Here is a 61,035-nt window from a genome sequence, read left to right as displayed (position 1 = left end):
CGCGCGCACCAGCTTATGTTGAGCGGCTGGCCAAGCCCGCTGCGGCGTGCTCGGGAGCCAGAGCGCGGGGGCCCCGGCCGGGCTCCCGCGCCGCTCAAACGCGCTTCTCCTCGGCGCAGCGCTGGGCGTGCTGGTGAGCGGCGACGGGGCGCACCCGGAGGAGGGCCGCGACGACCCGGCGGGCGCCCTGCTCCTTCCAGGCAGGGAGGCGCTCGAGAGCGGCGCAGGCAGAGACGGAGCGGCGCCCGCCCCCGGAGACGAGCCGAGGGACCTTTCTCGAGGTAGGTCTGACCGAGCCCCCCTGCCCCTCGCCTCCCCGCTGGGGGCGCGGGCGGCCGTGGCGGCGCCGCGCGGATCGGAGGGGTCCGCGGAGGCTTGCCGAGAGCCGCGGCTCGCAGGTTCCCTCCCGAGCCAGGCTGGGAGCCTCGGTCGCCTCTGCTCGGCTTGCCTGGCCCTGCCGCACACGGGGGTCCTTGCTTCTGGGGAACGAGGTCCACGCCCGGCCTCAGAAGTCGCCTCGCTGGTCTGGATTTTTAGGCGCATCAGGTCCGTTGCCAGCATGGCCGCTGCACGGATGGAAAAACCACGGGGCTTTCTGCCTGTCCGAGCTGGTAGTACTAGAGCTTGGAGGCGGTCCAAAGCAGCCCCCTCGGTTGGCCGCTCTAGCCTATTCCAGTCTTTGTGGGTCAAATTCTTTCCAACTCCTTCTGAGCCATCTGGGAAGTCAACATAAAATCCAAGCAGCTGCCGCTCCAAAGTGACACACGGAACGTGCTCCTGTGAATGGGCAGCCTTGCCCAGCTAGAGTAAAAAAATAATTTTCTCTGGGAGCCACGCTGACTCCCTTCCGCCTGTTTGGCAGGAGTCGTGTGCGTGTGTCTGTGTGCCGGATTTGCCTCCACCACTGCTGGTGAGCTTTGGAGAGCTGAGCCGGGGCCCTTGGCCAATTCCCTGGAAGGCAGTTTCCTGGATTTCCACGGCATTTATTTTCAGTGAAGCTTGCTCAGAATGACAGCTTTGCGGGGGAATCCAGCCTGTCTGCTCACTCAAGTCCCAGCACAACTAGAGGACGGGGAAGAAGTACGGTTTCAGTGTGAAGGGCTGCTTGACTTTGGGCAGGCCGCTTTTTCATGCTTGCCGAACAGTTTATAGCATCAAATAAAGCTGTGCGGAAAGGAAATGGTCTGGGCTGTTTGCACAACCAGAGCAACAGGAATAAGGGAGGGAACCATCTGAAATGTTCCCACGGAAATTCTTGCCTTACGGGCTTGATGTCACGGTGGGACAATGTTTCAGCCGTTCTTGTTGCTATTTTCTGAGCTGCCATTTCCCCGGAGGGCCTGGTGCCCCCTGTGCTGAGCCAGCCTCACATTCCGGCCACCCACAAGCCCTGAGAGCCGCATCCTGTGCTCCTCGCAGCTCCAGGGCTCGGCCGCTCGCTGCCCACAAGCCCCCGCGCCTGAGAATCCGGCCACCGAGTCCGAGGACTGCTCTGCCGCAGGCCGCTGCGCTCCCTCGGTTCGTACTTTTTGTGTCGCTTGTCTGCGGCCGTGCAGGGTGAACAAGACGGCAGTGAGGTGTGGCTATCCAGCCGCCACCAGCCGCTTCTCTCTCTGATGTGCAGAGACACAGCCTTCTTCCGTGGTGGCTGGAAGTTTTCACGCCGTCTTGCCTCATTATTGCTGTAGAGCAATTCCATACCCATCATTCCCTAATTTCTTCCCCGTTCGCCAGTTTTCTCCAAGGATTGGCAGACCTGGCAACCGCTGCGTTTCCTTCACACCTCTTCCCCCCTGGAGAAAATCTTCTGATACGCCAGCCCTGGGCAGCGATATTCTTGGGTATAACAAATCAAGAGAGGTCTTTCCTGCTGGCATGTGTGGCACTTAGAATTTGATTCACAAGGAGCTTGGGAAAGATTGAACGGCTGGGTGAAGGTGCATCAGTGTTACACAAGCGGCTTGGCACCCAGTATTAACTGCTGCATGTGTGGGTCTGTCCAAACGGAAATATTAATTTTCCAGTCTTTGGATGCTGTCGACTGGAGCAGAGAATCCGCAAATGATTCACAGTCCCGCACCCACGCAGGGCGGCTCGCCTTACCTTGCTGAGCTTAGTCACCGCGGCTGGGTTGTGCCATCCGGGGGCGTCTGGCTGAGTTTCCATTTCATCATCTCTGCCTATTTATGTCCCGAGTCTTTTCGGTGAGTTCTTCCAAGTATGGGTACCAGTGCTAGAATCATTAATTAGAAGGCTCGGCTGTTTGGAGGAAACCTGAGTGGCTTCAACGCACCAGGTGAAGAGTCCCGTCTTGCTTCGCCTTAGAGGAGGCCTGGCATCGGTTCCACACGAGGCGGGCCCAAGGGTAAAAAACAGCTTCAAGCGCCTGCTGTGGCTGGAGTCACAGGAGAGGTCGCTTTCCTCCCTGCGCCATGTCCCAATCCCTGATGCTCGGCATTCTCCTCCTTTAAACCACTTCTATTTTAACTCTGACATTTTTCTCCTTCACTTCGAGCATCTGCATCAGGCTTCTCTGCTTCTGCTCCCTGCATCTCCATCCAGAGACTTCTTAGGGTATGCAGTGGAACAGATGACATTTCCATTCAGATCTCGATTATTAGTCCCAACTGGTGGCCTGGAACAGCACACTTTGGGTCAGGATTCGTGCATTTCCCCTCCCTCTAGAATGTGAATGAACCTCCTTCAACTCATGGCGCTCCTCAGCAACCCTTCACAAGGTCGGCCCATGCACAAGGCTCTCCCGGATCCACGTGGGGACACGGGGAGACCCTGCTTGTGATGGGAAGGAGGCAGACCTCCTGGGATCCTACACGGGGCTCCCCTTTCTGGGCTTCTCCCCAGCCCCCTGGGCTTCGCAATCACCGCGCGGCCCAAGGCCCGGACAGAGGCTTGGCTCAGTCTGGCGGAAGCGCTGTGTGTGCTCACCTGGCCAGCGTGTGGAACAGCGGACTTCGGCTCGGACGGAGCCTGGACTCTGAATGGGGTGCAGGCCAGCTTGCTTCCTGGAATACGTACGGAGCACAGGGATACCCTCGAGATGCCCTGGTGCCCTGTGCGTCAAGATGCTGGGAACACCTGCTCAGCTCCGAGGAGCGCACGGCCGGGGCTCCCTTTGTGGAGCCCACCCATCCCATTTCTGGCCTTCCTTTCCTCCTTCGGCCTTTCCTTGCACGACCGTCTTCCCCAGAGAGGCTTGCCTTCTCAGGCTGTGCCCAGCCTGCATTTCATCCATTTTGCTTCCAGGGAAAACTCCGCCTTGATTGACTTGTTCGTCTTTCTTTCAGTCCAGGATATTCCCAAAGCTCTCTTCCAGCCCCCCGTTTCAAATGCGTTGCTTTTCGTCCTGCCAGCTCTCTTTGCTGTCCAGCTTCCACACCCACAGATAGTGAGTGGCCAGGTGTGTGGCGGTGTGGAAGAGCCTGCCCTACCGCAAAGCATCCTCACGCTTTTCTGCGTCCTTCGTGGCTCCCCTTCCAAGCCTCAGCCCTTCTTCCAGTTCCTTGGCTGCAGCCTCCATTAATGCTGCGGACTGAGCCAAGCTGTGCAAAATCTTTCACAATTTAAATTGTGGAGCGTTCAAAGGTTGGGGATCTGGAGAGGGCATGATTGCGGCAAAGACTGTTACAAGGAGCATTGTTTCTTGAACCTGGCAAGCTTATGCACTACACAGAGGCAGGGGGTGTCCATGAAGAGGGTCTCTCCTGTTCTCGAAGCCCCCCGGGAACGAAGCCGGCTGTGCGTCATCTCGCATCAGCCAAGGAGGTTCCATGGAGAATGTAGCCGGCTGGGCAGAGTCAGGGATGCTGCTGAAGGGCAAGGAAAGCGCCAGGGTCCCTAAAGGCAACTCAGCATTATGGGTTAGGTTCTGCCACTCCTCAGCTGAGGACCAGGAAAAGGTTGCCTGGGATTTTCTTGTCAGTCTGCGGGTGACTTTCAATAGATCGCTAAGAGTTTCTGAGTCCCGATTAAGAACAGGAGCAAAACAAGTCTCCACCACACCCTGAATCAGGTTGCTAAAACCAAGGACGATTCAGAAGCAGAGGACAACCAGCCGTGGATCCGAGTGCAACCACCACGAGGCCGATTTTCATACTCTTGCCACGTGAACCGAGGCGAAGGTCCTGTGTGGTCGCTCACTGGAAAAGTGACCCCGCACACCTTGCTGCTGAATCGCAAGTGTGCAGCTGGCTCCCCCCAGGCTGTTCTGCGGCCGTTTCGAAGCTGGGGAACCATGGGCTCCCGTACACGGAGCTGGCCTGCCTCTGGGAGGCACGATCCTGAAGGAGTCCGCGTGTTACCCCGACTTTGCTTTTCCTGAAATAGCCAAGAGCGGCTCTGGCAGGCCTAGCCGTCGTTTGCCCGGTAAGTGCTAGCATGACTTCGTTGCTTTTGCTCTTTCCCCAGTGGCTTTCCTGTCCAGGCCGCAAGATCCTGTGACCCCGAAGAATGAAGGGAAGAGGAAGAAAAGGAGGAAGGGGAAAGGGAGGAAGAGAGATCCCTGCTTGCGGAAATACAAAGACTTTTGCATCCATGGAGAATGCATGTACATCAAGGAACTGAAGCGTCCAGCTTGTAGGCAAGTTATCATGATACGGCCGATGTTTTTACAGAGCGTGCGCTTGCTTGCGTGTGGTTTAGTTTGTTTCTCCCTGGCACCGGGTGCAGGCAATCCTGCACAGAAACAGGTGAAATCCAAGCGGGTTCCCTCACCTTGCCAAGTTCTGGGTCGAGTACCGATTCCTGTGCTTGTGATTTGAGGTTATACAATGCACACAGCAGCACAATCAACACCCACACTTACTTAAGACCTTCATCATGGCTGTCCTTGAGACTCTGAAACCGAGGCTTTTTGCGCCCCTTGAAAAGTCAGTTCAGAAAAACAGGGAGTGGCAGTAAAGTTGGCAGCTCCTCAGAGAAGGGTAAATATGGCCATGCAACTTTGGAGTCCAGCTTGTGACTCATTAAAGGTTCTCATTGGGACCTCAGAGGCTGAGAACTCAGCCCAGCAGTAATTTAAACATTGGCCTGCGGTTCCTTGCAATTGCTCAAGTCCATTTGGCCATCCGGGGACTCCTCTTGCCCCCAGTAAAGGAGAGGGGTCACAGAGGGCACTGGGAGGAGACACCACGTTCTGGAGCTTAAAAATGCCTTGTGGGCTTGCAATGTGTGCGATTTCCTGGTTTTGATCTGGACAATAAAGCTGGCCGGAGAAAAGCGGAATTGACGCAGAGGTTGCAAAACAGAGAGCCAGTGCAATTGAGCAGAAAAATGCAGGCTGTGCTTCGAGAGACCTGCATTAGAAACCCCGTTTTGGCCATGAGCGAAGAGCCGGAAGGGGCCAGAGGGCCCTGAGGTCCAAGCCTTGCTCTGCACAGGACTCCAGGTGAAACTGTCCCTCGCCGACGGCTGCCAGCTGCACCTCAGACGCCTCCAGGTGGGAGAGTTGGGGCAGGCTCTCTTTCCTCCCCGCTTGGGGCGAGCTGCAGGGCAGGCCTCCTGACTCTCTGTATGCCCCACTGGAGGAATTTGGGCTGCTGCCCCATCATCCACTTTCTTCCAGTGCAACGGACTTGCTGGACATAGGAAGGAGTGGGGCCAGGCAGCTCTCTGGGGCAGCACTGTTCTGTTCCAGCGAAGGCTGCAATTTCTGCAGTGCAGCAAAGGGGCAGGAGGACACGTGTGCCAGTCGTGGCAACGTCTCTTTTTGCTCACGCACTGATTAATATCCCACTGGAGAGGGATCTCTGGCATCCGCCGAGCCTTTGACAGGCGGAGGAACGGCTCCGAGTCAGTGCTAATACAGAAGTGCTTCTTCTCGGAAGACGGAGGCCTCTCACGGAGCGCCCTCTGTGCTTAGTCAAGTATAGAGCAGAACAGGTGTGCGGTGAGGCTCCTGAGAGGTGGCAAGCAGAACTACCTGGGGGGCGGGGGGCTATGACTTTGCAGGCAGCACCACATTTGTGTATGTGTGTGCACTGTGGGTGTTGTTAGGAAAAGGGAGTTTTCTCTATGAGCTTTACCAGGTACTGGATGCTCCCAGAAAACGATGGCGGAGAAAAGGCCCGGGGGGTGACCTGGTAAGCAGCTCATTATGCACCTGTTTAGCACTTTCGTATACCGTCTTGCAGCCACATGGCTCTCCAGACAGTTTACGTAATAAAAAACCAACAACATAAAACATAAATAGCACAGTTAAACACAATTTAGACCGTTAAAACCACAATATTAATAATAAATAACAGCATCCTAGCAGGAACACCAGATGAAAGTTTAACAACAGATTGGAATAAATGTCATAATGAAGGAAATTAAAAGTTACATTAAAATATGATTAAAATTAAATTCCAATTAAAATTATCAAGAGTTAAAATGCTCCTTAAATAGAAACATTTTAGTTTGGTGCTGGAATATGTGTAAGGACAGTGCTTGACGAACATCTCTGGGAAGTCAGTTCCAGGGATGGGGGCCCCAACCGAGAAGCCCCTGCTGAGAGGAGTGGGCGGAGGGGTGGTCCTCTCGCTGCTTTCTGGAAGCGAGCCTCATGCAGGATTTATTCCTCACCCGTGTCTCCCAGGTGCCATCAGGGCTACTACGGAGAGCGATGCCACGCGTTCAGCCTTCCAGTGGAAACCCGCCCGCACAGCTACGACCCCACGACGGTACTGGCCGCGACGGCGCTCGTGTTGTCCTCCTTGTGCCTGATCATCATCGTGGTGTTGCTGATGCTGAGGTGAGCTGAGAAGGGCGGCCGAAATGGAGCAGCAGGCCTGGCTCCCGCGCTCTGTCACCTGGCAGTTCTCCTGACTCATCTTCTGAGGGGTTCAGGAGAGTGTCTTGGAGGTCTGGGCAGCCTCTTGCCCAAGACGGCCAGGCCTTCGCAACTTCAGCGACGGCCGTTCTGATCCGTCCCCAAGCTGATGGTTCCCACGGGCAGACGGCAAAGCACCTTCTGCATCTCCAGGCCTGCCCTGGCAGACCTCACGTGACCTGGATTCGCAGAAGCAGCTGTGCAAAGCGAGTTAGCGCGTTGCAGTCCTTGCTGGCCCAACTTCGGTCCAGTCCCTGCGGGGCAGATCCTTGACATTTCCCCTCTCGAGGCACAGAAGTGAGGCAGAGAGACCCCTGCCCGAGGCCGCCGGCGAGGGTGGCTGCCCCCTGGAACGTGCCCAAGGACCAGGTCTATCGGCCTCCTTCCCTGCTTGGCCCGGGCTCACCAGCCGCCGTGTGCAAGGTCAATTACGTCCTCGAGGCTCTTGGCCTGTCACCGGAAGGGGAGATGCCGGCTGCTCTGCTGCACTCTGCTGGGCTCCTCCGCTGAGCGTGGAGCTGTGGCAAAAAGCCAGCTGGGGGGGGGGGGCTGCAGCCCACGTCCAGCCCACGTCGCCCTGCCCTGCCACTGCTGGCCCGGAGATGCCAGAGCACGTTGCTCATACCCGCACCCCAGGATGAAGAATAAGAAAGCAGCGGGCCTTCTTTGGCTTCGGAGAGGGGGACGGCGGCTTGGCCGTTTCTCAGGCCGATGTGGACTTGCTCCTTTTGAAGCTCCACTCTGCTTCTCTCTGGGTTTTCCAGGTGCCACCGGCAAGGGGGGTATGATGTCGAGAACGAAGAGAAAGTCAAGCTGGGCATCACGGTCAACCACTGAGGCCTGCTGGGATTGCAGGGTAATCTTGGCCCGTGTGGAGGTGGGGGACTGAGGCTCGCGTGGGTTGATGGGGGGACAGCGGAGTCCGCGGATGCTGGTTTCTTCCTGCCCCAAAGGAGAGCGGCCCATCTCTCGCGGCGTGCTTTGGGGTGGTGTGCCCCAGCCTGCAGGACACCCAAACCCAGCCGAGGCGGCTTCTCCGGGGAGCAGGCTCCATGCTCCACGCCTCCATCCGGCCCAAAGAAATGGCTCCTGGTCTTGGACTCCAAGCACAGGCTGCCCGGCGCGTGTCCCTCCGCAACACAAACCCCCTAAGAAGAAGACAGCTAGCTATGCTCTGGTCACTCATCCATTGCATCTGTGCGCTGCGGCGTAGCCCAGGGGCTCTCTGGGCGAGAAGGCCTTGCCAAGAGGCACCACATTCCGTGAGAGCCCGTCCTGTGAGGTTTCAGGCGCCTTGCTTTGTGCTAGCACCAGAGCAGTTCCTGTTGACTCGGACGGACCATTCTCTCTTGGATTATTCCCGCTGGAGAGAGCAGATTGCATAACCGCACGGTGCAGAACGCCTCCTGCAGAGTCTGAAGTGAAAGAGAGCTGCGTGCGTAAAAGCTGTACCATTCCATGTTGATATGAACCATCGTTCCTTTCCGTTTCAGGATTCAGCCGTGAAACAAGCTCTCCTTGCCAACCCAGTGGATAAAATTCTTTTTCTAGGCTACATTTCAAAGTCAAAATGGGAGTTTGCATCAATGGAAGCAAGCCAGGGAGCTGTCTTGGGAAAGCAATTCAGCCTCTCCAAATTGCAAGAACTCTCGTGAGAGGGAGAAACATTTATTTGGGCTTGATCCTGATGTGGAGCCGTAGCAGACTTTGCCTTACTGAAAGAAAAGAAAAGAAAAGAAAAGAAAAGAAAAGAAAAGAAAAGAAAAGAAAGTCTTCACAAGCAAATAAAGAAAGAAGCAGCACTGTAGATTTTTCAGACGCCTGATGAGGATTTAACTGTGAACAATTTAGACTCTGCTGAAGAAATCTAACTTTTGAACATGGGGTGGGGTGAAACTATTTAACAAAACGTTTCATTTTAAATTATATATTTATTTTAGATACAATGTACATATTATTTATTAGGGCTTTTTACTATAGTCCTGAAAAAAGCAGAGAGACAGGAAGATTGTGCAGTGTAACTTTCTAATAAATAACTCTTTGTTATACTTAACTGGTACTTGAGTACTCATCGGGGAAGGAGCAATTAAGAGACTTGAAAAGCAGCGACCGCGATGAACGCACCAAGGCAGGGCTCTCGTGGGAAAATGGGCCGAATGCTGGAGTACTTCTGAGGCCAAAGAGGTGGCAGCTGGCAAGCTTTTCATTTTGCTGAGAGGTGTGTGAGCTCAGTCTGAAGCTCAGCACGGGGCACCTAACGCACCTGACAGGATGCAGGCCGTAAGTCCTGTTTGGTCCGGTCCGGTCCCGTCCCGTCCCGGTTATATTGGGCCATGGTCCTGTCCCAACACGGACGGTCCACCCACGGTCCATCCTGCTCTGGACTTCCCTGAGCAGCAGAATCTTCGTGGCACCACTGTGTGCACACCCACCCGCACGCACGCACTTGGCTGTGGAGGGGTTTCCTTAAGGGTCTCTGAGAGTTGGGGAGGGGGCAAAAGCTGCCCCCAGATGTCAACAACTTGTCATGGGGCTGGAGGTGCCCAGAAATAAAGAACGGGGGCTTTGAATTCCAGACAGGCACGGCTTGTCCGTAATGGAAGGACACCTGAATCTTTCCTGCATCTTCAGGATGCACCTGGACAGCCCTCTCAGAGGGACGGTTCAGCGGGAGTCCTGGACTCTCCTATGATCTCTTCTGATGGGGAAGATACCTCCATACATCTGGTCAAGGCCCGATTCTTCACCCACTCACTCACACGTATTTCTGGGCTGCCTATAATTGTCACGACCTTCCTAGGTGGCTTGCAATGCATCAAATATATTAACAGAGTAAAAACATAAGGAAATAACATCTATAAAAATGATTAAAAAGGGCCACAGCATGCATGCTGAGTGTTAAAAAAAACCCCTATGATGGTATGTCTTCGCCTGGTGTGGAAAGGAAAATAGAGACAGCGCCAGGCGAGTCTCCTGAGGGAGGGAGTTCCAGAGATGGGGAGCAGCCGCGGAAAAGGCCCTTCGCCTGGTTGCCACCCCTCACCTCCCCAAGGGGTGGTTCTTGCAGAAGGACCCCCTGAGCTCATCTGAGGGGACGGGGAGGAATATATGGGTGCAGACAGTCCTGTAGATGGGGAAAAGAAGTCCAAACCCACGGGAGTTTGGCAAGGGAGAACAGCAAGAGGGATCTTCCGGGCTGGGGTGTGGAGTCTCGACCGCATGACCTCAATGGTGCCAGGTGCATCTGTGGCCTCATGGACCCCCTCCCTCTCTGAAAGCCTTCCCACCATTTTTAAAGGGAAGGACCACGGACTAGCAAGTCAAGTTCATGCCACGCCACACATGGCGGTCAGCGGACACACAGGGATGGTGACAGCTGCCTCCCAGCTCACATGTGGCTCCACCCCTTGGGATTACATCAGGAGGTAAACTGAGGCACAGGGAACCTCCCATTTGACGGAGATAGGGTGCTCCGTGCCTCCGCAGAGGACACACTCGGTGGGGTTCAGCAGACAAGGGCTTCAGTGCACGGCGCGGGCGTCACTCCCCTTCTTCAAGAAGCAAAGCAGGTCAGTCCCGGCCATGCTGGTGTTTGCAGCACGGCTCCAGACGGCACTGTCCACACCCTCCCCTGGGCTTTGCATCAGGTCCAGCAAACTACCCCCTTCGGGGATGTTTTCCTCCTATCCACCCTCAGCACCCCGCAGGGAGGAAATCACTCTTCCAGCAGAGGGGTGCAGCAGGACAGGTTCCTCTTGGTCAGGAGAACATCCAGTTTCTTCTCAGGAATATTTTATGATCCTCCAAAAGAATGGAGGTCTTTGCCCCGTGCCTGGCCTTTGCAACATCGACGGCCCAGAAAATTCGAGGCAAAGATGCTCACATGGCAACTACCCCACCAGCTCCTGTTCAGCCCCACCTCCATTGCCACTGTGGGAATCGGGCTCCGGCGACGGAGGGGGACCCTTGCGGGAGGCGCCGCCCAGGGCCCAGCGCTTCGGGGGTCTGGCAGTGGGCAGAAGAGCAGGCTCAAGGCCCCCGTGATGCCCCTCTACCCGCCTCCTGGAAATTCCTCGCTGAATGGCTTGACGACATGGGCCCCTTCGCCCTCTGGAAGCCGTCTGACATTTCTATGCTAATGCGAGCCGTGGGTGGTGAGCGATGCGGGCTGGATCACAGGATGAGTAATTGGGCTCGAAGCCTTCGCCTCTTTCAGGCCGACAAAGCGTGACAATAGTCAGAGTGTTTTGCCAGCCAAGAAGTTCTCCTCGCCTGTGGGAAAGGAAGATAATGATCTCAGCTCAGCTCGCAAGGAGGGGCACTGAACTTCCACCTCAGCGCCAGCCTCGGCCGAGAGCAGCTGCCTCCTCGACCACGGTCCGGTGGCCCCTGAATGGGGACGTGGAGGGCCAGTTCCAAGAGGCAGGCACGCAAGGAGGGCTAGAAACTTCAGGAGGAGGGGACTCCTGCAAGGGCCACGGTGGGGGCCCACATCCCTGCGCAGGGATGGCTCTGAGGCTGGGCCTGGGAGCAGGGGCCCCGGTGCCAGGACGGAGCACTCTGGATCCCAGCCAGGAATCTCCAATCATGGGGATTTGGGGAGAGACGCTGAATCCGTATTTCAGAGGCTGCTTCAGTGAATCCCGTCCACCTTTTGTTGGCTGTTCTGAGTGTACCAGAAACAACCCTCAAGGTGCCGAGCAGCTTCAAGGATGGGTTGAGGGCCAGAAGCACGTGGCGAATGGGGGTTCCACCACTGTCCATTCCGTTGGTGGTTGACACTCGTGGCCCGTTACTCGGTCAGCTCCCCAAACCGTGGGCATTTTGAGTCCAGCTCAGCCCTCCGGCATCTCCCTACATGTTGTCCTTGATTTCTGCCCACGCGTGGGAGGCCGCTGTGGTCAGCAAGAGCCCTGAGGCCTGCTGATGACGGAATCTCAGTTTTCAATTTACGAGGAAGGAACAGTTGGATTTGCAGGGAAGATCAAACATTTGAACCGCTGCGGCTTCATTGATTGGTGGCCCATTTCCTGCGTTCACTAAAGATAACGCAGGCAAACTCAACTACAAAATCACAGCCCACGGACAGACACTTTTATAACCTGCTAGTCACATACACCAATACAGACTGTGTGAAGTTTCCAGACGATGTTAGTACAATAGCATTCTGATGCCTTTAGGCATGACATGATGGTCTAAACCAATCAGAAATACTGGGAACAAAAACATTACTGATTGCTTTATTGATATGTCAGTCTAGTAAATTCTTGACAGTCCAGGTCAGCCGGTGTGTCTGCTTAAACAGGCAAATGTGTCTGAGGGAGGAGCCCTTAAGGAAAACTGGTTTGACAACCACACTGAGCAGGTGCTTGCCTCTGTGGGACTACAGTAAAACCTCGGATTGTGAGTAACTTGGTCTGCGGGAGTTTTGCGAGATGAGCAAAAAGCTTTTCTGACTTGACAAACGAGTGATGTCTTGCAGTACGAGTGTCACGCGCGCTTTGCCAGCCGAGCGTCACGTCACGACTGAGCGCTGGGTCTTCTGTCTCTCGCTGCGGGTGTGAGCACAGCATCGTCTCCCCCCCACCCACCGAGTGCCCCCGCAATCATGCCCGCCTCCCCCCCCAAAGCGCGCCTGCTTCAAATTTTTGTGAGCTAAAAAAAAAAGTTACAGAACAGTTTAACCTTATTGACATTGAACCCTATGGGGAAATTCACTTTGATATACAAGTGCTTTGGATTACAAGCATGTTTCCGGCACGAATCAAGTTCGCAATTCAAGGTTTTACTGTAGATGATTAAATGGGTCCATTCAGAAACAAATGAATATCTTTGTTTCAGGGTCGGAACTCGGGTATTTCCCCACTGATGGTCTTGGCCTCCAGCAGCTCCTCAGTTCTGCCAAGAACGCCATCTCCTTAAGGCAACAGCAAAGCTAAACAGTGACCCGGCTTGGAATTCTGCCACTTTGTGAGAAAGAGGTGCAGGTTTGATTTTATAACACAAAGGTCCATATAAGCAATCTTTTCCTCCCAGGATGTATCTGAATTTTCCCAACACTGAAGATCTCTGTCTCCTTGGTCTGCAAAGATGGGCTTCTTGGCTCCAAAGCAGAGGGAGAGGACTGCAGCTGAAAGAGCAGAGGGAGATGGCGCTATGGACTTGGCAAGAGCCCAGGCCTCAGTGAGTCTTGCTCCTACTTGCTCACGGTGCCTCTCTCTGCAGCTTCACATGTGTTCCCGAAGGACCCCCGTAGGCAGAGACGCGGGAGTGGAAGAAATGCTGAGAGAGAGTCGAGGAATCTGCGCTCGGCCCCCGCTTGTGGCTTCCCGCAGCCGCTGCACGCAGGGAATGCTGGGCTAGGTGGGCTTGATGCGACGGGGAGGGGGGGCTACCGCCACACCAGGAGCGAGCGCCTCGGCACGGACATGTGCAGGGAAACGCAGCTCCCTGTGACCGGGAGAGGGGAGGTGGCCTGTGCCGAGCCGGGAGCAAGAAAGAGCTTTCTGTCCTGCCTCGGGTCACAGGTCCCCACGGAAGAATGAGCCCCAGTCCTGGCTGAGTGCGCAGCCCGACCCCTGACCTCGGGGAGGGGAGGGGAGTGGAGGGGAGGGGAGGAGGCCCTGCGCGCCAGTCTGATGCTGCGGCTCCAAGACAGAGGCTGAATGCTGCCTTTGCCAAGCCTGGGACACGGCTGGGGGAAGCATGCGGGAACACGCGCTCCAGCCCCCTCGGCACGGAGTGCTGCTCGGCACATTCCTCGCTGCGCACGGAGTCCGGGTCAACCCAACCGGGGGGCGGGTTCCCATTTGTCACCCGCCGCTGCACTGAATCAGTTCTTGGAAAAGCCACGGGGAGACGAGGACTGGAGCAAGGAACAAAGAACCGAGGAAGCAGCGAATGAGGGCGGGCAGGGAAGGCAAGGCTGGGCATCAGGCATCCGAGGGAACATGCAGAGCTGGCATCATGCAGGAAAGCCGCAGCGGGCAAGCGATCCAGGTTCCGCCCTGGGCATCAAGGCTAGCCGGAGGACCCAAGTCCAGCTGCTCGGCCCCACAGCTGCCTGGAGGGGCAGACGGGGACACCGCTACACATGCCCTGAGCCAGGATCTCGGGGGTCACATCCACCCTGGAAAGCGTTTCCTGCTCAGATGGCCTGTGCAGAGCAGCAAAGGGGAGACCTTCGTTGCCCTTCTTGGTGTCGAGCAAGGAAAACAGCCCCTTTGCAAGAGCAGTGGAAAGAAGGCGCCAAGTGGCGGGAAGTTCCCAGGACTGTGTTCAGCCACTGTCGTCTTGGCGGACAAAGGCCACCCTGGTGCCCGGACCTGCATGATCGTCAAAGTCCACACATCGCCTTTCGCACCACGGCAGGAGACTCAAAGGGCGGCTGCAGGACTCCCCTTGCTAAATCTGTGTGCCTCAGTTTCCCTCTCTGCATTCTGAGCGGGCGGCGGCTGTGAATGTAAAACATCGCTTTTCTGCGTCGCTCAGAGGACACCCCCTCTTCACCCCCCTCCTTTGCAGGGATCACCTTAAATTCATGGGCTTCATTTTAACCTTTCTGTAAAATGAATTCCTGCTGCAGAGCAGAAATTCTTCCGCTGGGAAGTATTTAGTCGGGCCCAGACCCAAATCCTCCAGGAAGCCGCGATGCTTTGCCCTGTGGGGAACCTCTGTGCCAACTTGCTTAGCCGCCTGCCGTGCCTTAAGCATCCTCAGAACCGCTGCAAGAGAGAAAGATGGCAGGAAACTGGAAGCGCTTGGCTCTGCTTCCACCAGCCCCTTGCCCGGGCGGGGGGGACCACACTCCTCTGGGGCAGCCCCCCCACTGCAAATCCCCAGGGCCTGACCCGATCCCAACCTGGGTCGAGCGTCCCCGTGGGCCCTTTTTGGCAATGCAAAACGTGAGTGTGAGTGTGCACGTCTTTCGAAGGACTGCATGGAAGAGTCGAGTTGGAAGCGAGTGGCTGGCGGGTCCCAACCCCGGCCCAGAGCCGGACCGCGCTGAAGCCCCTCATCCAGATGCGCCCTGAGCGCCTCCCGTGTGGGAGGGCCTGCAGGTTCCCGGGCTCATCGATCCCACGGCATCGCCGCACTGCTCCAACTGTCCGGAAGTTCTCCCTGATCGGCCACATGGAAGGCGCTTCCTGTGCCTTGAGCCCGTGACTCCCTGCCTGCAGTCTGGGGCGGCCTGGCCACCTCTCTGCCTCTCAGCGACTTCCAGATTGCGATCACGTCCTCTTTTCTGAGGCAAAACGAGCCCAGTTCTTTCCATCTCTCGGCGCAGGGCTTCGTTTCCAGTCCCCGGGCCACCCTGCTCTGAGCCCTTCCCAGCTTCCCCGCATCTTCCCTCACCTGCCTCAAGCGCCTGGAACTGGGCACAGGTGCGGCCCCAGCGGTGCTGAGCAGAGGGCACCAGCGCCTCCCGTGCCTCGGAAGAGTGGCTCCTGTTCATGCAGCCCGAACAGCATTTCCCCCCTTGCTGCAGCCACATCGCCTCGTTCGCTCGTATTCAGCTTGTGAGCTGCAACAGCTCCAAGAGCCTTCCCCCTGGCAGTATGGTTGAACCACGGATTCTCCACCTTGGAACGATCCGTTTGGTTTCCTTCCTCTACGTGCAGAACTTGGCGTTTGCCCCTCCTGCGTTTCATTCTGCTGTCAGCCCAGCGCTGGATGCGCAGAAGGGCTCCCCGCCACAAACGGCCTCGCGAGACAGGCCCCCTCGTTGGCCGCACTGCCCGTGCCTTGCCTGACCCGGCGCCTGCCGTGCTGTCTTACCCCGGCATTGCAGGCCGTCCCGTGGGGGTTGGCTCGGCCCCTGCCCCTCGCCCCGCCATGCGTCCCGCCCGGTTCTCCTGCCCTTCGGATCCCTTGGCTTTCCCGTGTCTGTGCCTTTCCCTGGGAGTGCCCTTCCAGCCCCGACCTTGCTTTGCTCTGTGCCTGAGACGAGGGCTTTGCCCCGGGGCTTTGGACTCCTTCGCCCTTGTTCCTGCGGGACTCGTCCTGCCAGAGAAGGCTGCATGCAGCTGCTGGGCCCAGGCTGGCTGGTAGTTGCTCTGCCGAAGCAGAGGCGAGCACGGCCTGAGCCAGTGGAGGAAGGGGCAGGAAGAGGGGGCCTCACGCTGCATGGAGCCCTTCAGCCCCAGCAAAGGGACCGGGCACTTGTGGCTGGGAACCTCCCCTCTTGCGAGACGCTCCCTCTGCGCCGGCCGACTTGCCGCATTGCCCACACGCCCTTCCACTGGGGAAGAACCGAGACAGGAAGGCTCGGCCGGCTCCACCGCGGTTCCATGACTTCACGGTTGTTATCAAAAGCCAGGCTAGCCTAAATTTAACAGAGAACATCCTGAGCTAATGGGGAGCCGACTGGAGTCCCTCCTCGTGTGCTTTTCAGTTCCGCAAAGTAACAGCTGTAATGCTCATTAAAGCAGCTCACGAGAAACAAGCGAGCGAGCGAGCAGGATGCAGGGGAGAGCTGCTCTCTTCCCTGGACCGACCCTTTTTGAGAGGAAGCGACTGGACAAGTGCCTTTGTTTTAATTTTAGCTTCTCCAGTGAAGGCTTGCAGCTGCACCGTGGGGACCTCCGCAAGCTCACCATTCCTGCGTGGGCGTCGCAAGGAAAACCTTCCTGTGTACGGTAGGAAGTGATCCGGGTGATTCATGTACTGGAAACCGTTTCCTCGGAGGCGCTGTGGCATCCATCACCCGGCACGGCAGCTAGGGGCATGCAGCAGCCCGGGATCGAGCTTCCAGATGCCCTAAAGCCAAAACGCAGACCGCGGCTTCCGTAACGGCTCCTTGGAGGCTAGCTGGGAAAAATCCAGTGGAGGAAGTGGCAGACTGCTAGCCACACACTGCCTGGCGGTGGAGGAACTCGCCAAGAGTCCCCTGCCCTTTCCCACAGCGTGATCTAGCCTGGACCGTATGGGTCAGGCACAATCCCCTTCTCTATTTGGGGAAAGTGCCCGAGTCCCGGGATTCCAGTCGTGAAGAATGGTCGCCCAGATCTGCAGGGAAGATCTAATCGTCTTGCACCTCGGCGGTTTTCTGGGTGCAATGCCCCAGTCCCCTGCAGTCACTAATGGCAGTAGGGTGGGTCCTCACAGCCAACTACAAGCTTCTGGAACATACACAGAGTGTTTGGCAGGTTCCGAGTCACGTAACACAGCAGCAGGGCAGACGAGGAGGAAATACGGGGGACACGGGCAAAAGGATGTGCGAGAGCCACAGCGGGGGCGTAATGCACTCGCATCAGTCATTACAAGGTTTGACAGGACGGCCAGAGTCTTGCAGGTCCCGGCTGCATGTTTGAACGTTAATTTTACAGCTGCAGGTAGCAGCCGCCCCAGGTGAGCCGAGAGTTCCTGTCCCTCCAAGGGGCAGCTCTGATAACGGCACTAAATAAAAGCCTGGCTTGGAATTCTGGTACTTTCAGAATTCCCTAAAGGAATGCCTGCGGCCATTCTTGCCCTCCCGCCCCTTGAGATCGGCAGCAGAGGCCCTCCTCCGGGAGCCCTCCGGGAGAGACATCAGGAGGCAAAGTACCCGGAGGAGGGCCTTCTCTGTGGTGGCGCCCCATCTGTGGAATGCGCTCCCCAGAGAGGTCTGCCTGGTGCCATCGTTGTTTTTTGGCACCAGGCCAATACCTTTTTATTCAAACAGTATTTTAATAATGTTTAATATTTATAGATTTTAATTGTGCAGCCAGTGTGTTTCCAGGTTTTAATTGTAATTGTAATTGTTTTATTTATTTATTTCTGTGAGCCGTCCCGAGGCTATGTAGCAAGGGGATGGCAGATAAAAACTTTAAATAAATAAATACTTTCTGAGAAAGAGGTGCAGGGCTACTGCATATTTGATTTTGGAACACAAAGGCAACCTTTTTCTATAAGGCTTTATCTACATTTTCCCAACATGAGGAACAATAAAAAGGAAGAATGAGGCCCATCTCACAGGGAAGGGGTGGCATAATCATGCATCTACCGTTGAGGATGTCTCTGGGAAGCAGCCTACATACAACATGGCCTGTTTTATAAATAAAATTGCATGGCTCAAAGCGCTTAATGACTGACATGGCTTTCTACATTAAATATTAGCACCCCCAACCTGCAGCTCACTGGGCAGCAACTTCGTGCACAAACCCAGCCCAGTTTCACGCGTCCCTACAGAGAACTAGCCAAGAGGCTAGTCCCCAAGAAAGTGAGCAATGCGGATTCAAGGAGTTCAGGCAGCGTTTCTCAGCCTCAGTCATTGCTCCAAAAGCTAAGCTAGGGCGCAGCAAAGCGTATGGCAAAACATTTGGAAGACGCTAATTCTCCAAACACACCGAGCACTTTTCTTCCTGCAACCAAGAACAGCGGCCACACCACGCATACGTGGAATCCGGGGCATGAAACGAAGGGGCCGCGTTTCCTCCACGTGCTTATAAGCGCGAGTCTTTCCTACTGTGCATGTGCGAACCGAGCCACCCGCAAACGAGGAGGCTGGACAGCGCATGCGCGGCCGCGGAAGGGTCACTGGGTGCGCGTGCGCAGTCTCTTGGCGGAGGCAAAATGGCGGCGCCGGTGGACCTCGAACTGAAAAAGGTACCGGGCAGGGCCGGCAGGGCCGGGCCGGGATCGCCTCCCCCGCGGGCGGGTTCCTGGGCGCCGCGGGGACGGGCCCTCGAGGCACCTCCTCAGGAAAGGCGCAGCGCGCGGTCGTGGCCCGGCCGGCGGGAGGCCCGGCCGGGCGGCCTTGCCTGGGCCGCATCCCGGCCCGGGAGCCGCCGGCCGCCCCGGACTGCCGCCCCCGTCAGCCCCCGCCGGCGTGGCCGGCGGCCAGGAATTCTGGGAGTCGTAGTCCCGAGGCCTCCGGGCGGAGGAAGGCGGCCGCATTGTCGTCGTTCGTTCGTTTGTTAACCGCTTATCGTATGTGTAGGCCGCCCCATAGCCGCAGGCTCTCTGGGAGGCTCACAGTATGCAATATAAATATATTAAAAATGCAGATAAAAGTAAATAACAGTAAGAAACAAATTCATCGACCTAGTACAATTGAAATACGTCATACATAATTCATGCATGTATTAGACTTCTCTGTCGCCTTTTTTCTTTCTTAAAGGACTCAGAGTGGCTCATATCGTTCTCCGCCTGTTGCTCTCAATCTTATCCCCACACCAACAACCCTGTGAGGTGGGCCAGGGTGAGAGTCTGGGGTTGGCCCAAAGGCATCCAGCAGGCTCCATGGCTGAGCAGGACTTGAATCCATGTCTCCCAAGTCCCCAGCCCCGTGCTCGTAACCGCTGCACCACAGTGGCTCACTGACACCAGGTTGGAGAGGGTCAGTCTTTATAAATAGAAAGGGTCCAGGCAGGCCCCTGGCTGATGGCCTTTATGGTGTGGTGAACACTTCAGGCATCTAGTACAAAAAAGTGAGTCACACCTTCCACTGAGGCATGCGTGTATGTATCCTTGATTAGAGCAATTTTTCCTCTTTTCTTGAAGAGGATTGCATAGATTGGACCTTTTTGTATATAAGCACTATCTATAAATGCGAACTGGACAGTGATGCATATTTACAGAAAGTGGATTGTTTTCTTATATTCGTAGCCTGACTTTTAAATTTTTTTTAAAGAGCTCCAATCATTCTCTTCCTCCTGCTTTCAATCTTATTCCCACAAGAACAGCCCTGCGAGGTAGGCTGGACTGAGGGGGTCTGTGGCTGGCCCAAAGTCACACAGTCACTCTGTAGCCAAGCACGGATTAGAACCCGTGTCCCTGTCCCACTTCTGTGCTCTTAACCAGCACCTTGGCTGGCAAATCTGGTGTCTCTGGAACACTCACAAGCAAGCTGCGAGAGGAATGGGTATTTGCTGCTAAGACCCCTGCTGACCCAGCAACTGGCTGATAGCTCTATTCATATTTTTGTCCATATCAGGCGTTTACTGAACTTCAGGCCAAGGTAATTGATACCCAACAGAAGGTGAAACTGGCAGATTTGCAGATAGATCAGCTGAACAGGACCAAAAAACATGCACATCTCACAGATGTGGAGATCATGACTTTGGCGGATGAAACGCGAATGTATGAAGGTGTAGGAAGAATGTAAGTAATTCTTCTTGCTTGTTAATAATCTTGTTTGCAATCAGTTCTTTGACTGGCTGATAAAGGCTGAATCCTCACCCAGAGTTAATATGTGCCTTGTCTTGCTGATTCCGGTTCAGAAGGACTTGGGCAAGAAGAAGTGTGAGAAATGTTAAGATACTTTAAATCTGCTAGATCAAATGCTTTTGTTAATCTGTATTTACTACTGTTTTCACAGTTGAACGAGTCTCAGAAATACCATTGTCTAAATTAGAGTAGATTTTTTTTAAAAATTACATCGTAGTTGAATTTGAACCAGATTTGAATAGAAAAAATTATTAGCTCAATTCTCTAGTCGATTCTTAATACCACTTGTTCAGAGGTGATTTTTGAAAAACCTTGATACCTTGATTTTTGCTGTAAATAAAAATCTCTTATGTTCTAGTCTGATGTGTGACCTTCTCAGGTTCCACTTTATTTTTATATTCTTATGAAGAGGAAGCCGCAGGTTGGATTCTCACAGGCTCAGCTGAGTGTCCTCCTTTGCCAGATCATTTTGGATTTCTGGTGAAAATTCCATGGACTCTGAGAGTGCACACACAGTACCATGCGCTCCCCAGAGAGGTCCGCCTGGCGCCGTCGTTATTTGTTTTTCGGCGCCAGGCTAAGACCTTTTTATTTAAAACTTATTTTAATTGTTAAATTATTTGAATTAATAGGATTTTAAATTTTTAGCCGAGAATGCACCGGGGGTTTTTAAACAATTTTTTAAAATTGTTATATTGTTATTATTTATGTATTTATGTATCCTTTGTGAGCCGCCCCGAGGCTTTGTTGCAATGGGGGCTGCATAGAAATGTTTTAAATAAATAAATAAATAAATAATACCATCTCTAGAACCCTTGAAATACAGTAGTGGTGGAATATCTTGCCCTTTTTCTGCTGGAGTGTAAAATGTTTACTATGTTAAGAGACCTGTATAAACAGCCACTGTTAGCGAGGAGAACATAGAAAGCCCGAGAAACTGCTGTAGTTGTAGACAGATGCACTATATTCAAAGTTCGCTATGCTTATCTTGAAAGCGTCTCTAGAATTAGCCGGTTCAAAGACTCGAGTGACATGAGCTCAGCAGTTACGAGCTGGGGACCTTACTCTCTGCATCCACTGTGTTCTGGCTAGGTAATCAGATTGCATTTGGTGTAACACCAATGTTTTAATTGTTCTCTGAAGTCTACTGTTATTTTGTCCAATGGATTTTTGTTGTTTTTTCTGTTTTCTTTGGAAATGTATGATGGCTGATCACCAAGACAATAAACTGTCTTCCTTCCAAAGTAAGGGAATAAGATTCTTTTGCAGCCAGTTCCTCCTGGATGAGCTTCAGCTATTGGACACTATGGCAAATAAGTAAATGTTCCATATTTCTGTTAAGATGAAATAGCTCATTTCATCCTTTCCTGTTTTTGAAGGATCTGTGCCATTTTAGCCATGGTTCAGGCCCTTGTCATAAAGGAAGTTTTCATACTGTTTGTTTAATGTAGTTCTACTGACTTCCTCTGCCAGTAACGTTTTGATGTTTCCAAACACTGCATGCTGTACCATTCAGTGCTAACATCCCGAGCCTTAAACGGCTTGGGGCCAGGTTATCTGAAGGACCCCCTTCTCTCATGGGTACCTGCCTGGACCTGGAAGTCAATGTTGGGGGTCCTTCTCTGAGAGCCCCTTCCAAAGGAAGAGGTGCTGGTGTTGCTTGTGGTCTTTTGTACAATCTACACCAGTGTGCCTTGGAATTGGGTGATGTGACCCAGATCTGGGCTCACCCTTGAATCCCTTGCCAGTCTGATTGGATCATTGCACTGGGCCCCTGTTCTTGGTTTCTCTCTGCAGCACGCCTGGTTGCTCTTACATGCTCGCCACTAAGGTTCATGGGAGCCCCGCTGAGGCATCCCAAGCGTTTCTTGATTCCACACGGACTTTTGGAATGCTTCCACTTGGAAATCCGGGGTCCTGGTTCCTTGCCCCTGTGTGATGTTGTGGAAGGTGGTATGTAGTGCATTGAAATGAGCCTTCCAGTATTTTCAGATGTTGGTGTGAGCACCGCACTAAGGATCAATTCCTACCTTTTTGCTTCTGAAGTTTAGTATGATGATTCTTTTACTTGTACTAAGGAAGTGCATGAGAAAGCAATGGAACATACTGAGAATTGGGCCCAGTGTTGTTAAACAGCTACCCGGCCTTTTCAGGAAAAGTATACAAGGCACAAGGTATGCTTGTGACTTCCTTTGTACAGAGGTACTTTTGTTGAGGAGCAGGTGGGTAAGTTGTGACATATTGGTTGTGGCTTCCAAGACTGGGAAGAAATTTTGCAAAGTTTCTTTTTGAGAGCTGGAATCAGTGGTGGAGCCAGGGATCTCCATGCTAGCATCGTTCAAAAGATACTTTCTAAGAATCTTTCAGTCTGGGATTTTATTAGAGATCTCTCACCAACCTGCTCTTCCTGTCAGGGCAAATCATGGGTTAAGCAATCCACATTCTTGGGAACATGCAGGATGCAAGCCAGTTCCTATTTCTGTAGCTAAACTCTGATGGGAGGCGGTGAATGCAACGTGCAACCCCGGGCCAGTAGGCCACTCTTGGTTTGGGCATTCGTAAACAACCCCGTTCTTTGGGGAACAGAAACCCTCCTTGTGAACTGCAGTCTAATAGGGAAATCTCAGGGCTGGTTTGCATGTCTTTGTCAACCAGAATCCTGGAAAATCCTTGTTTGTTGTGAACAAGCAAATACACCCGTGCTTGCTAGTCCGTCGCGTCTCATGTTCCGTTTAGCTGGTCTGAACTAGCACAAAGTGCGTGACCTGCCTCCGAACGGGTTTCTTGCTTGTCCGTCCTGTCAGTGAATGAGAAGTGTGCCATATTTAATATCCTGGTTTGTGGGCAGAGTTGGAGCACTACCTGTGTCCCCACCTTGCTGTAGGTGGCTACTCCTTACTCCAGTGTAGGTGTTCGTGGAAGATTAGCGGGGGAGCACAGCGCTGTGATGTTGCGGAATCGGGGGAGCAGTCGCTGTGGCCACAGGTGGAACGCTAGGACTGAGAGCTCTCCCTGGAGCACTTGTAGCCCGGAGCGTTTTCGTTTCGGTCTTGCCCTCTCGAGAGGCGCACAGTGAGGGTGGTATGAGTGCTTCCTATGACTCGGATGAGGCGTCCTGCTCATTCTCGGTGTGCTCGCATAGCGTAAAGGCAAATGCCCAGGCGTTTATTTCGTCATGGTTCTCAAAGTAAAATGTTGATGTCAGTGCACAAATAGCTCGAGCAACAAAACCAGGCGTCGGTGTGTGTGAGTGTATCAGGCTACATAACAAGTCTTTCAAAAGAATATGAACTAATGGAATTAAAATGTGCTGGCAAGAGGCCAAAATCCTGGGCTCTCTTTGGAGCAGCAGATACTGGTCAATCACAGTATATCCCAGTTCCTCACCCGGGAAGCGTGTTGCTGGTTTCCTCGCACGGAGCCCAAAATAACTAGTGCAGGAGAAAGATGAGTGTTAGGAAGACTGACATGGATAATGAGGAGGGAAGGTTGCTTGTATGTTGTGTGCATCGTTGTTATTTTTACTCGGTGGAGGCATTAGCTAATGAGGTGCTGATGAGATGCTCGGTGTTAGTGCCACTGCAGCGTGCAGCTTTCGCAGCCTTCTGAGTGAACACGTGTACAATAGTGCCATCAGTCCAGCACGCCTCCCTCCAGGCCGCGTGGGATCCGCTTCGGCTGATGGATGCGGCCGTAGGGCTTTCGTTTGCTGCCTTGGGGTGCAGGCCCCAAGCGCCGCCGGGGAGAGGCCTGCCGTTTGCCTGGGCTCGTGCACTGCTTGCAGAATCAGGGAGGAGTGTGTCCCTGAGGCTCGCGGGATGAGGGTGGCGGAGGGGGCTTCCTCGAGAGCAGAACCTGCTCTGCAGTGGTGAGCCAGCGGGTGCGTGTGTGGCCTTTCTCATACAGTCCTCAGAGGGCTGAGTGGGGAGGGTGCAGTGAGGCCTTGGCTGCGGCCCCCTGCGCGGTGCCGGACGCCAAGGCAAGCCTCGCTCTGAGAAGGCTGCCCCATTGCACCTGGAATTCCTCCAGTGGGGGAGAGGCCGCCACTTTCCTTGATCATTGGGTCCGTGGCCCTGCTGCTCCAGGAGTCCGGAAGCTTCTCCCGATGCCCATCCAGAACCTGGCTTCCTTCAACTTGAGCCCCCTTTTCCATGCCTGGCACCCTGGCGGGATGGGAAGCGACCCTGGCCCTCCGCCGTGCGACAGCCTCGCCAGGTCCTGGAGGGCGCCATCAAAGGGAAGGAGGGTCCTGGAGGGGCAGCCCATTGGTCATGGAGCCCCAGTTTTGGAAGGAGCTCCTCGGAGGTGTGCGTGGCACCTGCTGTGCATTCTTTTCGGCACCACATGAAGACTTCTAATTTTCCCAGTATTCGAGCAGTTTAATTTTTAAATGGTTTTATATATTACATTTTATTCTGTACTGCTGCTAGGCTTCTATGCTGGATAATAGCAGTTGTTACAGTTGCTGTTATCGTAATAGCTGTTACAGTTTTACTTGTTTAAATTAATGCTACACACACACACACACACACACACACAGAGGTTTGTTTAATTTTAACTTTTACTAACCACCCAGAGCGCCTAGGCCATTGGGTGGGATAAAAATGGAACAATTAAGTTTAAGTATCCATAGTCAAAGCAATGAAAATACTGAGCAGGGACATACGTCATCACTGAGCGATAGCATTTGAAAATGTGATGAGCATTGCCCATGTTTCAACGATTGCATATCAAGCAGTATTTTGCTGCTCCTTTATGGCAGGGCTGGCTCTCTTGCAGCTGAAGTCGCTTGATATGTCTTTTTAAAAATCAGCAGACCTGCATTCTAGCCTAGCCCAAGCTGCTCTGGAGAGGCCAAAGATCGAACTGATTGTGCTCCGGTTCGGTCAGGGGGCCTTACCTCTGGCCTAGTTCTTCTGCAGCGCGGAATGACTAGAAAGCCTTGACTGCTGGTGTAATTCTGCAGATGCTTCAGCCTGGGGCTCTGCATGAGTTACGGATCTCGCTGCTCAAGGAATGCTTTTCTGGTTAAGGCTGCCCAAGCCCCTTGAGTGGTCAGGATCTGTCTCTGCTGAAGAAGCAGCCGCTTCCTCCTGCTCCCTGCAATCCCCACCCTTTGCCAGTCTGTGCCGTGACTAGGCCTAAACATGGGCACCATCCCACTGGAGCCAGCTTCGTCCTCCGAGGCGGCGGCAGCAGCAGGCGTAGGCACACCATCCTGTTGATTTGAATGGTGGTCTGCGGGGTTTTGAAGCGGAAAGGCAGCCCCTAAGTGCAGTGAGCAAGCAGTGGCTGCTGCTAGGAGACAGGAGCGAGCTCTCCTGGTTGCCAGGCTTGGTGGGTTGGGAGAGGATGCCTGTTGGCAGCGGAGCAACATCCAGGCCAGGACTGGCACAGACACTTGCTGAGAAGAGCCAGTCTGCCATCCGCAGTGGCGTTCTCAGAAGCGTGTGTGCAGGAGGAAGGTGCTCGCTTTGTGTGTGTTGAATATTACGAGGCTGCAGAGTGGATTTAAAATCATGCAACGGTGCACTTTAGTGACATTGCTAATTGTATTGTAACCATTAAAAGCCAGTCTTTTCCTTCATTTGGCAGTGACATGCTATCTCAAATGCTATTTTAGGTGTTTCAGTATTTTTTTTTAAGATTGCTATATGAACAATGGTATAAATCTGCCAACTAGTTAAGTGTCTAGCAATGCAAAAATCCCCATTTGGAAGCCATGTGGTTATTTCCGTTTACTTAAGTAATATAATATGTTACAGTTGTAGACTAGCCCCCACCTCCTTGTGAAAGCCAATGCAGATACTCAGTGTAGTAATTGCAGGTGGTTTTCTGTGTCTTTGGAGCAGGTAGGGCTGTGTCCCCCCCCCCCCATCTTTTCACTGTATCTGCAAACAATTAAGCAGTTGGAGAGTTTTCCTGATTGCTCTCTCTTCATGCCAGGAAAAGCTAATCTGTTAAATTTCCACATATTTAGCCTCTGTTGGAACTGCCAGAGCAGAGGCAGATATGGACTCTGTTTCCACTGAAATTTGCCGCTGCTTGGCAGACTTGGCATTCACAGGGTGCTTGTATTCATATTGAAGGAGTAGTTTCAAGCTGATCGTCTCAAGCAGCTTCTTATGCTCTAGAGATGCAGCAACAGCTCCACCTGCAAACGGGATGAATAATCCATTGGAATGACTGTGGCAGAGGCACTGCCTCTCGGAGCTGGCCAGGCAAACAGGTCTGAGGTCATTCACTTACTTGGTCAGATATGCGTAATGTGGAAATTCAGGCCCAGAGATGTTATCACTTGCTTGTGGGTGTTTTCCTGTGCTTGTGATGGCATATACTTTTTCCATTCCGTTCCGCTACCTTTATATTTTGTTTTATTTTGTCTGTATAGGAAATGAGAGGAATTTGGAACCATGAAGTAAATGTTCCAGTATGCAAGGGTTGTGGACCTGAACATTTTCCATAGACTTTTTTTACATTCCCCAAATTGATTTTTTCCATAAAACTGAACATAATATACTATCACTCAAACTGGCAGTTTCAAAATTCTAATTAACTTTTATTTTTGGGTGCCTAGCCCCAGCAGATATAGCAGCATGTTAAAATTTGTATGCTATCCATTTTCAGTGCCTTCCTTATTATTATTTTCATTTCTATATTGCCCAATAGCCAAAGCAGCCTGGATGGTGCACAACATTTCATAAATATAAACACAGTAGTAAAAGTTGATGACAATAAAATGCAGATAAAATAAAATGCAGCACAAAATCCCAGCATTCCAAATTCAAAGCGTTTTAAACAACTCTACCTATTTTTTGTAGCCAAGTATTTTATTTATAATTTCCATGACAATCTTTCAACCAGAACAAGAGCAGAAATGCAAATGTGTGCTACCAATGGGTGTCCTTTAAGCAAATTAAGTAAATAAATGGACATACAGGGGGAAAAAGAAAAGAAAGAAAAAAAAAAGAAAACATGCAGCCATGCAGTAACAATAAAAGATGCATTAATCTGATCTTGAGATCTAGAATATATGCCATTAAATATATGTGTGTGCACGTACTCACACACGCACAAAAAATTTAACGCTTCCCATCACCAATATGAATGAAATGAATAACTATTTTAATATTTAATTGATTTTTACTGGCACTTTAGTATTTCAGTTGTATAGTGCCTTGTTTTATTTTACTTGTTTTTATTGTAAGCTGTCCTGAGATGCCTAGTGGTGGACGGGTGAGAAAAGCTTTTAATAAATAATAAATAAATAAGCATGACCTAATGTCAGGATGAGTGTTGAGGCCATCAGCAGCCTGCTCTCCCATCGGATGCCAGTGGCGTGAGGTTTTCCATCCGTTGTATGATTGAGGGAGATGTCTTTCCATCCCTGTCTTAGGAGACTCTCGGCCACTACGAAGCTTGGAAGATCCACCGGTGGTGACCAGAAGGCAGCTTCCAGGATGCCGGAATGTAATTCAGCCATACATTGACACCCTTAAACAGGAAAGATGTATCTAGGAAAAGGCTGATGTTTCTAAAATGTTAGTAATTTAGGCAAGCCATGCCTTGAATTAATGCTCTGAATGGAATAAAATCTGTTTGGTGCAGGTGTCATTGTACTTTTTATTGTATCTAATTCTTGAATTAATAAACTGGATTAAAACTCGTTTTCTTCTGTCATCTTTTTGCAGGTTTATCCTTCAATCCAAAGGAGTAATTCACAATCAGCTCTTAGAAAAACAAAAGATAGCAGAAGAGAAAATTAAGGAATTGGAGGTAAATTTGGTATAGCCATTTATTGCATCTTTTTTGTTGTTGTTTATATATTGTATTAAATTCCAACCATAGAAGCAGGAGCCCAGAGAAAAGTAATAATGCATTTCCTACATGCCATCTTAATTGGAAATTATTTGTGATGCCCAGATATTAAAAAGTACAGAACCATGTTATCTAACATGAATGCTATGGAAACGAGAAATGATTAATTATGAAAAGGAGAACCCAAGCTGCATGTCACCAGCATATGGATGGCAACACGCTCCAAAACTCCATATGACCTCACTCAGCGGTTTCATGCAGGTCTTGAATAGATCTGGAAGACCAACCTTTGAGGAACCCGTCCTGGAAGATCTTAGGGGCAGAGCCCTATCCCCCAAGTACCTCGTTACGGACTCTCCCATCCAAGTAGGTGTGAAACCGCTGCAGGGCAGTGTCTCTCATGCCCATTTCAGAGAGTTCCTCCAGAAGGATGCCATGGGTGAAGGTCCCGAAAGCTGCTGAGAGGTCCAGGAGAACCAACAGGGCACACTCCTCCCTCTCCAGGCATAGGTCATCATACGGGGTAACCAAAGGTGTTTGACAGAACAAGGCCAGAGTCTCAACTGAAGCAGATCCAGATAAACAAGCCTCATCCAGGACTGCCTGGGGTTGGTTGGCTTCCACCTGTCATTTGTCATACGACCTCACTGAGGGACGAGTTTGCCGTGCTTCCATATCCTTGAATTTCAGTGGTTTGCCAGTAGGTGCAGGATTTTATAAACATTCAGAAAACACTAGTAAACAAAGACATAGTAAAATATTAACAACAGTCTTAAGACCATAACAGTTTATGGTCTACCGTATTCCTGAACTGAACTAATCTGTTGTTGTTGTTGTTTTACAAGTATAGTTATTTTTTAGGATTTTAGCAACGGATTTGTATTTAATTTCCCCATGTCTGTAGTTGCCTTGTGAGGTCTGCTTGTTCAGTGGATCACTCAGCTGATTGACTTCAGTTTAACCCTAACCCCTACCAAATGCAGAAGGAGTCGACAGGCATCCCTGTAATTGCGGGTGAAGGATGCTAAACGGCAGACACACCGAATGTTTCACCTTTGAGTTATCCCATGCCAAGTCTGACGGTCCAGGCCCTGCTCAAATCAGTGACAATGATACCTGGCAGGGAAAGTATGTTTGTGGGTAAATATAGATAAAAAGGAGTCTCGCTGAAGCAGATCTGGCTGTTTCTAGTCTTTGAACATCTATTTTTAGCTATTTATTTTAAATGGAAAGGAGGGAATTGATATGTTTAGGGACAACTGTGCTAATCATGCAAACTAAGCTAACATTTTAATAACATTTGGGGCGGAACGTCAGGTCCGATCAAATGAAGACGAAGTCGGCTTGACTCAACAGCTAAGGACAGCCTTGGCGGCCAGCGCAGGTCACACGTCCTGCAGGAAAAACGGCAGACATGTTAGTGCTATATTTGTTCCTCTTCCAAAAATGCGTTTGGGAAGACCAGCTGTCATTTCTCCATAATGGTCACCATAGTGACCTCATCACTGGGACAGTTGGTGTTGAAGTTAAGGGTCACTGGTGAAAATTTCCATGCTGCTGGTACCTTGGCTTCTGCTGGTTTTCCAGTTAACCTGAAGCATCGCCATTTACTCTCCTGTTAAGTAGGAAGGGTTTTTTTTGTTACCACACATGGCAGCATGGATGGCATGGCGGCTTGGCTGGGGGACGCATGCCGAATGCGGTGTGGAGCGGGGTTCGCACTGCGTGAGGGGCCGTCCCAGCTTTTGATAGAGGAGCGGGGCCTGCATGGAAAACGCGCCCTTCCAGCACTCCACCATGCCTGAGCCTCAGTGTCTTCGTGCACCTTGTAGCCTTGGCCTGTCTCAGTCCTCGCAATCAAGCAGGACTCTTAGCCTCATAGTAAGCGGCCGTCCCTCGTTTCCCCAAATCAGTGTTAACGGGCTGGGAAGCACTGAGTGGTGACTGAGGAGAGAACGGAGTCGTGCGGATGGGTTCACAGGGAGCTGCACGCTTTGCAATTCACCTGTCGTGATTGGAGAGCAAATGAGTACAGGATTTCTTCTTCACTTTAATAAGCATTGAGGAGTTGTAATTGGTCTAAAATTTGCAAAGTTTGCTTAAAAGCACCATGCATTTAGCACGGGATTCCTTTGCAACCTCCCTGGGTGTGGTTTTGGGAGCAGCCCATCAAGTAGGCCAAAGCTTGCTGCAGGCAAGAAGCCAGCTGAGGATGCGAAGCACAGCGCCTGAAAGCTGTTCGCCCGGCCACCCTCCTTTTTGGGCCCTAGAACTACTGCCCATCTTTGGTAGCTGTAGGCCAGGCAAGTGCGCTTTCCTCCTTGGAATTTTGAGGCGTGTGTGTGTGGTTTTCTTAAAGGACTTCCTGCTGGTGTAGCAGGTTGGAGCTTATTGCTCCAACATGAAGATTCCACATTTCAGTTCCTGGTGGTGACAGATTAGATTAGTTTAGACTTCTGAGATTTATATCCTGCCCCATTGGTCAGAAAGGCTCTCAACAAGGCTGTGATGCTGTGTCGGCCTGCGGATTCCAAAACAGCATTCCCTGGGTTTACATTTCATGAACGCGTGGAAGTAAAAAATGTGTCCGAGAGACTGTTCTGATATTTTGCCTCACCATTAAAGGCTTCTGCAAGGTCTGGTAACGCCAGAGACTTAAGATGCAGGAAGTCCCCCTGAAACAGTTGTCAGGATTTTGGGAAGCTGAAATGAGCAAGACACACAAACTGCACGTGCTGAGTTAGACCACTGGATTGATTGCTCGGAATATTCCAAGGTCTTGGGCAGAAGCCTTTCCCATCCCTGCTCCCCTGCTGGTTTTGTCACAAGAAGTGCTGGGGATTGAAACTCGCGCCTGCTTTGTGCAGAGACACGGCTGGAGCTGGGCTTGGGCAGCCGTCTGCTTGCTGAAACCGTGTGCCCTTCCACAGCCTTGGCAATATTGAATGTTTGCGTCGTGTTTTGTTAAGATTTGCATTGGTGTGTGGGTGGGGGTGCTCTATTTTGGGAGCATCCCGGCAGGATAATGCTGGGGGATAGCCGTTTCCTCCCTTGTTTTTAAGGAAACATAACCCACAAGTGTTAGAGCAATATTATTCCAGGAAGCGTTGTATCTTTTCATTGTGGTCTCCATTATATTGTGTGTTTGAAATATGACATTTTCAGAGAAAGTGACTTGGACATTCCAAAGAGATGGAAAGTGCTGGTTCCTCCTTGTGGAAGGAAGTGATTATGGTCACGTACTTTCAGTGTTCGTACTTGATAATCCTCTCTCCCCTTTGCTATTCTCAGCCTGCTTAGTTGTCGGGCGTCGTCGGATGAAACAGCTAAAAATAACAAGGGGGCTGCAAGGTGGGCTTCCATGCTGCAGCGGCGGAGCGGATTCATACTTGCCGTAGGAAAGGGCTGGCTGGAGGGAGAAGGGCGCAGCCCCCCGGCACTTTTGATGAATGGGATTGTTTTTAAGATGGTTTCCAGTCTGTTGTGTTGTGTTTCATGTTCCTCTGGCCCTCATGATGTATAGGAGGGGCATAGCTGAGAGGCATTGTACACCATTCTTTAACCGGAGTTCTTCTCCAATGAAACCGCAGGCACACGGACACCAGTTCATTCTATGCGCCTTCTGAGCTGATATTAGGAATTGCTGCAGTCCCTGTTCCAACCTATGAAGGTCATCTCTCGGTGGGTTTTAGGAGGCTTATAATCTAAAGTGGAGTCTTGTTTAACACATGAAAAGAGAATTTCATTTGATTATTCTGCTGTTAAATTTAGATTTACAGCTTAAACTTGATCATTCATGTTAGATGAGGCATATTGTTTTGGGGAAATGTTTCTAGCAATGGAGAACCCGGCACATTTTCACTGGATGCCTTCGTTCTCTTTAGCTTTACACTTTGCTAGATCAACAAATGATCCAGTTTTCCTTGCAACTGTTACTTTATTGATCCAACAAGCATGTTTTGCAACATGTTTCGATCTGCAAGTGGTTTAAACCACTGCGCCACCTGCAGTCCCTAAGAGTAAGCATAGATTCTGATTAATTTACTCATAGGAGGAGCATGAACTGGGAGGATATGGCTCTTTACTTAACAACTGTGCCATAAACACTAAAATCGTTCTGTCTTCTCATACAGTGTGCATTCCTCACAGCTCGGCCTCCATGCACCCACACTTGGGGTCTCTACTGTGGCTTCTGGTAGTTTTGGAGGAAGAAGTGGGTTGGGGAAATGGCGAGATGGGGGGACAGTTAAAGCTACTTTCTCCTAGCAGCACTGGTCTGTCGTAACCTAGTTCAGAGCCCACTGTGGCAGCTTTTAAATAAACTGAAATTATTGACAGATCTAATTTCCCACACCTTGTTTATTTGGTCCCAAGGGAAAAGTGACAGTCATTTATAGCAATGAGGTGCAGGTGCCCCACTCTTGCCACCAAAAGCAGTTTCTTCAGGTTTAAACAGTTATTTATTACAAGAGTCTAGTTTGCAAGTAGTGGCGCGTCTCTCTCTCGGCATCGTGCTAGTCTGACTGCCAAGCGTGTCTCAAACATTCCACTGTTTATGAGGCTGCAGTCTATGGGCAGAAGGCCGTTCTTCCTCCGAGTGAGCAGATGGCAGAAATCGCAACTCCTTCCTGTCCGGCACTGCTGATTTGTGAATGACTCCCTTTGTGTGACAATAGCTCTGAAGACTGTAGTTTCACTGCACTGTTGCCTTGTTGTCCTTGTCGATGTACTCAGAGTGATTCCTGCAAAGCTAGGTCAGTGCCAGCCTTCGACTGATGAGGCTAGAAGTTGTACAGAATGGTCCCTTCTGCCCATCCGTCTTCCTAGCTGTTGAAATTTCCAGCTCCGGAAAGCAGGACAGCTGCTTAGGAACAGTCATACGTCAGAGTGGTGGCACCTCTCATTCCAAGGCTGCTTCCAGATATTGAGATCTATTGTCAGACCTTGCTCGCCACCCCGCCAAGTAATTTTAACACTAAGGATTTCTCCGATCAGCTTCTGGCTTCCTGACTCTTTGCACTGTGCTGGTCCGCACTGGGCAAGGGCGATGCCATCCCATTCCCCACGCCTTGGATTTATCACTGTGTCCATGTTAGTGAAGAAGAAAGAACATCAAATCCAGCAAGTGGTTTTGATCAGCAAACCTTGGGGTGGCTGTGCATACTCCCGAAAGCACATATTTGCGATCACCTGTGGCAGTTCTGTCAGTATCACACGAACTGGAAGGGATACTTCGACTGATGTACCAAGAGACCATTTACCCTTTTTCCAGCCTCATCATCTGGTTGGCTCATATTCCGCTTTTGCTCTACGGCAATTCCAAGTTCCTTCTCACTTCTGGTATTGTTGAGGCAAATATTTCCCATCTTGCAACTGTGCATTTGGTTCCCGTTTCCTAGCTGCAGAACTTGGCCTTTGTCCCTGTTGAATTTCATTCTGTTGCTTTCAGCCCAGTGCTACGACCTATCTAGATCACCTTGAATCTTGTTTCTGTCTTCCAGGGTACTCGCTATCCTGCCCAATTCTGTGTCTTCTCCAAATCCGATCCGCATTCCCTGCGCCTCTTCATCCAAGCCATTAATGAAAATGCTGAAGAGCGCTGGGCCCAGGACTGAGCCGTGTGGTGCCCGTCTTCCCTCCCCCAGTCTGGGGAGGCGCCGTTGATGAGCACTCTTTGGGTCTGATTCTGTAGCCAACTGTGGATCCTCCCGATAGTCCTTGTTTGATCTAGCTTACTTTTAGCCAGTTTGCTGAAGTCAAGATATATGATGTCCACAGCATTCCCACAGTCCGCCAGACAGGTCACCCAATCAAATGCAATAATTTTAAATATTACTCTGCCCGTTTTAGTGTTTTACTTGCAAAATCAGTGATTTAAAAGGGTAAACTTGAGGACACGTTTGTCCAGCAGTGTTTTTGGAAATTTTACCTCTTTGTTTCCATCCTTTTGTAATTTTCCAGTGGAGGAGGTACAGCTAAGTAGAATGGACTGTTCACGTAATAGCAGCCCCTATACCAAAACAACAGCCCTGCCCCTTGGCACTTGCATTCTGCCAGTGTTTTAATCTGCTCTTTCTCGTGTTGACACAGCTGTGCAATCATAGCATTCCCAAGGGGAGATGGGAGTTTTCTGATTTTTTAAATTTAGTATCTGGGTGTGTGTGTTCTGCTGTTCCAGCAAAGCCCATGAGGTCAATGGTACTGGTGAGGTACCAGTTTTTCCCTCTTCCCAGAATGTTTCTCAGCTCACTGATTTAGCAAGAAATGTACATCTTGTTGTAGCTAAGGCACTGAGAAGGATTTTAGCTCCCTAAGTAAATATTTTGGGATCGTGACTCTCTCATGCACACACATTGAGGCTGTTAACGGTTTTGTTTTCAAAATCTCTCCGAGGTTGTGCAAATTGATTTCCCCCTAACAGTGCATTTTTGAAAAGCAGGACTGCTCCATGACTCTTGTGTATGAAAAGCACTGCCTTCGCATATGTTTAGGGAAAACAGAGCCCAAGTCAGTGTGCACCCAAGGAAGAGGAGTTAGGTCTTGGAGGGGGATCACAGGAGAACTGAGGAGTCCGAATTCCCCTTTTCTTACGGCTGCAGAGACGGAACCCTCTACTTCATGCATTCTGGCTCCAGAGCGACAAAAGGCAAACTGCTCTGGACCGCGGCACCTGTGACATTTCGCACAGCCTGGCTTGCTGCGGACATGCGCTCTTTTCACTTGGCCTGTTCACTTCCTGCAGAAGGCTGTACTCCGTCGGCCACTGTGTGGGTAATTGCTGCCTATTTTTAGTGTTTGTTATAGGACCGGCCACCCTACCTATTTCCCATGCCCTTGGATTTACTGCATGAAATCAGAATAATCTCGTGGGGGCTCCCCCCTTCTTGCCTGAAGGGTTGGGCATGTTCAAACAGATGGAGAAGCACTTTGGTGCATGTCTTACAAGGCACTGAATCATCATTATTAATGCACCTTAGCTTTCAAGTGCATGGAAATGTGGTGTCACCACTTCCTGCCTGGTCGACACCCTCCCTTTGTGAAGCGTTTTTATTCTGCTTGCAGCTAGATGTCAGTCGATGAGTAAGACGGTTTCCTCGTCGTTATACATAACCGCCGGGCGTATAAAAGTTCAGACGGGAGTGTGGCAGGAAGGCTTGGCTTTTTATTGACCCACATTTTACTTTGATGTCTTGACTTTCATGTATGTGGCAGATTTCAAAATCAGACGAAAGGCTTAGGGCAAGCAGTGCCAAAAAGCACCAACTTCTAAAAGTCGTGTTGATTTTGAAAGTGTCCTTACTTGATCAGGCCTTGCCTTTGCTCCATATTCCTAAAACAGAGTGTCTGGTTGTGAAGGGACTTTGCCATAGTAGGAAATCGGGATAAGGATGCCCGTGTTTGTCTTGCTTTCGCACACTCCTGTCCATGTTGATGTGTGCATAGTCCTGACATGCTAGCATGACTAAGAAACAGGATCAGGCCCGGTCATGAGAAAGCACAGCTGATTCATCCCCAAGGGGGGCCTCCTAAGATGCAGATGTACAAGAAATATTGTTGTTACTCTGCTTTCATCTCTCTTGCGCTTCATTTTCACAACTAATTTGGAATTCGTTTGTTGTGTTGCTCCCATTTGTTTTTGCTTCCTGGTTAATTGCAGTGTGTCGAGCTGTAACTTTCCCATCGGAGGGAATGGACTATTCCAGCATTCTGCTACAACCGCCTCCTCCCACCTCCTGCATTGCACCTGCAGTATTTCAGGTTGGTTGGTCAAGGGTCCCATGTCATAGGCAGTAAAATGTGCGTGCCCGGTCCTCCTCCCATTCATTTCAGGGACGCTTGTCAGCTTCTAGACGGTACACACGTACTCCACACCCTGTGAAATCATGACTTTACTTGTAGATAGAGGGAGTTTCCTTTGCCATGGTGCCTGCAGGACCCAGGACTAGATAAGGATACCTATTCAAGCAGAGAATATGGACACATTTTTACAAGTTGCCTACCTAGCTTGAGCTCGTGGTTTTCAATAAATTTTCAGTGAACTCTACTCCCCTGCACAGAAACTGTCTCTGGACTGATTTCCATCCCTTACAGCTGTGAAGCTTCCCTGTTCCTCTCCAGGGATGCGTCAACAGTAGCATTTCTGTCCCACCATCTGTATGCGAGAGTTACTTGCGGCACCTTGCAGATCGCCTCCTGCTACAGGGACCTCTTTCCAGCCTCGGGTCCAGTTCCAGTTCCCACTGGATGTGAGCCAAGAAATGAGTGTCCATTGCCAGAGTGCGGGTTGTCAGGCTCGCCTGGATGTGCCATTTGCACACACGTCCACACAGTGCCCCTCATACAGGTAAGGACAGACAATGCCACCGCCTCGGTCGCCCGGCGAGGGATCACACGCTCGTGAGCCCCGTCCCAGGAGCGACACCCTTAGCACCAGGTCTGTGCTCCAGTGTCGCCTTCCCTTCCCTGGAAGCACCGAGCACTTGTAGGGAGGTGTCGGCGGTTCACGGGGAGTGGCGCCCCCTGAAATTCTGCTCTGGTAGCCCTGCTTTCCTTTCTTTCCAACCCCAAAGCCCAGCTCAAAGTGGTCCTTTAGCTCCTTGCTCAGGAAAAAGGCTAGATCCCAGAATTCTAACCTGTCCGTCCATCCACAGCTTTTGTGCGCGTGTGTGTGTCCCCAACACAAATAATCCGGCTAGAGGAGGTGAGGTGATTTAGTTAACACTCTGCAGGCCAGGCTGTTTTCAGACATGAGAGAGCCGTCGGCGGCCTAGGCCTGGGAAGTGCTAACCCTCTTAGCCCAGGTGTCCGAGTGTCCTGATCATAGCCACGCTTAGCTGTTCAGGTTGAGGGGAACCAGCTCCTGCGTGCTGGCTGTCCAGAGGAGGTGCCAGCAGCTTTCTGGCTTCACTGCTCTCTCCATGCAGTTGGGCCTGCAGGTTGACTTGGAGGGTTCCTCTACCGTCAGACAGTGCATGGTCGAAACCTCCTGGGCTTTCCGTAGAGGAGGCATTAGTCATTCTTAATGGCGGTTTATAGCCGGGCTCATTTCCGCACTCCCAGTGAGACGGCTACTTTCCCCAGCGCTCCGCAGCACGCCTTGGGCGTTGCACGGCCTCACACCCTTGTGGGAAGTGGTTCCTTGGGGGAACGGCTCTTCCTTTACCATCTGCAGCGAAAATTCATATAGACATCATCTGGCTGCTCAGCACTTACAGTCATGTTTAAGTTTATAAACACTTACAAATGTAGATAAAGCCCATCATTATATTATAACCAGATTGTAGGAGGCAGGCCTGTGGTGGAAATTCTGGGCTTACAGCCCAGATTTTTTAAACTCCATTTTCTTGGGGAGTTCAGTTTCCTGGTATATGTCTTCCTTTTTTATTTTTTGAAGGAAATGCAGGAGCGGCCATAAACTTAATTGTAGTAACAGTGCAATTACATAAGGGCTGGAGTGGTGAAGGGAGCTATGGAAAAATGTGAAGGTTTCGGCTGCAGGTGGATGTACTTTAAGAATTACTGGTCTACCCATGTAGAAAGCAGTAGTGGGGTAGACCAGATGCGGGGTCTTTTCAGAGGCTCTCTGATCATACTAAGAGATATTACTATTCTCTCCCCTGCCTGCCCCTCCAGACCCATGCTCTAGACAATATCTGGAGCTCCATAGTAAGTATTTTGCCTGATATATTGCTGATGTATTTTAAAAGGCGATTCTTGTTGATGACACAGTGATTTGATTAGAGTTGGGGGCCTGGCCTGGCCTGGCCTGGCCTGGTCCTGACCGTACTTTTTGCCTCCTGCCCTCTTGAAAACCTTCGTTCAGATGTTGCCAACTGAAGATGGTTCGGTCAGAGAGACTTGCTTTGCAGCATATCCGAGCGGTTACTGCAGAGAAGCATCTTGAGGTGCTCCAGTGAAATCTCTGGGCAAATGAGTAACTCGATAGTGTTGGGCTATCTTCAGTTGCTTATTTATATGTCTTGCACCACAGACAACTTGGCCAGAGACTGGAATATAAGAAAATCTAGTCAGATTCTTCCCTGATTTATTTTAATCTGATGCTGGTAAATGTTCAGACTGTGTTCTGTTTTTGAGCCTGCTTCTCCTTGGAGATGCACATGAAATATTTGGAACTGACTGGTAGGAGTGCCTTTAGAAAGAGGGAAATATATGCCTATTCAGCTCCTCATTACAGGAGATCTTTGCATGGCTGTTTTTCAGCTGTGCATCTTCTGCGTTCGTTTTGGATCAGCCCTGAACGATGGAGCATTTCAGGCCTTTGAGTCTCACTGTAATTACCTTATCCCTTTTATTGTCTTATTGGCCTCTTCTTTGAAAATCACTTGATTTAAAAGCAAGCCAAGCGTTTCCAGTAAATAAACTTCATAGATTATGAGATAGTGGAATGTATCTTACTTGGCAGCTCTTGGAGGATTGCATGCAGAATCCCTTTCTGTTCAACATGGGCAGGATAAAGTGTTCTGATGAAGGCAGCTACTCCAGCTACCCAGAGGAGTGCAGTCACCTCACACCACCCTTGTCCAGCCCCTCGCTGTGGGGCAGGCATGCACCTCCCACTTTGGAGGAGCTCTCTCCAGGAAAGCCAGCCTGGCCAGCGATGTCGCGAGGCAGGGCAGTCGCTTTCCTGAATGGTGGCCACGCACGGTGACGGAAGAATGTCAAAGATGCGAAGTGTTAACTTGAGAGATTGAGAACCTCCAGGCTAGACATCGCTTTGAGACAGGGTCACAAGACACTCGCTGTCGGGGTGTTTATTTGAGGCGACTGTATCACGCCCGAGGATTCCAAGCCTTCGTGGATGGAGGCATCCCATCGTGAGCACCTGACAGGCCGGCGCGCCAAGATGTGGGCCAGGGCGTGGGGAGAGTGTCCTTGGGAAAGGCTGCCGACTTTGCCATCCGGCTGTGTGTGGGCGCAGGGCAGCCCTCTGGGCCAAACGCAGCAGCAGCAGCATCCTGGAGCTGGAAACTTGTGCCTGGACGAAGCCGGCCAGCTCCCCCCATCGCCACGTAGGCCAGAGCAGGGCACTCCTTGACGTGTGGCAAGGCGCTTCGGGGAGAAGACGGGGCGCGTCCCTTCCAGGCTGCACCAGATGGGTGAGCCAGTGCGGTGCGCTGCACACCAAGACTGCCGTGGCTCAGAGGCCGGGTCAGCAACCCGGTGGGGGGTCCTTGTGGATGCCTGGCATACCTGCCAGTATGTGTTTCTTAGCATGCACCTGAGGGTCAGGCGTTGGCTAATCACCCCCCAGCCTGGTCTGCCACCTGGGCCGTTGCACCATCGAGCGCTCTGGTACGCGAGGCAGCACCTGTCAGATGAGGAAACCGTGCGGTTGCTTCACAGAGGTCAAGCCGCTGCAGCGTCAGACTCAAGGGCGTTTCCTGTGCGGGTGGAATCCCTGCACTGGGGACTTGCTCTGATCTCCCTTCTGTGCACCTGCTGGAGTGGCAGCTCTTCCTTAGGTTTTTACCAGGGAGGTTGCCTCCACCTGGTGATTGCCGGGAAACAGGCTGAGGAAGGGCCTGGACCGTTTGTGGGCCACGAAGCAGCAGCCACGTGTGGCGCTCTTGCCTGGATATTTCCAGCTCGGTTGCAGGCTGTGCAGGGCTGACTCAGCAACAGGATATTCAGCACGGAGCAGAGAATGGGAGGGGATGAGTAAGCTGTCTAACCAGACAGCCTGCATTTTCTTCCTTCTGGAATCTGGCTGGAAGCTGAGAATTGTGGTCGGGGAGATGGAACGGTGGCTACGGATGATCTTGCCAGTGAGATCAAGCCAGCGTCCGTGGAGGCAGTCTGGGAGGAGAAAGGCTGTGCAGGCGTCTGCCATGTTTTGATTCACTTGACAAGTATTTGTCCGGCTTATGTTACACTTTGGTCGCATCGGCATCTGTGAGGCCTTCTCGGCCATTGGCTGTCCGTGCATAGCTACTGGATGCGTGCCCTTTCCCTCCGCTGCCCTGGCCTGCGAAGCATTAGTATCAGCGATCTGATACACCTGCGCCTGAAATCGTTCAGGAAACCTTCTTTTTGCTAAATAATCACGCCTTTGCTTTTAGGAATTGTACTTGTCACATTGGGAAGTTAGTCTGAGCACGTTATGGGGACGAATTCTCCGGATGAGTTTTGTTTCTGTGCCCTGTTGCACAGCACCGTTGAACAGATGCTCGCTCTCGCTGCCGTGTGCTCAAGTGGGAGGAAGTGCACCGTTGGGAAGAGCTCCCTGCTCTGTGGTGATGGGACTGGCTCTGAGATCGAACCCCGGAGCTGCTCCAGCCGGAGCAGGGTGGGGGCCGGGTGGCTCTGCGCCCCCCGGTCTTCCAGATACCAAGTGATGGAAGTGGCCTGGGCCGTGTCCCCTGGTTCAGGGCGGCACAGTGGTTCCTGATGCCATCTGGTCCTCGGCCAGAGGCTGGGTGGAAGCGTCCCTCTGGTCTGCAGCTGGGGATTCGGCCTCGCCGTTGGCGGCTTCCCCCACTGGGTTGGCCTGTGCCAGGGGAACGGCCCACCCGAGGCAGGATGACTCGCCCGGGGCACCAGCTGGGGTGGCGTTGCCTGCCCACGCCTTCTCCCACGGGAAGGAAGCAGGGCAGCTGGAGCGGAGTGAGTCAGGCGCCCTCACGCCTGGGTGGAACTGGGGAGGCACTGCTTCGTGGGCAGCCGTGCTTCTCTGGAGCATCGGGAACGGCTCTTGAGATCTCGGCTTCGCCAGGGCTGTGAAGCTGGGCCTCGCTTCCCTGCCGTTCAGGCTCCCACTTGGGAGGAACACGGAGCAGGACCCTCGTCTGCTGTTACCGCCACACACCATGAATCATGGGCTCCTTGCCCCCCCCGTTGCCCACCTCCCCTGTCGCTTCCCAGAGGAGCTGAGAGGAAGCCTCCGCAGCTCAGGCCCATGTTCCCCTGCTGCTGTGCCAGGAGAGGAACAGAGCCAGGCGTCTGGCATACCGGGAGCACCAGACCGGCTTGTGTGCTGCAGTGGCAACAGACTAAGAGACGCATGGTGCTACCTGGTGCCTGGCTGGGGATTAGTTTGCCTTGGGGTGTGAGCCAATTTCTGCGTAGTGTAGCAGGAGAAACATTCGGGATTAGTGAAGTTGGTCTGGCCAGTGGTGCTGCAAAGACCATCCCGCTTCCGGTTGAGCAGCTAATACTGCTGAGCATGGGAATGATGTGATGATCCCACCATTTTTTCCCAAGGAAATGGGAAAAGTTACGTAGGCTCCTGCTCTCTTTGCCTTGTCCTCCTTGCCTTCTTCACTTTCCAAGTATGCAAACGAGAGAGTAGAAGGGGCAGAAGACTTTGAGGCACGGAGGGATCATCATAAGAGCCCTTCTCAGTGGAAATGAAACTACGGGTCTGGAATGCCTTCCTCTCTTCCAGGGGTGCAAGGCTCTCCTGGCACCAGTCTTGTCTTCAGGACCAGTTGGCGCTTTTTAATGTTTCAGCCCCCTTTTCTCTTAATGGCACAGAATTCTATAACTTGGTTGCAGTCATTAATGCTGTGTGATGCTCCTTTAGTGGTATTAATGGAGTGCCATTTTACAGGGCTGGTTTTAATAGCCACTCCTGGGAGTCGTGAAGCGCGGGGTACAAATGTTTGAAATAAAATATCTTGGCTGCTGTGCAGCAAAAGCCCCGTGGCTCCCTTGCTCGCTGCAGGGCCCCTTTTCACTCCCACCTTCCCCGCCATCTGATGCCGCCTGAAATCCACAACCGTGAGTAAGCGTTTGCTCTGCTCGCTGGCAGCGAAGTGCAAATAATCGCCTGCCTTGTTCTCAGCTCCTGGAACAGGAATGTTTTGACGATGTGTCACCCAGGCCCTCTTTTACTCATGTGTAGCACCGCTTGAGGCCGCATTAGTCAAGATTTCCCAAAAAAGGAGGCTGGATATGTAGTTGTTGATACTGCAGAACGTGGGTTACTTCAAACAATGTCACTCTTCTTTCACAAGCAAGTTTATATTAAAGGGGGTATTTCAGGAATCCTTGTGCTTAGGGAGGGAGGATGTATTTTTCGCAAGGAACCATTCCGTATTTTGCCAGGTGCTCCGTCTTGCTTCCTTGCCAAGAGCAGAGACGGTCTTTGTTTGCTAGTGCTGGGTGCGTGTGACTGATGAGCCAGTGCTTAAGTGGAAAAGAGGAGAGGTCAACTCAGTGCATGGGGGGGGGGGGGCTGCACTGGAAACTGGCACGGGGAGAGCCAGCGCCAGCTTGCACCCTGCGGTCCCATGCATGGGCACGCTGAGCCCCCTCTTCCCTTTGCCATGAAGAGGAGGAACGGCCAGGCTCAGGCAGGAAGGCAGAGAAGAGTGGGGGTGCTCCTGGCTTATGCTCCCCACCTCAAAAGCCTCTAGAAGCCTCAGCAACAGGGCTATGCTGGATGGGTTGGAGTCTTAGCACACACAGCAAATCTTATTTATTACATTTATATGCCACCCCATAGCCTGAAAGCTCTCTGGGTGGCGTACAAAGCAAGCAAATCTTGCACTACTTTGGATTCATGTTATTAACTCCCCCTTCCTTTTCTATGTATCCTCTACAACTTATCACAAATAAACCTTTATAATAATTATATCCTATTTTCATTTTACTCTTCCAGCGAAGACAAGAGAGAGACTCGGGGGCTTTGAAATTTCTTTAAGCTCTCTTTTTGGAATCAGCTTTGGCAGTTGTGGTTTTGAGGTTGCCGTGCATCTGAAGTTGGATTCCATCAAATATCTAGGACGGTTTTTCTACGAATGCAGTGCGATGCAGAAGTGCATCTCATTGTGCTTCCTCAGTCTTCCTGGAGGAGAGTTCCAGTTGCCCTCCAGAAGCTGGACCCTGGCACATGCCTGTAATCTTCTCCCGTTTTCCTCTTTTCTTTTTTCATTCCATTTAGCAAAGAAAGTCTTACCTGGAGCGGAGCGTAAAAGAAGCTGAAGACAACATCCGGGAAATGCTAATGGCTAGAAGAGCACAATAAGAGCTCCTTGTACAGGACTGATTCGTTGGAAGTGGAGCACGCTGGAGGCCTTGATCTGTAGACTTCTGCATGTTGAAGATGTGAAGATCCTCCGTTATGTAGCCATGTCATGTCACGTCTGTATGCTGATCTATCAATAAATGCTACCTGGGACACACCTTGTGGCTGGTAGACCTGGCTTGGGTTCTCTCCTAACAGTGGCGATGGCCTCTTGCGGAGCATCCGCCACTTTCCAGCACCATGGTGGTTCTTGCCAGATTCCAGCCTTCTACACACTTCTCTGTTGGAGACAGAGCTACGAGGAGTATGGCGCACCGGAAAATGGGCTGGAGGCAGTTCAGCGATGCTGTGAGCAACTGATGAGCTTCCACTGGTCTGTTTACGCTTGAGAATGCCACGTCTGGTTAACCTCATTCTGGGTCATTCCCATCAGAAACCTATCGTGGGGCTTTAGCAAAGGGAAAGGAGAGTGCGAGCAGAGTGTCAAGAGGGAGCATTTGGATCCTGTTCCAGTAGATCTAGATCCCAGCAAGGTCCTCTCACTGGGGAGAGCAATTCTTATACAGAGCAGTGACCAGAGTTAGCATATGCCCATAAGCACGGGAGGAACTGAGACGGTTGGGTGTGCGTGGGATGGATTGTTGCAGGTAACGGAGTTTTGACATGACGGAAGTTGAAGCAGGGGTGGCTCCCACAGAAGGTGGAGCATTTAATCCATTCTCTCCAAGCAGCTGGTTGTGACGAAAGCTGCCTATGAATTGCTTCCAAATTTATAACCAAGCTTCACTGTATTTATAGTCATGAAAGGGTAACAGGAAGCTGTTGTCTTGCTGCCACCTCGTGGCTGATAGTTGCCTTGCAGCTGTCCTTGCCACATCCTTCCTCCAAAGGGCTCTGCATGGTCCATGGTCATCATTCCGCCCCACTCCCATGTGCTCCTCTTAACAGGCCTGAAAATTAGGATAGGCTGGAAGAGCGCAACTGACCACAGGTGTGATGCACAAAAGCCACGGGGAAGAATGGCAGGTTGCTTACTTGTGACTGCCATTCTTTGAGCGGTCATCTGTGCATTCACACAACCCGCCCACCAGCATTTTCTTTCTGACAGCTGCAGAGCAAGTAGACATCCATGGGCACGTAAAGAGAGATGCTTCAAAGCATTCTACCCTTAAAGGCCCCCAAAAAGTTATTTAGAATAAACAGATTTTTTTTCCCCAATAGGAAGATTGAAATTGAAAAATTGCTACACCTTTTTGTGAAGTGATAGTTCTTACTGTCCTGTAGCAAGGAACAGAATGGCCGTTCCTGAAGAGAAACACTCTGCATCCAGCTGTATCTCTGTTTGACTGCTGCCCAGTTGCAAACGCCCCTTTCTTTGGAAGGTGGCGGTGAAGCAGCCACCAGCGCTCTTGGATCATTTCAAAAATTGCGAACAATAGTATTTTATTAGAGCAGTGCTTGCACTCCCTGACCCAGATAATCTGAAGTTGGTTTTGAGGACTGTGACTGTGTATGTTGATTGCTACATGTTTTTTAGGCTCAGTAAAACAGAGAATATATTTGGACAAGGCAACACAAATCAGCAGAAAGGAAAGGAGTCACCCCTGAGCATCAAGGAGATACAAAAGTTTTTTCATATATTTCACCAGCAAACTTCAGGAAAGAAGCTCTACATTGTATGCAGGGCTGCTCTTTGGTGAAACATGACATGTTGACAAAGCAACTATGCCCTTTGAAGGGTATCTTTAAGGAGAAATTAAGTAAATACTTGGCATTGCTACCTTTTCGTGTACGCCAAATGCAACGAGATAACAAAAACTGGCCGATACGGTTCATCTTATGGGTCCATATCTTTATTGGACAAAGTTTATTAAAACAGAAGTGGAAGCAAGTAAGAAAAAATGAGTGATTGGCTTAAATTATTGCATAATATTCCATTTTCAAGAATGGTATAAATTATAAATACACAATCTGTAGTAAAAGCCTTTTTGCCAAAAAAAAGGATGTAGCACATTCTTTAAAGAACGACCGCGAAGTCTTAGAAACAGGCTACAAGGTGTGTGTGGGCGGAGGTTTTCCTCCACTAGAACTAAAAAGTGCATAACCGACACCGTGGCGCTACTGTGACGGCAGGGTGCCGCCGTCCCCTGTGCCAAGCAGAGAATCACAGTACTAAAAAGCTGTTGAGGAGGAGGAAGAGGAGGAGGAGAATGCATAGCACTCCGAGTTAAGAGGTATAGAGAGGCTTCGCGTCTCGGGGCGTCTCAAGTCAGCATGTCCCACAGGCAGCAGCAGCACAACGCAGTCCAGCAAGCGGTCAGACACGCACTTTCCCCGCTGTTGTCCCTTTGCCGCTCTTCCACAACATACACTGGGAAGAGAAAGCACACGTTAGAGGAGCCGCGTGCACGGAGGCCCATGCGCGGAGAGGCCCACCGCACTCCGCTTCACCTCGATCTGCAGGGCTGTTCTGGGCGGCCCTGCGGGAGGTTTGTTGTGCCTGGAGGACGGTCCCGGTCCGCTCTGGCCAACGAGAATTCATCCCAATTTCGGCACCAGGAACACCTGGGAGATGCAGGCACCAAGAAGCGCGCGCTGATTCCAGGCGCTTCCATGACCCTGCTTCATTCACAGGAGGTTTGGATGATGTCGTCTCGTAAACTCTCCTGTATTTTCCCACTACTATTGTTTTTTTTTCATATTGCAGAAAACCACACAACTGCTGAAAAAGTATGCTTTTTACTCTTACTATCCTATGTCACCAAACTGCTTAGTAAACCTACTTTGGTCTTCTGGAGTTCAGCTAAATAAAAAAAGGCATTGCTATGATTGAAATGTATGTGGATACTATTAAAAACAGCTCAATCATAATCAAAATGCACTGAGTAACAAAATAGTTTAAGCCTTACCGTCTCTGCCTGTATTTAGGTTTTTACTGGCCTGTATTGACTTACAGGGTGACGGATTTTACATGATGAGCTTGTGCGATGTTACTGAATCCAGCCAGTGCCTGGACCGAGGCTGCTGGGGCAGGCTCAAACTAACTGAGCAGGTTTGCCTGGAAATCGATCCGGACCTCTCTCTCTGGCCTGCTAGCCTGAATGAAGGAAGAGTCCAACAAACAACCTTCTCTGTTTGTCTGTACACAGAGAGCACATTGTTTTGCCAGACTCAAGCACAGTTCACTTCTGCAGCAGCCCCGTTCTCAGCATCCCCACTGCACCTCAGCTGGCCCAGCCACCGACAGCCGGGACTCGCTGCAAGGCACTTCGCGCAGCCCTCTTTAGGTGCACGAGAAGCAGATTATTTAATTCCCTGGCTTGTGAGATGCAATACGGAAGTCATATCCCACTGGAGCACCTGCAACGGAGTTTTGTTCTGTCCTTGAAAAAAGGCCCACTCCTTGCAGGTGAGTTTTGTATGGCTGAGTTGGTGCTTTCTAGAAACATCTCTGCTTTTTCTCCTAAATGAAGGTATCACCCTCCTGAGAATGTTGGTTGGGCTGGCCCAGCAGAAGGCCTGCTGGGCCAGCCAAAGGCATCCATCACAAGTCTGTGAGAGCAGGAACACAGATACAGGGAAATACATTTCAGTAATTAACTTCACGGCACAGCCTGGACACACCTCTAAAGTCTGCCTTTACATAAGAAACAGGATAGGCGCCCAGTAATTCCATAGAGAAGGCCGCTTTAAATTCTGGGACATCGGATGTTTAACATGCCCCTTCTCTGATCTTAAAACACACACAAATAAAAATATGCCAAGAATCCTTTGTTCTCATGTGCTCCCTTGTTTGGCAATAAGGAGCTGCATGCCAGCAAAGCTAAACATCTGGAGAGAAACATATAGGATGTTAAATCTTGAAGAACACTATATCCTGCCAACAAGTTGTCTGGGAAGAGGCTAATCTGGCTCGCTCGCAGAAAGCCTCCTTTTGTTTAGTAGAACAGCAGCATTCTGCATTTTTCCTTCCCAAAGTTTTAGAACACACAATCCGCAGCAGTGTTTGTGAGCGCATGCCTTTAAGCAAGGAAAAATGTCAAGGTTACAATTCTTGTGCAGTGTTCTGGGCACTGCTTCTTCGTCTTGGGCACATTTGCAATCTCTTTTAGTTCTGAGAGAGGACCGTGTGTGTGTGTGTGTGTGTGTGTGTGTGTGTGTGTGTGTGTGTGTTAAAGATAGCCTCCCAGTGTGACCTCCAACCAGTCCCAAAATTAGAAACAACTTGGCTTAAAAATAAATAGGGGAGCATTCCAGATAGAAAAAAGCATGCCCAGTGGGTGTGCAACGCTTCAACCCTGGTAAGAAGGTGCGTGTGCATGAGAGTAGAAGGGAAGGGATGCGGACACCCTTGTAGATGAGGAAGAAAACTGCTCAGATGGGTATTTGCCTGATCTAAGAGGTGGGCTGGTTGAAGGGGAAAATACTCATTAAGCTGCTTTTCTGCCTGTGATCAAAGGAAAGACCATTGGCCATAAATCTATTCATTATAGACTAGTCAGCTCTGTTTCAGCTGTATGCATTTTGCAAGATGCATTAGCCGACGTTTTGTAGTGACTGACGGGGGAAAAGGAAACAGGCAATTCCTGCTCTCTCCAGGAACAAGAGAATTATCTTCCCAAGCACTCGGGTTGCAAAAGTGGCTGCTCACTGCTTACGCAATCTACCATTTTAAATGACATCGTACCAGATGAATGCAGTTTCTCAGCCTTGCAGGGAAAGACCTAAAAATATTTATGCTCTCAAAGGATCTAAAATAAGCAAAGGCCAAAACCACAAACTGTAAGGGCTAAATCAGAGGAAATGGTAGGAAATCCATGATTGGAGTTTTGGGCATTTGTTTCGTTCACTCCAGAATGCCTCGTCCGTGGCAGCCGTGCTCAGCTCGTGGAAGCTCAAGGCTGTGGCTTCCTTGAAGTAGCCCATCCAGCTCCTAGTGGGCCTTCCTCTCCTCCTCCTCTCCCTCAGCTTTCCCTACCAGTGTTGATTTCTGTACTGTCCCTCTGAAGGTATCCATGCGTAGGATCCTCTCATCAGTTGTCCGAAGAAGGTATTGGCACTAGGCAGTTCATGTGTGCCACAGAATCTAGAACTGCTGTCCTGCTCTGGTTCTGACATTTGGGACCAACACTCCCACGACACCCGTTCGTCCTTGTTGCTACGTTTGCATTCCACTCACACCTGATCAGAATGCCTTGTTATGGCGTGTCAACAATTTCCTCGTGCAAGCTTGCCTAAAACATCTTGATTTCAGCTTCTTCAGCATCTGTCGTTGGAGCAGATTCTTAAATGGTGGTCATTTTGGTAGATTTTCCAAGAAGTCTGACTGACACGTCTTGGGGTGGACTTTGCGTTATGGCCCCATATGGCTTGTAATACACCTTGCTTTCGTATTGCACGCAATTTCTTTGGCTCACGTCATTTCCACAGGAAACGACTTCTGGTTATTCTGACCACAAATGCCCCATTTCAGTCCACTTCTGCTTGCTCACACAAAGTACTGTGATGTTTAACGGTTCCATGTCTCATTTTGTGGTTTCTAGTTTCAAGTGAAACGATGGATCCACGGACAACCCAAAGCCTTATTAATTGTATGTATAAACTCCCAAGTTGCTTACATCACACAACAGTGAAGTGCTGCATAACACACACACACAAAAGCCTCAAATTTAAATTACAGATAAAAATATAAGTACTGCCAATATTGGCCAAAGAGGACAGCAACACTGAAAACATGTAAGAAACATGCCAGCTAAGTCAGATTTAGCCAGGCATCTAAATGATTAAATTGTCAGGGTTTGATGACTCTCTTTAGGGTCATTTTTATTACTGTCTATTATTCTATTTTTGTTATTACAGTTATTATTACATTTCATTTATATCCCACCTTTCCCCACTCTCTCAAGGAATCCAGGGCAGCCTACCTGGCCCTCCTCCTGCCCATTTTGGCCTCACATCAGCAACCCTGTTGGGTCGGTGAGTGGCCCAAAGCCCCCCAGTCGGTCTCATGGCCAGGTGGGGACTAGAACCCGGCTCCCCTGCATCCCAGCCCAGAGCTGCGGCCATTGCGCCACGCTTTCTGAATGGCATTTTGGGTGCTTCGGAGTGGGCAGCTTGTTGCCCACCCCTGCTGAGGGCTTCGTCTGGGCCACGGCAGCTGCGGCGTGGCCTCCACTGCTGAGTGGAGCGTGCAAAATGGCACACGCAGAGACCCATTTCCCGAGGACCTGTGGCCTTAGCAGGTCAACAGGAGCTCCCTCAGTTTCGTCTTTTAACCAGCAGCAAGCAGTGTGGGCTGAACAGGAAGAACGTTACTTAACCCTGGCCAACGGTCTGGTGACGCCACTACTGGGAGCTGAAGTTTGTGCAATCCGCCCCATGAGTGCTTCATGGAAACAGCAAGCGCACGACAGGTTTATCCGGACGGTGGCAAATGTGAGAGGGAGAGAGGGGTGCTCCCTGCATTCTGACGGCGCCATGGCCCCATTTCCAGAGCACGCCACCCAACGGTTTCATTGACTGGTGAACACCAAGAGCTTTTGTGGATCACGCCATCCTGAGCTATGCCTGGCACAGACTTCTGGGAAGTCCTCAAGATGATCCCCAAGACTATTCCTTGGGGGCCAGCAAGAAGATTGCTGGGCAGGAGGGTGCGTGCCATCCCTGCCAGAGACCCACATACCAATGTGGACAGAGATCCTAAAGAGGGAGACCGTCTGCACAGACCTTAGGAATGCAAGCCAGACCAGCCCTTTCATCCGCCTCTTGACAGTGGAGAGGGATTGCATTGCGAATCAGTCTGGCATTCAGCGACAGGCCCTAGTGCAAGTAGGTCGGTTCTACCCGAGTGAAAGACTGGCTAATTCCACTCCGCTGGGGGAAAACCGGACTCACGGTCCCAGTTTCCCTCGCAGTGCTGTGGTTTCCCCTGCCAGGATGCGCTGGTACAAGAGAGCCCTTCCTCCCCATCTGCCAGGCCATATGCCTGTCCCAGGCACATAATCTCACCAGAGTAATAAAGCAGGAAGATTAGTAACCAAGGAGGGTGGAACAATGTTACAGTGCAGAAAAATAAGGTTCCCCGCAGCAGCCTTTCCAAGCTGGCAGCAGTGACCACCACAAAGCTTGTCCCCTGAAGCTTCTGACTTTGTGCCCCAGCGTGCCAGAAGGTCTATTCTTGGTGCACCCCAAAATAAAAGGTGAGCATGCGCCAGAAGCTGGGACGGGCGAAACGCGAGCCGGCGCGCACAGCCACTGTAACACGACCTGGGCGTCACGTGCAAAACAAGGGGACTACATTCTGAGCGGGAGGCGTTTCTTTGCAGGGATCGGAAAGCCCACCTTCATCCTATTTCCCCCACCTTTGTAGCTTGTATGCCTAGTTTTTGCTCAGTGACAAAGGCCAAGTTTTGATATTTTTAAAAACAAAATCTGGCTTAAGTATGAAGACCAGAGGGCATAAATGCTAATCTTCAGTGCAGCGGACTCTGCGCTTCCATTCGTACAGACTGCCTTGCCGAAGTATCATGACTACTCCACATTTTGCTGTGTTACAACCTAGAATCAGAATGGATGTAATTGGCATTGTTACCATGTGAAGCACACAAGATATTCAACACTATAAAGGGGGAAAATATTGTTTGGCAGCAAATTAAGCAGACAAAAACAGACAGACACTTACTGGCGGCACGTGTCTTCACCCATGCCTAAATGAGCCCCGACACAACCTCCAGAAGTCACATTCTGCAAGTCACTGAACGGAGTCTGCTTCCATGCATTTTCAGTGCCACGTGATCTCCAATTAAAGGCCATCTGTTTCTGGAAGGCCTCGCAGTTTGTCCGTTATCATATCTAACTAAGCAGCACTGTGGAGAGGTATCGCTTATGCAAGAAGCACCAATAAGGGTTGGGTTATTAAAAAAATACCTCACTGCACTGATAAATCCACTGTTAAGGATTTCGGATGACAAAGAATGCGCCTTTGCAGTGTGACTCTGCCTTTAGAAGGCCGCTCACCAAAACTCAGGGACTGGATAAGGAGTTTGCTGGCGAAGCTCCGAGGAAGCTGGAGGGGTTCGCAGCCGAGATGGGAGAAACTGCTCATGCGGTGACTCCCGCCCAACTGCTCCACAGACATCTGCGCCACACAAAAGGAAAGGCCCTGCCAGAACAAACCTGCACCAAAGCGCACGTGTAGTTGGGGAGAGGCCTCTGGTTTGATGAAGCCCATACTGAACCTTCCCGCTCGAAACTGCTGTGTGCGGTGCAAAACCAACCTTGCTCTTTGCCCCAAGAAGCAGAGAAGCTGGAAGCGGTGTTACAATTATCATAAACAATATCATGATATATTAATATAAATACTAATTAAACACTAAGCTGGGAATCACTGGCTACTGAACCAGGGCAAACACAAAGGCAGAAGCGTGGGAAGATCACAACTTTCTGCAAAACACGCCGGGATCTGCCTCCCACGTTTCGACAGCGTGTGCCAGAATCCCACGGCACAACGTTGCTTGTTTAGCACAATCCAGTGAAATTCTCTTTTTGGGCCGCGCCTGAGGCAAGCACAGTGAAAAGTGGGGTACGCCATTCTCTGTAAGAGAACTCACTTGCCCCTGTTTGTAAGGAGGAATTTTCACCCCACCCTATAGTCCTTTAGCCGTTTCCAGGGGTCAGCGCTGTGAGTCAGAGCCAACTGACTGACTATATAAACCTCTTCAAGCAGCCCCAGGTATCCTGGAACAGAAGAACTGACAAAGCTGAAGCATTCCGGCCTTTCTGCTTTGGAAATCAATGAAATGGAGTTCTAGAAAACTCAGCTGCTTTGCCACCCACTTGGAAGTGTGTTATCTCCCTTTTGCGCAATGGAAGGGTGTCGACAATTCCACCAAGAAGTGCCAGTCCACAGAACACAAATGCAAACCGTATGCACGGCTTTTCTTTAAATGGAAGTATTTTGCCTTTGTCTTAGTTCGGAGAGACCTTTATCTTGGGTACACACACCACGTTTCTCCCTGTATGGACACCAGTTACTGATTAACTTCAGAAAATGGATAACCCACCTGGACTACTGTAACAAGCTCTGGAAAATGTTCAGAAACTTGGCCTGTAAGCTGCTTCATCACTGAAGGGGTCCTACTGGGCCGGGATCTTTTATCATTGCATTTTCAATTGTTTTTATGATTACTTCAGCTTCGTTTCTGTTTGAATCTTTACTACTGCTGACCACTGTGAGTGGTTGACCATGTGTGACATTTCTGAGGGTGGGAAGACAGGATTTAGAGCCATTCTGAGAGCCCTGGGCCGATGAACAGGATATAAAAACCCAGATACATAAAATAATATAAATCAAATAAATAAGAAATAAAGAGGGGGAGTGCAGTTCAATCCATACAGTCACTGGCAAATATGGGTCTGCCTGGCCTCCACCCACGAAGTCCACCCTCCAAGTCTTCTGGTACATCCACCAGGTCTAGGGTAAGTGTGGAGGGAGCCAACAGCAGTGAGGGACCCCTGCCATGTCTTAGCTTCTCAAAGGTGACCACAAATGGGAGGTCAGGCGCTCCTGGGTAACTTCCTGCTAGCAAGACAACAGCAGTTGCCACATACTGTCATCTGGACCTGGAAGTTCTTTGCAACCTCTCTGCCAAAACACAACACAACACACTGAATAGAGGCATACCCAGGTAAGCCTCACCGAATGCAAGTTTCCCATTACTTGTTAAAAAACTCACCATCTGTCTGCTTCATTTGTTCTGTTTCTTGTTGGATGAAACAGAAATAGGAGAGGAAAATCTTTAATTTTCACCTCTGGACTTTGCCACATGATTTACACCTTCAGTGCATAATCTTGTTAAAAGGTTCTTAAGATAAGGCTCTTTTCTATATAAAAGTTACTTTAAGTAAATAAAGCAGATTGCTGGAGGTGGGGGAGCACAAAGCCCAACCCTCATTTCTCCATGCCTGCCTGACTTTAAACCACAACCTGGATGAAGCTGAGTCTAAGCTTTTGGCATAGACTCCCTAAACGATTCCATTTTAAAGAAGAGATGCACACTTCTTTGTCCGCTAGAAGAAAACAGTTTCCAGGAATTGTCCACATGCCTCATGAATCTACATCTTCCAGGATGGATAAAAGTCCATTACTTTCGCATTTTCTTAAGACTGGATTTTTTAATCTGAAGTTTTAAAAAAATAATCAGTAAACAATAAAAAGTGTACATAAGGAATACTGGCTTTCTTATGGGACCACATCAATAGACCTTTGCCACATTAATGGTTCCCATTGATAAAAATAAGGAATCCACACGCAACCCTTAGGCAATGCAATTTTTTCGCGATGGGTATATTTCCCTACCCATATCATCTTAAACTTGTCCCAGTCCTGAACCAATTTTAATTGTTTTAATGACTGACTCCATACAATTCATTATTACTGCCAATTGCAAATACACCTGCCAATGTATTAATTCCATCAGTCCTGCAAACCAGTGGAGAATTTTTTTTCTATTAATTTCTAATGTATAACCAGAGCCTGCATCAAAGCTTGAAAGAGTCGTATGTGGAATCAAGAAGTTTCTAAGTTATTATTGTGATAGTTATGACATCTAATAGCCTATTATTATATAACAAATAGTTAATCATTCCTGAGAAATTGGCCACCTTTGAGGATTGCTTAGAGCAGTGGGCGAAGGGAGAAGTATTCCCACATACCCTTTGTTCATCCTACATCCTTTACAGGAGCATGTGATCCAGAAATTCCCAACTTACGATTTGTAGAGAACAGAAGCCTAATTTTGAAGGAATGGAAGCTGCAAAGTTGACAATGCCAGACAATGACTTGCTAAACTTGGAAGATGCCCGGGAGGCCCTTTCTGACTCGCTCTGTTTCTATGTTTCAATTTGGGGTTGGAGGGACCTTAGTACCAAAGAATGTCACAATGCACTTAAAAAGGGTTTAATTGGGAGAAGCTGCAATGATAAATCCCCTAGCATTTTAAAAACAAGATTAATATATGCTATGCTATCACCCCATTCACACATACCCCAGTTCACTTCTTCCCATCTGCCCCTCCTTTTCACTTCTGTTTTGTCAGCCTGTAATAGCTCCAATTGCCCACTTGATTAACTCTGGACTATTTAACCTCTACACAGTTTAAGAGTGCCTGGGTTCAGATACAATGAAAACAACTTAAGATGGGTGTAAATTGTAGGCTGTAAAATGGAATTGGAAGTCAGATGCACGGAGGAGCAGTGTGAACATTCAGCTCCTATTTGTGCATGGCAAACTGTAGGTTGATTAAACTATGATGTAGTTTATGTGTGAACCGGGTCTATCTTAAGAGAATATCTGCCGGAATAACAAGTAGAAGCCACTAAAATGGGTGCCCAAAGCAGCTAATGGAAAAGAATCTGGAACTTAGTCTGCAACAGTCCAGCAAGTTCCTAGGAGCAAAAAGTGGCAAATTTCAGCCCCATACCACCTCAGAAAAAGAAGGGGGACAGTCAGGAAAAGCAGCAGGAAAAGCAGGATGAATATGAAAAGCTGGAGATGGGAATCCCTGGAAATCCCTCCTCCTCTCAAAAGGCCATGAGGAGATGAGAGCAAGCATGAGAACGTGCTGAGGGCCCTTCCGGGTCTCATCCTGCTGCCAAGCTCCCTTCTTTGGGCTCGGAATAAGTACACATTGCTCAGATCTGTAACAAAATCATGAAGCCAGCCCAGGGACACGCATACAATGGACATTACCTGTATTTTTGGGTCCGTCTGCATAGACCGGTCCGGGAGGTGGAGGGACATTCTGCCAGCCTTGTGGAGGAGCATTCTGCCACCCGTATGCCGGATAACCTTGGTAGCCTGGTGCACCTGCTGGATACGGCCCAGCAGGCCCTGGTGGGTAGCCAGGCCCGGGTGGCGCCCCCGGCTGCTGGGTGTACGGTGGGTATGGGGCAGTTGGACCTGGGCCAGAGTATGGCGGAGGGTTTTCGTAGTTCATGTAGGACGCCAAGTGTTTCCTAAGGATACAGAGATGGATTTTACTTCAACTTTTCCTGGCCGGTCACCACAAGCTCATCTTCTTTTGCCCCAAAATGCATGACTTTATATTTGCTTACACAGAAGAGCAGTTGCTGTTCTGAGGTCTATTCCCTCCGCTTGGAGAGCTCTACATGTCAATCACGTAACCAACATGTGCTGCAATGCATCGGTGTCCTACAGTGGCAAGTCATGGATCCTTTCCGCTCCCAGGGTCAGAAGAACACAGTTTTGCAATGCGCAGAAACTGGGTTAGACAATTAAACGTTCATAGCGCAGGATGTGAATAGTGATCAAAGCCAGAATTCAATGCCCAGAGCCGTTGAGCCAGTGAGGGATATCCAGAATCATATAATCCCATATCCCTCCCGTCGCGCAAGATGCCCCTTGCCTTCCGCTCCTCTGCACACCCCCAAGTCTGCTCCGGAGAACCCCATCCCCTCTCGGACCTTTTTTGGCCTAAACGTGCCTGGGACGGCCACCTTTAGCCACTCTGTTTTAATCTGGTTTTCGAGCACACAACTTTTCACCATTTTTTCAATATATCTAGGGAGCAGATGGTAGGATATTGTCAAACAGAAAAGAAGAAATATGCATAATAGTCATTTTTATGTTACCGTGACCTTGTAATCCCATAAGTAGACCACTGCTTTGGATTCCCCCAGCATTTTCTATGGATTGCTGAAGACTAATTTTAAATAAGTCATTCCTATTGTATGAAATGCCACCCTCTGTGTTTAACTGATATGAAAATGGACCAAGAAACTAATATCAAGTGAGTCTATTTCTTAAGTGATACTATTCTGTCTTCTGATGACTGAGTATAATACATCTTGAAACAGAGCCATAATATATTTAAAAGGAAATGGATTTGAGATTTGGAGATTAGATGATGCAAGTAAACTATCATCTGCATACACACCAGTTTTAGACTGATAATCAGCAATTTCTGTACCTGCGATTTCATCAAAAGATCTAATATGGCTTTCACATAGCAAAAATCTATACAAGAAGTGGAAGAGAAAGTAGCCAGTCTTTTGTAGCCAGTCCTTACTGCAGCACCAAAATAAATAAATAAATAAATACGGAATTTTGAGCCTGTGGTTTAATCTAATTCAAGAGAAAGAAATGAATTTGTTTCCATCGTGTGCGATACATTAAAGCTATCTTAACTTCCGATAAACTTAGTTTGAAATGGGATAATAGTAAAATCTATATTTCTGTGCTCAAAACATACATTTATTTATATTTTATATTCTTTTTTTCCTGCAAGTGGCTTACAGAATCCTGATCTAACACCGGCTCTCTCTTTACCACCTCAGGGCGTTTGGATTAGGTCGGATGAGTTCTTTAGGTGAAGAACTCCCATGAGGAAAAGTATTTGATGCGAGGTCAGCATTATAAACTCTGCTTCGCAGCAGCAGCTCCACCTTCCCCACCCATTTCACCTAAAATCCCTTCAAACCCCATTTTCAGGTCCTCCTCACTCCTGCCTGCTACTTGCTTTGTTAACCAGCAGCTTGCCAGTCTGTGGGGATGGCGTCCGAAACGGATTATAGATCACAAGCCCAGTCCTGCATTGCTGAACCGCGGGAAATTAGCGCTGCACCAGCCGCGCAGCCCCTTGCACAGGTAAATATTGGTCTGTCCAGCCAATATCAGCCCCAAGATTAATGCATTGACTGTGGCTACATGCGTCGCCCTGATGCCGCTTAACCACACAGATTCCATCCGCCTCCGGCTGCCAGTTAAAGGGTGAGGTGCAGCGGACTTGCCAGGACGTGGGCCGCCTCCTGCCAGAGCAAACTGGAGAGGACTGGTCAGGCGTCGTTGGGGCCCCTCATCCCTCTTCCCCAGGTCTTCCCTCTCCCAGCAACACGCCCTCTCTCTGCTGCCCTCACCGTCCCCAGCAAAAAGCAGAGAGAAATGGATGAATGGCTTCCATCAGGCGGGCGTTGTTTACACACGCTTTATACCTTCATCTCAAGAGGAAGGGCTTGGGTCACCCCCGAGGCACAATGCTTGGTTCCTCTAATGAACATTGCCTAGCACACAGCAATTTCGGTAAGTACTTCCCATGAGAAAGAACTTCCATCTATCCCACAACCAGGCCTTAAAGCAGCAATACATCAGCAACATCATTTCCACAAGACGGAACAGCCAACGGAGTTGTGGCTGGCATAAAAATAAAATAGAGAGGGTCATGATTTCAAGCAGAACAGATGTGGTAGCTTCCTGCTTGTACTGTAATCAGATAAGAAGAAAAACGGAATTTCCTTTTAGGCAAGAACACTCCTCACAAATATTTTGCAAGAACAGACAAGGGCAAGGGGAGCTGTGCATGGAACCTGGGGAGAGCCTGCTTCCCAGACGCCCTTCCTTCAGCCCATGTGGGGAGATACCAAGTGTGCCACATCTTCTCCCGACGCGGCATCCTTGGCTTGGGCAGGAAAAGGCAAAGGACTGTGCAGACTTGACGAGAAGCCGCCGTTTGGGAGAACTCCACTGGGTCCTCCCCCTCTCAGGTTCTCCTCCAGTCACGGTGGCTCCACGAAGCCCACTGGACAGATGTGCTCCGTGGCCCCGCCCCTCCCTTCCCACATCTGGCCGGCCATTTTTTCTTTCAGAAGGTGCTTCTTTGGCTTGCGATATCGACAGAACAGCTTGGAATACGATGCCCCATTTCCGTAAACACAGGGCAGGCGAGTCCCTGGAAGGAGCCATCCAGTTACCCACCTATTTACGGGATTTATAAGAACCCTGCAGTTCTGGGGATGGACCAGGGCTGTGAAGGCCCAGGTTTAAATCCCCCCGCCCCCCGGTGACAGTGCTCAGCTTTCGGCCTGGACAACTTCGCAGGCCTGCTGTGAAGGCAAAATGAAGGCTGCCTGAAGTCCTTGGAGGAAACGCAGGACGTGGGAAAGCTCAGTCAGCACGTTTCAGGAGCAAGCGCCCTTCTCTCCCTGCAGCTGGACCTTCCTTCAATCACCTCTGCAGCCCTTCAGGCCTTGGCGGGAGTGCAGCCACGGATCTTGGCACCAGGCGCGGCCGGCCTGCCTTCCTCGCCGCATTCCACTGCCACTTGCTGCGTCTTCTCTCACGCCAGCCTAAAGCAGCGTGCTGGTTCAGGCTGATGGGGGCTGTTGGCCAAACCCTTGGCCCACTCCTGCAAGGGCCAAGCTCGCTGTTCCGGGGGGCCACTGATCTCTCTTCAAAGGCCGAGTCCCTCACTCCCACCCGCTCTGCTGCTCCTGCCCTGCTTGCCACGTGACTCCCGCATCCCGGTGAGCCAAAGGTGGGCCAGTGAGCACAGTTCTTGGCTGGGCCAGATCTTGCCAGCCCCGCCATGCTCAGGGCTCCATCCGTGCGGCTCGTCTGCTGCCTTTCGCTCACTGAGCCCGCCCCAGAATCAGAAGGCTGCCTGTAAACAGAACAGGCTGCCTTTGCCTCGCCGTGTCTCACTAGGAGCCAGCAATGCCCCTCTTGCAGACAGCAGGCCTTCCATCTCCACTCTCCTCTCCCGTTCCCAAAGTTGATGGCTGACTTCTGTCAAGCACCCACCAGCACCGCTAGGAAGGGCGGGGGGGGGGGTTTGCGTTGCAGAGGCAGCCAGGTGACGGAAGAGCCCCGGGAGGGGGTGGGCAGGACAGGTGAGGATGTCTCCCCATGGACATGGGCCGTGCCTTTCCCCCAGCGTCTGGGAACACAACACGAGGAATCTCGGATTAGTAGGAAAATATCCCAGTGGGACTTACTTCCAAGTCAGGTTGAGCTGCAGGAGAGGAAGGGGAAGGTGGCAGAGGAGAGAAACATGCAAATAACGGGAAGGAGGAGGAGGTGTGTAAACGGGGGATCCAAATGAGACAGAATTGAGAGAATGTGGGGAATCCGCTGCAGCCGGCTGGGGGTGGGGGGGTCAAGTTAAGGGCCGTGATTCGCACCTCCTGAACAGATTTTGACCCGTGCCTCCCACACCAGTAATTAGCATTACGAGAGAAGTTCTCATTTGCCCCTGAACACTCTTCTGGCGCTGCCTGCTTTACAGGAAGAGATTCTTGTTTGACTGATGCCTGGGGAGGGGAGAATCAACCCCCCCCCCGCGCATGGTGGAGGAGAGTGCTCTCCCCGGATTGCTATTAATTTTTCAAAAAGTCCGTGCAGCCGATGGAGCAGAGGGTTTGTGGAGCTGTTACGTGCCAGCCCCACAATCCTAGAAAGATGCGCTTGCCACACCTCAGGAAAGCCCTCTGTGCCTGGATGGGCCTGCCGGAGCACCAGCAAAGCTGGCAGGCCCCTTGGCCACCCCGGAGGCGGGCGTCCGTACGTGGCCCATAGCCCTGGGGCCGGCGGGGGCCGGGGACACGGGCCCCCGCACCTCACGTACTCCTGTCCATGCCACCTCTTCTCCAGTTGGCATTTTGTCCCGCCTCAAAGACAGCACGCAGTGCCTGAGTTGTCCAGAGCTTTCTTGGGAACCTGGACGAGCTTGCTTGCTGATTGTGTTCACCTGATCAGATTGTTTGGCCTCCGCTGGGAGAGTGAAAACAAACAAGCAGAGGGCGAGCACAATGTACCCGGAAGCAGCGTTCTGTTCCCGGCTAGCAGGAAGCGCGACATGGCTTGTGCAAAAGCACAGGGCAGCAGATTCGCACTGCTCGCCCCTTCCCTCTGCAGCCCCACGCACGTTCCGAAAGGGGCTCCCGAGGAGGGCTGGGTGATCCTTCGGAGCAGAAGACGGGGCACAGCTGTGGCCGGTGCAGATGCCGGGGACGGGGGAAAAGCGGGTGCCCACCTTGCATGCACAGAGATGCTCTTTCGCAGCACAACATGATTGCTGGGCATGAACCCAGGCCTTGCTAAGTTTATTCTTTTATATACACAAGCAACAAATAAGTTTGTCCCCAGCTCACAAGCCCATGGCCGTTCCGGTGCCCGAAGAAGAAAATCCAGCAGACACCTCCAGAAGTGAAGGTGTTTTTATTGCCCTGCTCCTTCCCGTGCATCACAGATTCGCTTTTTTCTGGCATTTCATATGCAGTCTGACACCTGTTGCCAATCTGGCTATTTTATTCAGGCTCCTGTTTTACGCTCTTTTCATTTAACTTGCAATTTTATTGTTTTAGCTCGCTCTGACCCACTCTGAAAGGTAACTGGCTCAAAAGTGGGTTCTAAGCCCTGGAAATAAATAAATCCATCCACATTCAGGGACGCAGCTTGGTGGGATGGTGTAACTTAGCAACCTGCAACAACGGAATGGGGGGGGGGGGTCCCAGTGGCAGACTTCTGGCCCCTTCCAGCTCCACTATTCTAGGACTCCGTCTTCTATCCATGGCAGGAGAGGCTGCATGCTGACTGTCTCTACTATGACAGGCCAAAATGCAAATGAGCAATATAATTGCCACTTCTCTGTCCGGCTACTGTCCGTGGTAAAATGGCAGAGCAGCTTCCTATAAATAAGCCCTAACTGGGTGAGAGCGCGGGGGCCAACCAGGCCTCGATTACTCACCAGGCAGTGCAACTCACGAAAGCACCGAAGGGACTATATTTAACAAATGGTCATTTCCTCATGACCCAACCGGAGGACAGGAAGTTGCGCTAGAACGGGCTTTCTTTTCCATTGCGATGCAGGTGAAAGGTGGATGCCTCCATCTCGGCCGTAAAGGAAACCAGGAAGCGAAGCCTGGCCCGGGGAAACCCACTGAAGAGGCTTCCGGGAAGGTCAGAGGCAGTAAAGGAAAGCAAGATGCAGAAAGGCCCCCCGAACGTCAGAAACTGACGGGGGCTTCCAGCTCAAAGAAGAGAAACTCGCGAATCTCAGGAAGGAGGCGAGGGCAGGAAAAGCGCCACCGCCACAGGGTATCGCCTGCTGGGTACCAGGCGAGGATTGGAAACAAGGGAACGGGCACAAGGGACGTGGAAGAGCATCAAAACAACAGAATCCACGCCGATTCCAGGAGCGATATTGACGGGGCTATTTATATGCTCGGAAAAAGCTCCGAGCCGTCACTGAGGTCAATGAAACTGAATCGAGGCAGGCACGGGCATCAGACGGCTGGTTTTAGCAGGTTATGAAGCTCTTGTAGGTAACACCAAGCCCCGCACCGGCTGGCACGGTGCAATCCCAGGGTCAGTTCCAGGAGAACGGCGTTCATTCCCACCCCCGCCTGCGTTTTCCCTGCCACGCGCCCCCGGGCCGCTGGGCGCCCGGGACGACTG

General features: G+C 50.9%; 3 protein-coding genes across 4 annotated transcripts in view; 2 read left to right on the top strand and 1 right to left on the bottom strand.

The window, feature by feature from the left end:
- Positions 1-8,877, top strand: part of HBEGF (heparin binding EGF like growth factor) — a 14,100-nt gene extending 5,223 nt beyond the window's left edge. The window contains exons 2-6 of the mRNA XM_044442838.1: positions 120-281; positions 4,426-4,597; positions 6,596-6,751; positions 7,594-7,685; positions 8,323-8,877. Of these exons, the coding sequence (XP_044298773.1) occupies positions 120-281; positions 4,426-4,597; positions 6,596-6,751; positions 7,594-7,666 (563 nt within the window). The 3' untranslated portion in view covers positions 7,667-7,685; positions 8,323-8,877. The remainder of the gene's footprint in view (positions 1-119; positions 282-4,425; positions 4,598-6,595; positions 6,752-7,593; positions 7,686-8,322) is intronic.
- Positions 8,878-18,308: 9,431 nt separating this feature from the next.
- Positions 18,309-42,943, top strand: PFDN1 (prefoldin subunit 1). 2 transcript variants are annotated; one of them, XM_044443018.1, is made up of 4 exons: positions 18,309-18,415; positions 19,746-19,912; positions 27,670-27,754; positions 42,420-42,695. In XM_044443018.1, exons 1-4 carry the CDS (start codon positions 18,383-18,385, stop codon positions 42,459-42,461), a joined length of 327 nt encoding a protein of 108 aa, XP_044298953.1. In that variant the 5' UTR covers positions 18,309-18,382; the 3' UTR covers positions 42,462-42,695. The 2 variants fall into 2 exon arrangements, with proteins under 2 accessions (XP_044298953.1, XP_044298952.1); XM_044443017.1 differs by lacking the exon at positions 42,420-42,695 and adding an exon at positions 42,702-42,943 and having other exon boundaries at positions 18,311-18,415.
- Positions 42,944-44,622: 1,679 nt separating this feature from the next.
- On the bottom strand, positions 44,623-57,288 carry CYSTM1 (cysteine rich transmembrane module containing 1). Its single transcript, XM_044443019.1, has 2 exons — positions 54,535-57,288; positions 44,623-45,156 (listed from the first exon to the last, which is right to left on the bottom strand). The coding sequence occupies exons 1-2, from the start codon at positions 54,779-54,781 to the stop codon at positions 45,050-45,052; spliced, it is 354 nt and encodes a 117-aa protein (XP_044298954.1). The 5' UTR covers positions 54,782-57,288; the 3' UTR covers positions 44,623-45,049.
- Positions 57,289-61,035: the final 3,747 nt, after the last annotated feature.

The sequence above is a fragment of the Varanus komodoensis genome, unplaced genomic scaffold (genome assembly GCF_004798865.1).
Source record: "Varanus komodoensis strain SLA01 unplaced genomic scaffold, ASM479886v1 scaffold40, whole genome shotgun sequence".
NCBI classification, from domain to species: domain Eukaryota; kingdom Metazoa; phylum Chordata; class Lepidosauria; order Squamata; family Varanidae; genus Varanus; species Varanus komodoensis.
Note: the sequence above shows the minus strand (reverse complement) of the source record. Positions and strands in the feature narration are given on the sequence as shown.

Excerpts from the sequence above, each read along its gene's own strand:
- PFDN1 (XM_044443017.1), top strand. The coding sequence starts at position 18,383 with ATGGCGGCGCCGGTGGACCTCGAACTGAAAAAG. Across the intron at positions 18,416-19,745 it reads TGGACCTCGAACTGAAAAAG|GCGTTTACTGAACTTCAGGC; the intron begins GTACCGGGCAGG and ends TGTCCATATCAG. Across the intron at positions 27,755-42,701 it reads AGAAAATTAAGGAATTGGAG|CAAAGAAAGTCTTACCTGGA; the intron begins GTAAATTTGGTA and ends CATTCCATTTAG.
- CYSTM1 (XM_044443019.1), bottom strand. The coding sequence starts at position 54,781 with ATGAACTACGAAAACCCTCCGCCATACTCTGGCCCAGGTCCAACTGCC. Across the intron at positions 45,157-54,534 it reads AGACGGACCCAAAAATACAG|TGTATGTTGTGGAAGAGCGG; the intron begins GTAATGTCCATT and ends TTCTCTTCCCAG.